The 60,963-nt window shown below is 39.5% G+C and overlaps 4 protein-coding genes across 10 annotated transcripts; 3 read left to right on the top strand and 1 right to left on the bottom strand.

The window, feature by feature from the left end:
* The first annotated feature begins 383 nt into the window (after positions 1–383).
* LOC133607613 (palmitoyltransferase ZDHHC20-B-like) lies at positions 384–14,102 on the top strand. Of its 3 annotated transcripts, none has more exons than XM_061962416.2 (13): positions 384–567; positions 1,611–1,637; positions 3,901–3,995; positions 9,376–9,496; positions 10,314–10,383; positions 10,527–10,559; positions 12,043–12,163; positions 12,304–12,439; positions 12,542–12,668; positions 12,746–12,832; positions 13,185–13,264; positions 13,334–13,380; positions 13,458–14,102. In XM_061962416.2, exons 1-12 carry the CDS (start codon positions 450–452, stop codon positions 13,375–13,377), a joined length of 1,059 nt encoding a protein of 352 aa, XP_061818400.1. In that variant the 5' UTR covers positions 384–449; the 3' UTR covers positions 13,378–13,380; positions 13,458–14,102. The 3 variants fall into 3 exon arrangements, with proteins under 3 accessions (XP_061818400.1, XP_061818398.1, XP_061818401.1); XM_061962414.2 differs by having other exon boundaries at positions 386–567; positions 13,455–14,099; XM_061962417.2 differs by lacking the exon at positions 3,901–3,995 and having other exon boundaries at positions 397–567; positions 13,455–14,099.
* Positions 14,103–14,274: 172 nt separating this feature from the next.
* LOC133607612 (organic solute transporter subunit alpha-like) lies at positions 14,275–25,248 on the top strand. 2 transcript variants are annotated; one of them, XM_061962413.2, is made up of 8 exons: positions 14,275–16,363; positions 16,618–16,769; positions 16,912–16,985; positions 17,588–17,746; positions 17,844–17,955; positions 18,034–18,180; positions 22,626–22,731; positions 22,819–25,248. In XM_061962413.2, the coding sequence occupies exons 1-8, from the start codon at positions 16,288–16,290 to the stop codon at positions 22,980–22,982; spliced, it is 990 nt and encodes a 329-aa protein (XP_061818397.1). In that variant the 5' UTR covers positions 14,275–16,287; the 3' UTR covers positions 22,983–25,248. The 2 variants fall into 2 exon arrangements, with proteins under 2 accessions (XP_061818397.1, XP_061818396.1); XM_061962412.2 differs by having other exon boundaries at positions 14,275–16,769.
* A 747-nt stretch (positions 25,249–25,995) lies between these two features.
* LOC140679028 (uncharacterized) lies at positions 25,996–30,865 on the top strand. Its single transcript, XM_072913800.1, has one exon. It carries the CDS (start codon positions 26,176–26,178, stop codon positions 29,002–29,004), a length of 2,829 nt encoding a protein of 942 aa, XP_072769901.1. The 5' UTR covers positions 25,996–26,175; the 3' UTR covers positions 29,005–30,865.
* Positions 30,866–31,718: 853 nt separating this feature from the next.
* Positions 31,719–55,833, bottom strand: LOC133607614 (pleckstrin homology-like domain family B member 2). 4 transcript variants are annotated; one of them, XM_061962420.1, is made up of 18 exons: positions 55,687–55,833; positions 52,571–52,680; positions 51,381–51,677; positions 50,728–51,296; positions 50,315–50,635; positions 47,667–47,801; positions 47,052–47,189; positions 45,964–46,107; positions 44,838–44,948; positions 44,672–44,755; positions 44,432–44,569; positions 44,045–44,144; positions 39,376–39,583; positions 39,203–39,293; positions 38,944–39,090; positions 36,635–36,854; positions 36,470–36,555; positions 31,719–34,272 (listed from the first exon to the last, which is right to left on the bottom strand). In XM_061962420.1, the coding sequence occupies exons 1-18, from the start codon at positions 55,824–55,826 to the stop codon at positions 34,132–34,134; spliced, it is 3,180 nt and encodes a 1,059-aa protein (XP_061818404.1). In that variant the 5' UTR covers positions 55,827–55,833; the 3' UTR covers positions 31,719–34,131. The 4 variants fall into 4 exon arrangements, with proteins under 4 accessions (XP_061818404.1, XP_061818402.1, XP_061818403.1 ...); XM_061962418.1 differs by having other exon boundaries at positions 50,728–51,677; XM_061962419.1 differs by having other exon boundaries at positions 39,376–39,580; positions 50,728–51,677.
* Between the last annotated feature and the right edge of the window lie 5,130 nt (positions 55,834–60,963).

The raw sequence follows: 60,963 nt of genomic DNA, 5'->3' as shown, positions 1-60,963 counted from the left end.
AGTGACCCCTGGCTGTGTATAACAGGTGGCCGCAATAGACAAGGTTCATAATGTTAGGCTACTTTTCTCGACACTATCGGCAAGAGGTTTGGCCGTACATCATTACATTTTAAACTTTAAATCTATCACATAAACAAACAGCTGTATTTACTTTGTATGTCAATTGGTTCTGTTCAACTGTAATGTGTACACAAATACATTATTTTTAAATGAATACACTAATTATTATTTAATCATCATTGTGTTTCCATTTAATTGTTTGTTATTGTTTAAACAGTTTATCTAAAATATTTGTTTAAATTCAACGTTTTTTTGCATTTGTTTTCTGTAGCCACATGAATGCTAAAAGTCTCTGCGCATGCTCGACATGTCTGGTACTTGCCGTCTCTACTCGTTCACCAACCCTGGTCGTGACGTCACTGGCCTCCACAGTCCTTGACAGATTAAAGATGGCGCCCTCGCATACACTGAGGTGCTGCAAGCGTACTATTAACTGGATACCTGTCCTCTTTATCAACCTGGTCGTGGGATGGTCGTACTACGCTTATGTTGTGGAGCTTTGTGTTTGTAAGTAAAGCTATTTTTCTTCTTTCAGTTTTACAAATATAAACATCTAACCCGCTGCCGCCGGGCGGAGATGTGGTTGTTTGACAATTTCCCTGTTGCCAACTTCACTCAGCTGTTTGTTTGATTGAAATGATTGCACCGTTACAAACTTGACGCGGAAATCTGTAATGTTTCGTTCGTTGTTGTGTTTCAATGTATTATTCTATTGTAGTTACTTTTAACAGAAGAGTAAGTAAGTAAGTGGGCAAATTGAGCTTTATTTTAGGGTGAGAAGAGGAAGTCTCATGGTGCCTTTTGTGTAGCTAAAATAGGGGCCATCCCTTTTTGTGTTATTCAATGTGAGATGATTTTAAGTGGAAAAGTAATTGAAATTCACATTTTTATTAATACTTTTTCCAAAAAGTAGCTATACGACGGCAAACAAGCAGAAATATACCAATCAATAAGTAAATAAAGTACACTAGAGTCTACTTCCAGACAGCTGACACACACACTTTCAAATGTTCTCTTACAAAACAAAATATTTCATATAATGTTTTTGAGTATGTGTTTTATGAGTACACACATTTAATTTACCACATTGAAAGGGCTTGTAATATGTAGTTTATTGTGTATTTTATTAATATACACTTGCCTTTTCCATAAACAACAGAGTCATTGAAATAGCTAAGATTACATTTGTTTGTTAAACAAACAGGCTCAACATTCATTCCGAAGCAAAGGCTTCCTGTTCAAATGTGTTCACTGTCCTTCACTCACAGATGGCACCTTATCTCAGCTGTCAGCGTGGAACGGATGATACCATTATCTGCATGTAGATGTATTTTAGCAGCTGTGGTCAGGCGAGGGGTGCCTCCCTCCTCCTTCAACAAAGCTCTGTCTCATTAGGAAAGGATGGTAGTGGTTGGGGGGGGGGGGGCTGGGTCACTACAAGCCGTGCCAGGCTGCTGCCACATGGCGCCAGGGCAGGGTGGAGTGCAAAGTGGGATGTGAATCTACGCTTTCTTGACATGTACTGACTAATATTTTGTCTCTCACTTTAGATACAATCCCCAAAAATGCAGAACGAAGTAAGTCTTTTGCTTTATTTATCATGTTGTCGTAACTAGGGATGGGCGTTTGACAACATTTTGTTCTCCAACAATATTATAATGTTAGTTTGGATTTAGAGACCACTCAGCTTCCTATGGTTGACGTCATGTCAAAATAGTTGAAAACGAATCAACAGCGCCTCTGCCTGTTGAACCAAAATGTTGCACTCAATGTAACTTTAATTGCTTCCAGACTAGAATATACCACCCAATCGTTTTATCTATTAACAACAAATCGATGCCCATTCTTAGTTCCATCCATCCATTTTCTACCGCTTATTCCCTTTGGGGTCGCGGGGGGGCGCTTGAGCCTATCTCAGCTACAATCGGGCGGAAGGCGGGGTACACCCTGGACAAGTCGCCAACTCATCGCAGGGCCAACACAGATAGACAGACAACATTCACACTCACATCCACACACTAGGGCCAATTTTTAGTTGTAACCTCTTATTACAGTACAGTAGTACCTCAACTTATGAGCTTTTAACTTGAAACACTTGCATCTCAAAGCGGTATAGCTCAGTTGGTAGAGTGGCCGTGCCAGCAACTTGAGGGTTCCAGGTTCGATCCCCGCTTCCGCCATCCTAGTCACTGCCCTTGTGTCCTTTGGCAAGACACTTTACCCGCCTGCTCCCGGTGCTACCCACACTGGTTTAAATGTAACTTAGATATTGGGTTTCACTATGTAAAAGCGCTTTGAGTCACTAGAGAAAAGAGCTATATAAATATAATTCACAATTCACAAATCAACATCACCAATTGAATTGAAATCAATTTAATTGATGCTTGCCGCCAAAAACAGCACAATGTAAAAAAAAAAAAAAAGGTTAAATAGGAAATATTGTATAAAACAATCTAGTACAAAAGACTGTCTCTGTAACGCTTGTTCTCTTTTTGTGTCATTGGGTTGCTTGAGTGTAGTTCACTTTTACGACACTGGAGGGGGCATTGAATGCATCATTACATCAGCAAGCTCTGAAAGTTACGTTGAACTTCGATGTAAATTGTTTAATTGGCAGTGTACGTCAACACAAAGTGAGTTACTTTATAGACACTTTAATATCACTTGTTGTGTGCTTAAAACTGTATTGCAACTCATTTTGTCAGTTTTATTGTGGTCTAATGGCTGTTTGGCATCAGGTTCACAAGCTAACTGCTAGCTGAATATCATACCCTGATTGGGGCCTGTTTGTAGCATTGGACATGTTTGTTAGCCCCAATTTACAATTTAGAATTATTGTTGTGATGCTATTTACATTCTATTAGTCATTACATTACTTAGGGCTGGGATGTTCAAATTCTGTAAATTTATGTCAACTGTATACACAGCTAAGTGATGTATATTTAACAGCCCTGTTGCAGGCTTGTGCCTATATTTTATTGCATTGTGGTCACTTAGGTTGATTTATAATGATTACATTTGTTTTGTATAGGAAACCATACACACACGCAAACGAACAACTCATGCATGTCTTCAATATACAATTGAACCTGCAAATCTGGACTTTGACAATCTATTATTTCTCCTGCACTCACCTGAACGAATAATTGCTGTCCTGACCCGACACCCTGAAGTTATTGCTATTCCATATTAAACCAGTCAAAGTCGTCACTAAAATCTAATAGAATGTAATATTAGTAACAAGTACAATAGTTTTATGAAGTAATGTAATAATAATATAAAGCATTTACTACCTTGGAGAGTGGGCTTCTACAGTTTCTCCTTCCAGCTGCTTTTCTGTCAAACACTCCTATCCTTATATCACCATCTCTATATTTCAATGGATGAATGTCTGCCGTTTGGATATTATTTCAACATTTTTGACTGCCGTTAAACTTTTTATGCTTCAGTATGGTGCAGACTAGCAATGCTATGCTGAAATTGCTTTACCAAGTTGGCTACACGCTCTTTCTTGTTTTTACCAATTTAATTATTTAATTCAATAACTATCATCCGCTTCTTCTTCTCAGCACTGGTAATTTACACTCCTTTTCTTCCTTCCTTCCCGAGGTTGGAAAACAAAGTTTTTAGCTATAAGCTAAGGCCAGGGTGTAAGACTGGATGGTTTGGGTGGGGTTCACTGTGGCATTTCCAACGGCAATAACGGTGGGGATGCTTGTAACTCAAATGTTGGCCAAGAGACAGCTCATGCCTCAAAACACTCTCAAGTTGAGGTACCACTGTATTAGCAAATATCACACCAGCTACCAGTGTTACATCACCTTTTCTTTATCTCAACAGTTGGCTACTTGGTCATCTTCCACGTTTTCTTCTTCGTGTTCATATGGTCTTACTGGAAAACTATCTGGACAAGACCAGCTGAACCATCAAAAGCGGTATGCCTGCATACAAGTTTGGTCTTCCAACATAAAATCCTATCTGAGTCTGCACAGTGACCTGCACACAAAAAAATGAGTGGACAAACGGTCTATGTTTTGAAACATAGCAGTGCCTTTTCCTGGAATATTTTAATGACCAGCAGGAGGCGACAATTATGATTGTGAAGAAGTTACATGGTTACCATTTTTTTTTTGCCAAGTCTCCTATAGTCACTGGGTGTGTGGCACACAAAGCAAATTAACACAGTGTTCTCTAATTAGTACCAGGTCAAATTACATTGGCATCAACAGTTGTGGCTGTAGGCAAAATCCTGATGTAAATTTTTTTTTCTCATCAAAACGGCAGTAGTAAAGACAAAAGTATCATGAGTGGTCAGAATCCAGCATCTTTAGCCACCTCTGCATGCGCTTTTACAAACCCCGTTTCCATATGAGTTGGGAAATTGTGTTAGATGTAAATATAAACGGAATACAATGATTTGCAAATCCTTTTCAACCCATATTCAATTGAATGCACGACAAAGACAAGATATTTGATGTTCAAACTCATAAACTTAATTTTTTTTTTTGCAAATAATAATTAACTTAGAATTTCATGGCTGCAACACGTGCCAAAGTATTTGGGAAAGGGCATGTTCACCACTGTGACATGGCCTTTCCTTTTAACAACACTCAGTAAACGTTTGGGAACTGAGAAGACATTTTTTAAGCTTCTCAGGTGGAATTCTTTCCCATTCTTGCTTGATGTACAGCTTGTTCAACAGTCCGGGGGTCTCCGTTGTGGTATTTTAGGCTTCATATTGCGCCACACGTTTTCAATGGGAGACAGGTCTGGACTTAGGGATGTCCCGATCCAGGTTTTTGCACTTCCGATCCGATACCAATATTGTTTTTGCACTTCCGATCCGATACCGATACTGACCGATACCGATACTGGCCTATCCGAGCGTGTATTAAAGTTTAAAGTTATTTAGCCTACTTAGTTGTCAGAATCATGTTGAAAAGGGTTTTAGTACTCTTCATAACAACTAGCCAGCTGAATTAGGGGAGTTTGAATAATACACAATGGTTGGTAACAAGAAACTGACCTGTTTATTCAAGGATAAACACTAAATAGACAAAATTATACATGACAAACAGAAATGGCATCATTGAAACTAGGGCTGGGCGATATGGCCTTTTTTTAATATTGCGATATTTTAAGGCCATATTGCGATACACGATATATATCTCGATATTTTGCCTCAGCCTTGAATGAACACTTGATGCATATAATCACAGCAGTATGATGATTATATGTGTTTTGATTGATTGATTGAGACTTTTATTAGTAGGTTGCACAGTGAAGTACATATTCCGTACAATTGACCACTAAATGGTAACACCCGAATAAGTTTTTCAACTTGTTTAAGTTGGGGTCCACTTAAATTGATTCATGATACAGATATATACCATCAGATGTATACTATCATCATAATACAGTCATCACACAAGATAATCACATTGAATTATTTATAATCCGGGGTGTGGAGGGGGGCGCCTGATGTGTCAAAAAGACAGCCAAAAGAGTTTGATATGAGAATAAATCTAAAGTTAAAATATAGGGTAGAAATGCACCCAATTGCAGGAAATTTAGTCTTGATTTTCAAAATGTTCTTTCAAGGCTTGCATGTCTACATTAACACATTCTCATTCATACTGCATTAATGTATGCTACTTTTAAACTTTCATGCAGAGAAGGAAATCACAACTAAAAAAATCACAAATTTTTTCAGACGGTGTTGATGTGGAAATTTTGCCTTGCATTTTGATGGTGTGGACTTGTGGCACCGAATGAAGATAAGCGTCTCGACAGACGTTGCAATATTTGAACAATGATGACGAAAACTGTTTTCTCTGTCGTGTCCGTGTGTCGAAAATTGTTATGCGCTTATTTTTTTATTTGATTTTGTGCGTGGCATAGATTTGCCGTGCGCAGAGGACGTTTGAGCAGGCGCGCACCTTAGCGGCTGCGCTAGCATCACAGCTAACGTTAGCCATTCTGCTACCTCTCTGCTGGGAGAGGACGTATACGTATGTGACGTATGACGTGACAGTATGTGACGTATGACGTGACAGTATGTGACGTGTGTAAGAAGTTGCGCTTGCTGTCTGTGAGAAGGAGACAGAAGAAGGAGTGAGAAGAGCCTGTAGTGTAATGCCAGCAGCTAAAAGCAACTGCGTGAGAATCCAGACTTGTGGATGTGTTGAAGGTGTGCTGGAAAATGCGGAAGGGAAATAGGGAGCAGCAGAAAAGTAGAATGTATTATTTGAATCTGTGCGTTGGAAAACACGGACCGAAGTTTTTTTAAAAACTGGATCTGGATCGGCATTCTCCCATGCCTTGCCGATACGCATTTTTTGGCAAATATCGGCGGCCGATCCGATCCAAATGTCGGATCGGGACATCCCTATCTGGACTACAGGCAGGCCAGTCTAGTACCCGCACTCTTTTGCTATGAAGCCACGTTGATGTAACACGTGGCTTGGCATTGTCTTCCTGAAATAAGCAGGGGCGTCCATGGTAACGTTGCTTTGATGGCAACATATGTTGCTCCAAAACCTGTATGTACCTTTCAGCATTAATGGCGCCTTCACAGATGTGTAAGTTACCCATGTCTTGGGCACTAATACACCCCCATACCATCACAGATGCTGGCTTTTCAACTTTGCGCCTATACAATCCGGATGGTTCTTTTCCTCTTTGGTCCAGAGGACACGACGTCCACAGTTTCCAAAAACAATTTGAAATGTGGACTCGTCAGACCACAGATCCCTTTTCCACTATGTATGAGTCCATCTTAGATGAGCTCAGGCCCAGCGAAGCCGACGGCGTTTCTGGGTGTTGTTGGTAAACTGTTTTCGCCTTGCATAGGAGAGTTTTAACTTGCACTTACAGATGTAGCGACCAACTGTAGTTACTGACAATGGGTTTCTGAAGTGTTCCTGAGCCCATGTGGTGATATCCTTTACACACTGATGTCGCTTGTTGATGCAGTACAGCCTGAGAGATCAAAGGTCACAGGCTTAGCTGCTTACGTGCAGTGATTTCTCCAGATTCTCTGAACCCTTTGATATTACGGACCGTAGATGGTGAAATCCCTAAATTCCTTGCAATAGCTGGTTGAGAAAGGTTTTTCTAAAACTGTTCAACAATTTGCTCACGCATTTGTTGACAAAGTGGTGACCCTCGCCCCATCCTTGTTTGTGAATGACTGAGCATTTCATGGATTCTACTTTTATACCCAATCATGGCACCCACCTGTTCCCAATTTGCCTGTTCACCTGTGGGATGTTCCAAATAAGTGTTTGATGAGCATTCCTCAACTTTATCAGTATTTATTGCCACCTTTCCCAACTTCTTTGTCACGTGTTGCTGGCATCAAATTCTAAAGTTAATGATTATTTGCAAAAAAAAAATGTTTTATCAGTTTGAACATCAAATATGTTGTCTTTGTAGCATATTCAACTGAATATGGGTTGAAAATGATTTGCAAATCATTGTATTTTGTTTATATTTACATCTAACACAATTTCCCAACTCATATGGAAACGGGGTTTGTAAATGTTGTTGCGCTTCTCATGCATGTTTCGTTTGCCGTACTGTTGTTATTAATGCTGACTGACCAGTTCGCTCCTTACCACTGTTACAAAATTCTGTGACACTGTTGCTGCTGTGTTGGTAAATCAGAATCAATATATCTATTTGCTGATAGTCAACCATGTAGTCAGAGAAAGCTTTGGATTCCTTTCCACTTGTTCATGCACTCCAAGTCATTATTATAGTGAAGAAAAAAAAGTTGTTAAAAATCCATAAAATAACACCCTCTCTCTAATTATCACCCGCTTCTAGTAGTAACACTTCACCCTCTTTACACTTTAGGTAAACAATGGGGAGGTCAAATTTAACAGATTCACGATTAATTACAAAATATATTACATTAATTATGTATAAACTCAGATTAATCACGCAATTTGTTTTGTTCTTATACCTTAACAGCGAATAGTTTCCTGAAAGGTGGCGCAGGTTGCTATACAGTCAGTGATCAGGTCAATGCATAATAAATAAATAACATGCATCCATGTAAAACATTAAATATAATGTTGTTTATGATATTCTGTCAATAAAATTTCATTTTCCCAAATATTGGGTGATTTTAAATTATGCAAAAAACTGATTCACCGATTAATTGTGTTTTTTCTACAATTTACAAGTGTGATTGATTTGACTGAAAATCTGACATGACAGCAATATTATAAATAAACACCCTTGGGAATGATTAGAGAATTTATGGTAGCTCTTTGAATGCTCATCACATATATATAATGCAGCCTCTTGTCCATTTTGGAATGTTCCCGTTATATGTTAATGAGGTCATATTATGATATATTTATATTTTTTTTAACATTTAAAACACTTCCTTGTGGTCTACATACTGTAAATGGTGATTCTTTGGTCAATAGCCGCTTTTCGACCATCTCTTCAAAATGTGCTGTTTTGTGGGTGCACTTTTTTGACGTGCCTTCACTTCAATTGTGTCTTCTCACCGTCATCCATGGTGTAATTTTAATGCTGCCATAGGGAGTCTACAGACAGATAGATATGTTACAACTATACGCTACTTTTGATTAGAAACGGCAACACCAGTCTACCCCACAACAAGAGGATGGAGAAAAAGAAGGAACTTATTGACTACAGCGTCGGACTACAATAGCAGACTCTCGCAAAGCTTTTCGGGTAAAACTTTACCATATATGGAGATATCTGCTGACAACACCAATTGGTAAAAAGTCTCAAGTTGGGCAAATTCCAAACAGCTCATTTGGAGGAAGTATGAAGGAGGGCAAGATTGTCTTATAAATATCTCCGCCGCACCTCCATGGTTTGATTTAAATTTTCCGGGACTTATACAGATCACAAATACACAACAACAGGTACCAATAGGTTGGAAAAGTTAGTTTTGCACAATAGGACCCCTTTAAAGTGACAACATGGGTGTGGCTACCTTGTGAATGACAAGTCACCACCACCAATACCAAACGTTTGCACAAATGGACTCACAATTATGGGCTTTGTCTGTTCTACTGTAATTTTAGCAGCTTTAGTAACATACTGCAAGGCATTTTAGGATTGCAAGCCATTAAGTTGAATCAAGTTCATTTAGAGCAACGTTTACAAGGGTTAATACACTAAAAAGCGAGATAACAAACTTCCTGTGAACTCATTTACACATACCGAATTCCTCTCTTAAGTCATTTTTTATGATACAGTCTATTAGATCCTGAGAGTAGAGCTTCAGTGTTTTGTATGTATGACTGTCTTTTCTTGCGCTGTCAGTTCACCCTGCCGAGAGCGGAGAAGGAACTGTTCGAAAGAGAAGAGCGAGCCGAGATGCAACAAGAAATTCTAAAGAAAGCGGCGAGAATTTTACCTGTCTACACTCGTACAGCAGGAGGAGGTGAGACTTTTTTTACTGCAGTAATAAAACTTGCTGTATTGTATTTGACTTTCTGTTAGAATTCAAAGAAGCCGCTTAAGATTAGACCACCAGGTCGAGGACATGTGCAAGGTCACAGGAAGTGCAAGCACCTTTTCATCATTAGTCATGATTGCACCAAGTTTGCTCAATATAAATAAGAGCACAAACTAAACAAAAAAAATAACATTCAAACATGATGAAGGTTGTTAAATTGTATATTTTATTTGATGCCGCATCATGTTGGCCAGGCAGGTGGCAATGAGAGTCCCTTAAGTGTATCATAACCCCATAGTTAAAATTAAATTAGTTATTGCTATATTGGGTTTGAAATAATATTCGATTGTTAAATATTTGTCTTGTGAATATTATGGGATGACTGTTTAAGTAATTATGAACAAATCAAAACAAACATTGGTCTATCATGTCTACACATAATGGTTACACATCTGGTCATGCTTTGCGGAAAATGCCACAAAATGTTATGTTTTGGCATGATATATTTGATATTAGATCATTGAGAAACATAGAAAGAAAAATTTACTTAAATAATTACCTTTATGTCCAAGTAATAACAGACCATTATTTTTCATACAAAACCTTTTCCGTTTCAATAATGCTCATACAGCTGGTGTTTTTTCTGCTAATGCATAGCAGGATTTTTTTCCACAGGATTACTAATTGGGCTCCGTGGCAAACACCATCATACAACATGTTTTATCGGGGCGGCTTTGAAATGAAGCATACAAACAGTAAACCTGATATGTATTGTGTTCTATTTCCTCTTGTCTTTACACAGCCATTCGATACTGTGATCACTGCCAGGTAGTTAAACCTGACCGCTGTCACCACTGCTCCACCTGTGAGACGTAAGTACTCATTATTCTATTGCCTCGTCCTGTTTTGAAATTATATAATTACATCTGTATTCCTATTAATTAGCAGTTTGCACTGTATATTTAAATAATTTGCTATGCTTTGCTATAACTTCATATATTCTTTATTCTTTAAGGTGTGTGCTCAAAATGGATCATCACTGTCCCTGGTAAAGTAGTTCTTTTTTTTCACATCTTTTTTTCAGATGGAGATACTATTTCTATAACCAGAAAAGTAATCCATAGCTTACCAGTCTCCACCGAGGTGGAATGATTGTGGTATGCTTATCAACACTAATGATTAATGGCAAATAGCAGTTTAAAAATAAAATTCACATTGTTCTAAAAGTGAAAGTGCATTTTTTTTCTTAACAGGCCTGTAGTCACCCTTGTTTCGTCACTATTAACTTGCACCATAATTTCATAACATTGCATTACTGCAACAATCATGACATTTTGCAATTTTCCAGTTGCTGTTTTTACATTGTTCAAAACATTGAGCTCTATGATTAGAGAAATTGGTGTCTTACATCTGTGTTTTTATTCCTATTCTTTTTTGTTAAATGGAAAACAGTATGGTGTTTTTTTTAACCAACTCACTAAAAACAAATAAACCAAGGAATAATTCAATATGCCTTGTTCTGAAATATTTGTAGTTTGTACAAAAAAAATCGGAATACAAATATATTTACCATTACACTGTATCTAGAGGGGTTTGCATACTCGCTAAGTTGGCCACACTGACCCTTCTTGCTATGTATTTTTATTTTCTGGCAGACCAGGTGTGTATGAGCTGTATTAAGAAATAGTGTTATGATTAGTGATGGGCACAGAAACCCTGTTCAATGGTGGCACCGATGCCAATGTAAGCAGTCGTAGCCAGACCGATTAAAGAACAGGCTATCGGTGCTTCATTTCGGTGCTAAATAATGTTGTTTTAAGCAACATTTACAAAAGCTTGGCAGTGATATTGTACAAGTAATGTCTTGTAAGTAATGTAACTTCTCAACAGAAGCACACAGAGTTCGACAGCCTTTTTAAATGTATTACTATTAAGTTAATTACCCTTAACACGTCAACAGCAGCCTTCATCTTAACACCGCTAGCACGGTAGCGCTAGGCTGGCTATGAGCCACAACAACATAGCGCTTCCTCATTATGCACCAATCACAGTTAAAGCGAGCATTCCCAAATCCCCGGAATTATGAGTCGCTTTTTGCACGTTCTCTACATTCTGTATTGCTGCAATAATTATGATAATTCACTTTTGGTTGTTATTACTTATTTTTGACAGTATTATGTCGATGTTATTCAATTTATCAATTGAAGTATCTCAATTACTTGAATGTCACAAAATTCCAAACAAATAAAATGTTATTTTATTTATTTTTTTTCTAACCAAAATTTTAGTTTTTCCCTTTTTTTAAGTACCGGCATCATTTTTCAAGTACCAATTTGGTACTAGTATTGGTTGAAATGTAAACAATACCCATCCCTTTTGTTGCATACTGCCACCAACAGGTAGTGCCATATTTATTTGCGCTGGTCCAAATTTATTTGTGGTTGTCCGCCACAATTACCGGTAAATTAATCTATATTCAGTCTTACTGTTGTCCCCTGATGTGTGTTTTGTGTGTGTCTTTTTTTCCCCAGGGTAAATAACTGTGTCGGCTTCTCCAACTACAAGTACTTTGTCTTGTTTTTGACATATGCCTCACTCTACTGTGCAGTAATTTGTGCAACAGTCGTCCAATACTTCATCAAATTCTGGACTGTAAGTATAGACACTTTTCAAAGTGATTTACTAATACTAATCTTGCCTGGATTCTTATGTTCAGTATGTGCCCCCTAAAACTAAATGTTTTGATATTATTTTGAGGATTAATATATAAAATGTCATCTTTCTCTCCCTAGAAACAGCTTCCTGACACACATTCAGCCAAATTCCACATATTGTTCCTGTTCTTTGTGGCGGTGCTGTTTTTCATCAGTATCTTATCGCTCCTCAGCTACCACCTCTGGCTTGTAGGCAAGAACAGGACCACCATAGGTAGATTTTGAATTATTCAATCAGTAACAGTGCTGCTTTTCTCCTCTCCAAGGTCACTGCTGATGTCACGGTTCTGCAATTAAACTGCTCTTCTTTTCCCAGAGGCTTTTAGGGCTCCAGTGTTTGCAAATGGTCCAGACAAAAATGGATTTTCACTCGGCTTCAAGCGGAATGTAGCTGAGGTGTTCGGGGATGAAGCAAAATACTTTATATTTCCTGTTTTTTCCAGGTAAAACTTGAGCTGTATAAATTAAATATACATGACTCCCATGAATGCAAGCTCAGGATATGTCTTTATTCCATCAGTCTGGGGGACGGACATTCATTCGTTACCAGATTGGTGCACATAGATCCTGAACAGGCAAACAGAGTCCTGCAGCAAAATGGCAAAAGGTAGTAATTTTTTTATTTATGCATGTTCTCCCCGTGACTGCGTGGTTTCCCTCCGGGTACTCCGGCTTCCTCCCACCTCCAAAGACATGCACCTGGGGATAGGTTGATTGGCAACACTAAATTGGCCCTAGTGAATGAATGCGAGTGTGAATGTTGTCTGTCTATCTGTGTTGGCCCTGCGATGAGGTGGCGACTTGTCCAGGATGTACCCCGCCTTCCGCCCATGTGCAGCTGAGATAGCACCCCCCGCGACCCAATAAGGGACAAGCGGTAGAAAATGGATGGATAGATATTATTATTCATAGTGGAGGTATTTTTTTGCTGTTCATCGCCAATGTCACTTACATTTCAGCCCTTCCATGGAGGAACCAAACCCTAATGTGCTGGCCAACACTACGCAACACATAGTGGATGAAAACATGAAGAACAATGGTACAGTTAATACATATTTGATTTGAATGTTATTCTGTAAAACACAATTCTTTATTTTTGCTCTTACAGGTGCCGCCCACATCGTGTCTGTGGCCATGGAAAGCGAGCAATAGAAGGTATTTCAAATGAGATCATTAGTGTGATATCTTTTTTCGTTTGTTTCTAATATAAAATCTTGTTGCTGATCCAGCAGGTCATATCAGGCACAACAGCAGACCTCACACGCTGCCTTGACCATCAGCACATCCCCAGGAGCCGTCACCTCTCCTAAGATAGGATTGAACTGTCTCATTGCTCCTTTTTTTAATTTAACGACCTTGCCACACTGCCAATACTGCTCTAAACGTGTGCAGTAGCAGTCCATAATTCCTACACAAGTTTTGTATTTTGTTGTGGTCCAAATAAATTAACAGCTCACTGTTAGTGCTTTATGCTACCAGTCAGTGTGTGTTTTTAACTGCACTGAGTAATTGCATACTACTTAGTATTATACTAGCAAAGCATTGACAATTACATCTTGTTTGCCTCAGTCAGACTTCTTCATTTCTTATTACTGGATCAGGAGTGAGGACCACTGCCAACAGTATGTGCAATATGTCTGACAGGATTCAGCATAGTAACGTCACTTTTTATCTGGTTTCAGTTTACATCAAATGATTTTTATGTTTACAGTGTCAAATTATGTATTTTTATACATATTTATATATATATATGTATATATCAATGACGTACACCATTCATTTTAGTGTGAAAATTACCTATTAAATAGTAATGTGTCATTCCAAGTAGATATTTTAACACCTAGCTCCTAAAAACTGCACTATTAACACTTGCAAATTATTTACGTCCTATGAAAATGTGAATAAAATATTCTCCTATTTTGTAAAAATACTGTAATAAAAAACTAAATTACTATTTTATGGTCTGCCTTTTGAATATATTATTTGGTATAGAAGTACTATACGTCCATCTAGCACTTTTTGACACTGAATATTTGATCACTCTTCCTTGCAAACGTGCTCCAAATCTGTCAGATTGTGAGGGCATGTCGATAGCAAAGCCCCTTTAGGGTCACCCCTCACATTTTCATGAGTTTGGGTCAGGGTTGTGAGCTGTTACAAAATATTATTTTTGTTTTCTGACCATGTCATTCTCCTCCTACTGGCCTTGGTCCAGATGCTTGTTGACTTGTTTTGCTGTCGATGATTATAGTAGTAGTAATAGAAGTAAGGCAAATGCGAAGAATTATGCAGTTCAAGGCCTTACAGTTCCCCTTCGATCCTTTAGATGGCGTTGCAGCACATTATAAAGCTGCTTACTGCCAAACGAATTAAACAGATATAGTGCAGATCCCTCCACCAAAGCAAAACAATGATTATGAGATGCACATTATTACTCCTAGCTGAGTATATTATAATACAGTATGAGATGTTTGTTAAAAACTGAAATAATTAAACAAATCCAATTGTCACAGTTTGATTGAAGTTATGTCCGATATGGTGCCACTCCTGTCCTCTAATTGGCAGTATTGTGAATTATATAGTTGTTACTAACTGAAAAAATGAATGAAGAATCACTCACTATCCGCTAAATACCAACTTTTCAAATTTCCTCACACACACTTTGCAGATGTCTGTAGTGATGTTTTAAACACTTGGAATTGTATTTGAGTTTGGTGAAGTACAGTCGTCCCTCGCCACATCCCGCTTCAAATATTGTGGTTTCACCACATTGCATGTACAGTATATATATATAAATATTTTTTAACATATTGTACAACATGTTTGCCCTAAATTAACTAAAAATATTAATACTATACTCAGATTACACTTTTTAGTATTGTAGCCACTGATTGGCTCAGCTTCAGACAGCATTACTATATTATATGAAGAGTGTAAAGATGACTAAAAGGTGTTATTTTATGTCTAGAGGGCTTTCGTAATGCCCATCCATCCATCCATTTTCTACCGCTTGTCCCGTTCGGGGTCGCAGGGGGTGCTGGAGCCTATCTCAGCTGCATTCGGGCGGAAGGCGGGGTACACCCTGGACAAGTCGCCACCTCATCACAGGGCCAACACAGATAGACAGACAACATTCACTCTCACATTCACACACTAGGGCCAATTTAGTGTTGCCATTCAACCTATCCCCAGGTGCATGTTTTTGGCGGTGGGAGGAAGCCGGAGTACCCGGAGGGAACCCACGCAGTCACGGGGAGAACATGCAAACTCCACACAGAAAAATCCAGAGCCCGGGATTGAACCCAGGACTACTCAGGACCTTCGTATTGTGAGGCACATGCATTAACCCCTGAACCACCGTGCTGCCCTAATGTTAAAGAAAAAAAAAAAAAAGTATTCGGAAGGTAGAAAACAATTTTTTTTGCGTTAGTTATGCAAATATTTTATTTATAGTAAATAATTCCTTCTTCACGTCAGTTCGCAGTCTTGTCCGGTACCAATCAACAGTGATAAACAATGGATTACTGTAAACTGTACGTAAATCGCCTATCGTTATACTGCCATGTTTGGGACCCCAAAACCAGAATAATCCACTTCCCAAGACAAAAAAAGATGTCTATTACTGTTGACAATGCTTTCTGATCATGCAAACATATCTTCTAAATAATATGTAGACTATATATTCCTAACAATCCTCTATCTGTTTTACACCTTTTTTATACTTACTAAGCCACACGCCCAGCCAAAGTTCAAGTTGGCCGTTACGTTCACTGCCTCTCTTGTGGTTCCATTTTAATGACCGTGACTGAATGACTGAGTGACAGTCACTTATGGAAGGGTTCTCATAAACTTGTAATTTCTTACTGTGTCATCACGCCAGGACTCCTTAAAAGTGTCATGAAGGTTAAAGTACACTTCACTTGAACTCCGCATTCTGCCATGTGAGGGAAAATACATTTTTTGTGACATTTTGATTCAAGGTTTAAACAGAGCTTATGAAGTTGTAATTACAGGACAGTTTAAGGCTATTTTGTTAACAATTGAAGAGGAATCTCAGGAGCCATGGAGGAAGCTGACAACCGTACCATTGATCCAGCTTGTTTACAGGAGCCCCCGTTGGCAATGGATGTTCTAAAGCGTAAGTGTTTCCTATCACAAAGCCACACTGAGCATCTGGGAGCCTCAAATGTGTATTATGAATGGTGCTGCTTTTTATGTATGTTGTCTTCACCTTCTCAGCCCAAAATAACTGTAGCAACAACAGACTTTTAAGCTGTAATACACTTCCTGTTATACGAATCAGGCTTACGATTTACAATTTCTTATTTCATGTGCCACTCATTGTAAACTTTACATTGACCCCACTCTGCTATTTTGGGTTGTTCGCTTCAGAGCTAGATGCATTTGGGATGTGCCTGTACGCCATGCTCACCTTCATGTCCTGCATCTCCCTGCTGCTCTACCTGGAGCAGTGTGTTTACATCTATAAGAAACTGCCCTACCCCAAAAAGACCACCATCATGTGGGTCAATGGAGCCGCTCCGGTAAGCATCCCTTAGCCTGGTCCTCCTAAATATTACTCATGCTTTTCTTGTCATTTCTTTATTAAAGAGCCCTCACCCAACTTAAACATTTTTAAATGTAATAATGAAAAGAGTAATTTCTGCTTTTGTGTCTCGATTTCAGGTCATTGCCACTATGGCTTGTTTCGGGATGTGGATCCCCAGGGCCGTCATGTTTACAGATATGACGTCAAACTGGTGCGTTTTTTATTTTAAGCCTTCATGTTATTGCAATATTTCAATTTGTCTTATTTTGATTTAGATTTCTTATCTAAATATTTTAAATAAGTATTTATATATACAGTATTTCATATTTTGAACATTGGCTATACTTGCATTGAGAACAGATATCAGTTATAATAATAATAATGTTAATATTATTATTATCATATTCGGATATTAATATTAATAATATTATATATTGAACATTAAAATTTTGGTAAAACAAAACAAAACAGCAAATTAACATTTTATTAATAAACATGTCTTTCAGTTTTTTTCTACTTTCTTATATCATTTCAGGCCCAAGATACCCATTCAACAAATACGATCACTTTAACTCACAATTTGAAAAGAGTATAATTAACTCTGGGCTTTACTTACATTCTGTGAGTGTATGCTTATGCATAAATCTAGAGGTTAGAACATAGTTTAAACCGCTTCATGAATCATTACACATGCAAATGTCAAGTATCATATCTCTAACTATGATTGATGCAAATCCTGAAAAACTTTAGGATTTTGCTTACTTTGAAAGTTTTAATATTTTAGTTTTTTAATTCGAGTTCATGTGTCTGTAGTTATTTTGCAGTAGTGGTGTACAAAGTGTTGGTCCTTCTGATAGAGGAGTTGGGTGGCAGCAGTGTGTTTCTGAAGCGCTTTTCTGGAAAAACTTTCAAGATAACAACAGGGCCGTGCTGCTGCTGCTGCCTGTGTTTACCTCGCGTGCCCATGACACGGTACTGAGCCGCCACTTGTGATGATGACCCATTCAATGTTGTACAGGTTTAATCATGCATGCTATTGTCTAATATAACACATTTTGTTATCTTTAAGGCGATTGCTATTCTTGCTGAAGTTGGGTGCACTTCAGTATGCCATCCTAAAGACTGTGCTCAGTGTCCTCTCCATAGTACTGTGGACAAACGGCTACTTTGACCTCTCAGATGTAAAGTTGTATCCCTTAATTACATATGTTCGCATTAAGGAAGACTATCAATTACCTAAAAAAACTTTTATTTTCCAGCTGGAGATCACTGGCACAGCAATTTGGATCAACCCGTTCATTGGCGTTCTCACCATTACCTCCTTGTGGCCTGTAGCCATCGTGTTCATGAACACCAACAGCTTTCTACGCATGATCAATATTGTGCCCAAATATGCCATGTACCAAGTGAGTACACACACGTCATTCACAATGAATGCCGTTACATGCCCCAATGTTACAGTAGGTACACCTTCACAATCTATCGAGGATATGTAAATAGATACTAGTCATGATTAAAGCAATAACCTCAGTTAAATCACAACACAAGCATTACTGTCACAGGTCAAAATTATGATGATAACCATCAAAGCAGAAAATGCTATGGAGGAAGGGTCTGGCTGCTCAGTACAATATGGGCTGTGTAAAGTGGCCATTCCACCAATGCCATTTGTAACAGTGAATGTGATAATACACATTGAAATACTCAAAATTTGTTCTGGCTTATCTCAGGCAACTTTATTTTAATTTGTACAAGGTTCCTATGATGAAGTTTACTCATTTTGAGGACTGAACCTTTTAAGGGTAGGGTTACGTAGCAAACACATGAACTATAGCCACAATGGGACTAAAGCCACACTAATAACATAACAATGTTTTAGGTTAAGAGGACTGTGATGAAATTTTAACACCCCCCGTCATAATTAAAATATCATTGAATCTGCAGAGAAATCGATGAATGAGTTTACTTTTGGCCTTTCTATGGCCTGCAGAGGATTTAAATTAAGGGTGTCCAAAGTGCTGCCGAGCTGCCATTTGTAGCCCACAGCTATTCTTTTATTTCTTTTTAACTTATTCTAAAAATACCAAAAATGAAACATTTTAAATATACATAAAAAGAAGAATAAACAGCAAATAGGTGTAATGAAACAAGGAAAAGTTGAAATGCTGACAGTTATGATACAGAGCTAACATGTATGTATGTGTATATGTATGTATGTGTATGTATAAAAAAAAAAAAAAAAAAAAAAAAAATATATATATATATATACTGTATATTATTACTTTTGGAAGTGAAACATTTAAAAATGGCACCCGCATCTTTTGTTTTTTCAGTGTGCGGTCCTCAGTGGAAAAGTTTGGACAGCTCTGATCTAAGTGATACAATATCCTTTCAAAAAATATTTGGCCTGAGTGAAAACCAGGGACCCAAATTAAGTGTGGATTTTAATACAAAACCAATTAAAGAAAATAAACTTAAAGTATATTTGGGATAAGGATTAACACAACTATGTAAACATTTATAACACAGGATTAAATGATTATATTTCACGTTAAAGTCCTATTTAGGACATGGGTACAGGGAGCAAATGCTATGGTCTAGTGTTCAAGGTAGTTTAAATAAATCTAAATTGTATTTATAAATACAAACCCCGTTTCCATATGAGTTGGGCAATTGTGTTAGATGTAAATATAAACGGAATACAATGATTTGCAAATCCTTTTCAACCCATATTCAATTGAATGCACTACAAAGACAAGATATTTGATGTTCAAACTCAAACTTTATTTTTTTTTGCAAATAATAATTAACTTAGAATTTCATAGCTGCAACACGTGCCAAAGTAGTTGGAAAAGGGCATGTTCACCACTGTGTTACATGGCCTTTCCTTTTAACAACACTCAGTAAACGTTTGGGAACTGAGGAGACACATTTTTAAGCTTCTCAGGTGGAATTCTTTTCAATTCTTGCTTGATGTACAGCTTAAGTTGTTCAACAGTCCAGGGGTCTCCGTTGTGGTATTTTAGGCTTCATAATGCGCCACACATTTTCAATGGGAGACAGTTCTGGACTACAGGCAGGCCAGTCTAGTACCCGCACTCTTTTACTATGAAGCCACGTTGATGTAACACGTGGCTTGGCATTGTCTTGCTGAAATAAGCAGGGGCGTCCATGGTAACGTTGCTTGGATGGCAACATATGTTGCTCCAAAACCTGTATGTACATTTCAGCATTAATGGCGCCTTCACAGATGTGTAAATTACCCATGTCTTGGGCACTAATACACCCCCATACCATCACAGATGCTGGCTTTTCAACTTTGCGCCTAGAACAATCCGGATGGTTCTTTTCGTCTTTGATCCGGAGGACACGACATCCACAGTTTCCAAAAACAATTTGAAAAATATGGACTCGTCAGACCACAGAACACTTTTCCACTTTGTATCAGTCCATCTTAGATGAGCTAAGGCCCAGCGAAGCCGACTGCGTTTCTGGGTGTTGTTGATAAACGGTTTTCGCCTTGCATAGGAGAGTTTTAACTTGCACTTACAGATGTAGCGACCAACTGTAGTTACTGACAGTGGGTTTATGAAGTGTTCCTGAGCCCATGTGGTGATATCCTTTACACACTGATGTCGCTTGTTGATGCAGTATAGCCTGAGGGATCGAAGGTCACGGGCTTAGCTGCTTACGTGCAGTGATTTCTCCAGATTCTCGGAACCCTTTGATGATATTATGGACCGTAGATGGTGAAATCCCTAAATTCCTTGCAATAGCTGGTTGAGAAAGGTTTTTCTTAAACTGTTCAACAATTTGCTCACGCATTTGTTGACAAAGTGGTGACCCTCGCCCCATCCTTGTTTGTGAATGACTGAGCATTTCATGGAATCTACTTTTTTACTCAATCATGGCACCCACCTGTTCCCAATTTGCCTGTTCACCTGTGGGATGTTCCAAATAAGTGTTTGATGAGCATTCCTCAACTTTATCAGTATTTATTGCCACATTTCCCAACTTCTTTGTCACGTGTTGCTGGCATCAAATTCTAAAGTTAATGATTATTTGAAAAAAAAAAAAAAAAAAGTTTATCAGTTTGAACATCAAATATGTTGTCTTTGTAACATATTCAACTGAATTTACATACCAATAATATGCAATTAAATCAAGGTGCAGGACACTTACTGTAGTTTACCCATTTTATTAATTTTATTTTCTGGGCATGCAAATGGCAACAATTTGGTGGAATCGCTCAAATATCCATTGCATACACAAAATACCAAATGGCACTTACTGTACATTCTGAATTACACAACAACACCTATGAAACGCAACAAGGGAATTGTATCGCTGTGGAAGCACCTTCCTCAAATACATGCCTGTCAGGCGTCTTCAAAGAGTGAATAACTTAATTTCATTTTATTTTTATTTAACTTTATTTGACAGCGTTAAACTTAGGCCATGTCCACACAAACACAGATACTTAATAAACGCATACCGTACTTATTTCTGCGTTTAAGCCTCTTGTCCACACGCAAACGCGTACTTTTGCCCTTAAAAACGCAGACTTTTGCAAACGCTGGCCAAAACTTACCGCTCAGCGTATGAGTGTACATGCCAAAAATGGAGACTTGAACTCCTCTAATGACGTCACGGTTGTGCAGTGTCATTTACAAAGCTCAACAACACTGCCTTGCTGCCTTTAAACACATTATTAGAGGATTTACTGTATGTTAGAACATAAATATGTTTCTATTTTCACTCAAAATTGACAAAAAAGACGCATCAAAATAGGCTTTGCGACACTCCTGTCAGCGACACTGACAGTCAGCTGTTTTGGATATGATTGCTGTAAGACCTCCAACTGATGGGGCATCTTTGACAAGCAAGATTTTTTGCTTTGTGTCTTAAGAAAAGTGCAACATTATCTCATGTTTTTAATCATAATTTAATGACAGATCATTTAGTTAACTTACGTGTGCCATTTGTGTAGAAGGAGACAGGCGCAACCGTGCACGCGCATGTAATGCGCCCGAATGACAAAAAAAAACATGTCTCCTTCCTTCTTGTTAATGTTAAAGACAATGTACATTTCATTGCACATGTATCTCTATATTGATCATTAAATGCGTTATAATTCCTCGAGAGTTTTGTAGCGGCATGCGCACTTATAGGCACTAAACATGCAAAAGGGTTTCCTTGGCTCGTTAGTGCGTGCTAATTTTAGAAATAATGTACATTTCACTCCACATGTAATATCTCACCATGTTGCTCATTAAAGATGTTATAATTTTGTGTTTCAGCAGCACAAGCGTGCATGCAAGCTTTAAACACAAAAAAAAAGATTCATAATGTTCCGAGGGCTCTGTATAGGTGCAGGCTGCTTTTAAAAAATAATGTACATGTCATTGTACATCTAGTATATCAAAATAAACATTATAATTACAGATGTGCAATTCCACCAAGTCAGCTGTGGCTGCTTTTCCAGGCTTCTGATTGGACAAAATGTGCATGACAGCAGCTGTCTACGTTTGTGTGTAGACACAGACCATTTTGAAACTACACTTGTGTGGCTGGAGAACGTTTTAACCCCAAATATGCGTTTTTTAAACTCTCCATGTTTGTGTGGACATGGCCTTAGTCTGCTCTTTTGTTACAGTCGGTGGAATGTTACTCCAAACATTTCTATAGTTTTGTGGTGGAAATGTGAGCCTGAAATAAGTATAAGAGAAAATCTGTTAAAATTACAACACTTCTGAAGTCAATCAGCATCCTAGCACAGTCTATATACCTTAGTGAAAATATAATGCACAGACTGCCTATGTCCCTAATAACATCTTTCTTTTATCCTTAGCTAATACTTGTATTAAGCCAGCTGCAGACATCCATCATCAACATCCTGGCTCTGGACGGAACCATTGCCTGCTCCCCTCCTTTCTCTTCGCAAGCTCGTGGATCTAGTAAGAGACATTTCTCCTAATCTATTTTTATTAGTCTTGCCTTTGGCATGTCATGAACCAAATTCATTTCTTGCTGTTATCCCGCAGTGCTAAGTCAGCAGATGATGATCATGGAGATGTTCATCATCACCCTGGTCACTCGCTTTTTCTACCGTCGTACTTATGACACGCTTGCCTGTGAAGCACATGACAGCAACCACCAGAAGGACAGAGTTTCCCTGCAAGCTGCTCACATGGAGCACAATGTCTGAACGAGTGTGTCTCAAAGAGGCTCTTTATCCGAGGTACCGGCTACTTAATCAGGTTATGTGATGCAACACTACCTCATTGTCACTTGGAAGGGAATCACTCCACTAATTATCATCTGAATAAACTTTGAAAGTTAATTTTTTCAAGCTCTTATCAGGCATTATGGAGAACTAACAAAAAACTACGGAAACATTTTCACAGGATGCACTAATTTTTTAAGTTTTAAAAGCGTCTGAGTGACATTAAGAGTCATCGTGCATTATGGAGTATATAGTTATCGGACACTTCATTAGGAACACCTGCACAAGATATTAAGACTATCAAAATATCAATAATGCTTGCTATTATATTGTATTATCGTAGTTGCATCATACTGCTCAATGATGTATGTACCGTATTTTTCAGACTATAAGTCGCTACTTTTTCCCATGCTTTGAACCCTGCAACTTATAAAGCGGTGCGGCTGATTTATGGATTTTTCTTCGTTAATGGCCATAATGTTTTGTATTCAACAAATACTTTTCATAGAACACGGACAGAGACACTGAACGTGTGTTATTGTTTGTGCTCAAGGAACTGTCTTTTGGACGAGTTTGCTCACTGCGGGGTGGTGCAAGTTAAAAATGTTCTTCCTATTTTGTTCCTTTTAACCGAAAGTATTCGTCTATAGCGTTTTTGCTCGAAAGGATTCTTCATTTAGGCGGTATAGCTCGGTTGGTAGAGTGGCCGTGCCAGCAACTTAAGGGTTCCAGGTTCGATCCCCGCTTCTGCCATCCTCGTCACTGCCGTTGTGTCCTTGGGCAAGACACTTTACTCACCTGCTCCCAGTGCCACCCACACTGGTTTAAATGTAACTTAGATATTGGGTTTCACAATGTAAAGCGCTTTGAGTCACTAGAGAAAGGCGCTATATAAATATAATTCACTTCATTTCACATTTATCATTCCAAGCAACGTTTGTAAGTTTTACAATATAACTAAAATAATTCATTCTTGCTAAACCCTCCTGTGTGTGATGTCTGTAGGAGTGTTATAATGTATATTTTTACGTGCTATTGTAATGTAATCAAGCTAGCTTTGTTAGCATTAGCGAATATGCTAACACGTTTGCAAATTTCTGTGTTAGTATTATTAACTTACAATGGCATTCTTTTTGTATTGTTTCCGTTTTGTAAATTCAACAAAACGTCACTGTGGAGTTATTGAGTCTGCTTAGCTGATTGGAGAGCTAGCTTCCGCAGCTAGCGGGTCCATGACAATGACTTATGTTTTTTTTTAAATCAGCCATTTTACAGCCGTGTTACAGGCACCGTTTGGAAACAATTAAGGTATGTAAACAAATATTTACAAAATCTTTCGTTACCGATATATATCTGTGGCTTATAGTGCAGTGCAGCAAATATATGTAAACATTTATTTCTTATAAAATATGGTGGGTGCAGCTTCAATGCCGGTGCGCTCCACAGCCCGAAATATTCGCTAGTAAGCGATAAAATGCGCTTTAAAACTAACTCCAATATTTGCATAAAATAATGTTTGCATCATTATCTGTAAAGGTATCATTATTGATGTTCTTGTATTGTATCTTATTCGATAAAATAAGTGAAAGTGTCCAGTGGGTTTAAAGAGCACTTATTTATTTTAGCCATTATTACTATAAATAGCATTTCTTAATGCCCTAAACATTCTGTTTTTCATTCTGTAATGTATGTTCCTTACATGCAAGTTTACTTTGTAGGGTATAAAAGTGAAAACCTATTTCATCATCATGTTTATGGAGAATCAAGTGTTAGGCCTTGTCATGTGTACTGTATGTCTGCACATCTGCATCGTACTCGCCTCAAACCTTATGATATCTGTGAACAAAAGGTTTATTTAAAGAGAGCTGACCCACTTATATAAACATTAGAGCAGGAAATTTTACTTCTGATGTGAATGAGGCTGCAGCTTTTCTTGCTGTTCATCCAAAGCCCACAAGAGAGCGTGTTTCACTTCAAAACCTCAATTATTGACCTGAAAATAAAGAAGTATGCCCTCTCTCTATCATCCCCTCATATGAATCATTTATATACTCGTTTATATGCAGGGCGTCAGCAGAGATGATGAAGAGGCACAAAATGAAATTTGGTTTAGAGAAGTTTGCCTGCAAACAAACTGGTTATAGTTATTTTAGTTACACGTAAAGATTATGCATATATTATTCAAATAGTATTGAGGTATATGAATATACTATGTGTACATGCACATATGTACATGTATATACTCTAGTTGCACACCATTCTGATATATTTACCAGTATGCAATGTTTGATAATGTTTAACATATGAAAACAACACAGTATTTTACATAAACACTGGAACTTTGGATTCAGTTCAATCTATTTCTCAGCGATCGGTTTGTTTCTACTTGAAACTCATTTTATTTTTAAGTCCCTCAGCATTTGTGAAACCTTTCTCAACGACTTGATTTAACACCGTTTAAGTGTTCAAAGGGCTGCCTCCGAACACTTTAAAATTAATTTACTGGTTGTAGAAATTGACAGCCGCCTAATATGTTATTTTAAAACGTAGTTTGATATACTTCCCAATAGTCTGCAATGTCTCACATAAGTGTATTAAATTGTATTGGTGAAGTGAGCTAAGCTATCTAATAAATACGAATGTATTTCATCAAGTTTATCACACATTTTCAAGGAAGTAAACACTGCTACATTAATGGATTTTTAAGATACTTATCGAGATTCAGCGAGTTAGATGGATTAATGATGACATTAAAAATAAATGACATAATTTGCTAATCTAAATTTAGCTCTATTAATAGTCAATTTGTCTTTGATGTTTATGTAAACAGTCATCAGGCATAGAGAGGAGGGAGAAAATGTTGATGACAGCCCCTGGCTCGGCATTGATGACGAAAGCAGCTTAGCCCTCAGTTGCCATGGTAACCAGGGAGAGGAGCCAGGCAAAAAAAAGGAGTCAAAGGGGAGGGGCTTTGGAGAGAGAAATAGAGGAGAAAGCATTGGAGATAGACAGAGGGAGGGGACGCAGGCAGACGAGAAAACGAGAAACGCGGCGAGAGCAACAGAGGTAAAGACGTTTTTCCGAGGGAGACAAAGATACGCTCTCATATAAATGCTCCATCCTGTAACGAGGGAATAATAACGGCAGCAAGAGAGGGGGGGACGACGCAAAGAAGATGGATGTACAGACGGACAACATGGACCCCCCGCCTTGTGAGTCAAGTGGGAAAATTCGCAAAGGATTCAAGCTTTTTGGAAAACGCAAGCCTGGTAGCATCTTTTCTATGAAAAACAACAAATCACCTGTTATCAGGAGCCAAACCCACGATGGATTACCAGAAGGTGCTTCACCTGATTCTGAGTCGGAAGCAGACAAGGAGAAGGCGCAGGGGGTGAGTCAAGGAGACGGCGAGCATACAGAGGAGGAGCTGACGGACGAGATGGCTGCTGCCCGCAACTCCATCTCTTCAACCGGCTCGGCCAAGTCCCTTAGTTTTTTTTCTCGACTGAAAGGGGCTCGTAGAGGAGGCGGAGACCGCAAGGTCCACACAATTTCCCAGCCAGTGCGTCCACAACGGCAAGGGCTGAAGAGTCTTTTTGACAGCGTGAAGTTCCGCTCGAAAGACAAGGAGGACAAAGTGGACGCTCCCCTAAGTCCACTGCTCATGTCGTCCCGATCTAACAGTGTGGAAATTATCAAAGAGGACCTCAGTCTCACCCCTAAATCTCACCCTCGTTCCCTTGAGAGCCCTGAGAAAGTGAGCAGTGAGGCCACTCAGAGCTCTCCGACAGCAGCAGGTGATATGAAGGATGGAAAGGTGGCACCTGAAAGTAGCCTGGGCTCCTTGTTGGAGGACATTTCCTCTCTCCTCACCTTTGAGTCCATCTCCGGAGGAGACATCATGGCCGGTGTGGAGGCGGAATGGGGAAAAGTCAAATGTGCCACAAGTTCAGAAGCACCTGAGGTGTCAGCATCGACCACTTCTCACCTCTCTAGACTAACTTCCGCCACGCCAACAACGTCCACTTCTTCGCCTGTAGCCACCCCTCCAATCATGAGCACTTTTACCAAACCCTCCACATTTACCACTCAGTCGCTCAAACCAAGCTCAGACTCTGCTCTAACCTTTGAGCAACCTTGTATTGGAATTACAATCAAATCTGCTAACATTAAACCTTCATTTACTCTAGTGACATCAACAACTCCTCCAAAAGTGTTCACCCCTTCAGTCACAATGACTGCTACTACTACCACTTTCAATAATCAGGGCTCTGTGAACAAGACAAGTCTTAACTCAACTGATGGCCAACTGGCTTCATTAGACACTGCAGCACAGCCACGTTCAACCCTCACCTCAGTAAGTAAGCCTATCCCTGAAGCTACCCCTCCTCTTTTCACATCTGTCAAACCTGCAACCCCACATACAGCCTCCCCTTCCACATTTAACCAACCTGCTAATGATTTTAACTTGCAAACTTCCAACTACACCAAACCTCAAAATGTACTTGCAAAGGTTGAATCCGCTTCAAATACCATACCTCCTTTCATTTCCACCATAACAATGGTTATGCCACCTGTGCCAAGCATTTCTATACCTGCACAGTCGGAGATCCTTAATAGGAACTCTATCCCTCCAGATTGTGCCCAACCTGAGACTAGCCCACCCAGGGCTAAACAGTCTCTTGCATCTTTAGACACCACTAGTCATGCAAAAGGGCAGAGTCCAGTCTCCCAATCCAAAACTCCTTCTTTACCTGTGACTGTATCAAATGACCCTCCTGCTCCTGCATGTATACCAGTGTCTGGATCTCCTTCAGTTGGTGTGCCATCCTCAATTTACGCCCGTGCCTCGGCCCATGTTCCAGTTGCAGTGTCAAAAAGCCCCCATACCCTTGATAATTTTACAATTGCACTGTCAAAAGGCCCTCCTGCACTGGCTCATATTCCTGTTCCAGTGTCAAAAAGCCCTCCTTCCCTGGATAATGTTCCAGTTCCACCGTCTAAAGGTCCTCCTGCTCCAGCTCATGTGCCAGTTACACTATCAAAAGGCCCTCCTACCCTGGTCCTTGCTCCGGATCCAGTGTCAAAAAGCCCTCCTGCCCCGGCTAATGTTCCTGTTCCAGTGTCCAAAAGCCCTCCTGCCCTACTGTCAGAAGGTCCTCCTGCTCTGGCTAATGTGCCAGTTACACTATCAAAAGGCCTTCCTACCCCGGCCCTTGCTCCAGTTACAGTGTCAAAAAGTTCTCCTACCCCGGCCCATGTTCCAGGTCTAGTGTTAAAATGCCCTCCTACCTTGACCAATGTTCCAGTTACATTCTCAGATAGCCCTTCTGCCCTGACCCATGATTCAAAAAGCCGTCCTGTTTCCGCTCAGATCCCAATTTCTCCAACCAAATCCTCCCCTTCCCCTGTCACTTCCCTTCCGACTTCCCCTGTGCCTTTGCCAAGTGAAGCTGTACCATCCAACAAGATGACGGCAAGCGAGGCGCCGACCAACGGGCAGTTGTCTAGTCCGGGTAGCACAGATGCACAAAGTGCCAAAGTGGAGGAGCAGCTTAATGGGTCACGCATGGACCCCTCCAAAGAAAAGAGGACACAAGTAAGGGCAGTAAGCAAAATCCCTGTAGTTGGTGGAGGCCGAACAGGAAAGCAAACAGTGCGAGACAGCCACCACGCTGAGGATGAATCAAGCAGGGACCCACCTACTCCTGTGTTCGAAGAGAACAGGCCTCTCTTGGGCTTCCACGATACAGAGAGCAGAGACAAAGGTGTCAGTGTTGAGGTTCATGTGCCAACCACTAAACACAGCCAGGAGCAGAGTCAGCTGCCTCACCAGTCCAAACAACCAGTCAGTTTACCGCGTGACTCCAGGATCCCCATCAAGCACGGCGCCTCACAAATCCCGCAAGCTAGAGAATCACCTCGCACCAAGATACCTGTCTCCAAGGTGCCGGTGCGCAGGGTTGGGAATAAACCGCCATCTGCTGGTGGTACAAGAAAATAAAAATCATCCTTGTGACATCTCCCTCACTCCCCTTTAACTTCACAACTGTGTCGGTTTTTCATCTACTTGTTTCACGAAGGAAAGACGCCAGCACTTGAGCACAAACATCTGCACAAGCCTGACTGGCACTCAGGAACATTGTGGAGCAGGAAAAGGAACAGGTTGGGTGCTTTTCCTACAGACTTTAATTCAGTCTTTTCTACAGTATTTTAACTTTTGTTACACATGCTTTTTGTAGAGGACGTCAAACCCTTCCTTCTTTCCAGGAGAACCCCTATGTTGGTATCCAGAGCAGCTCCAAAAATATACATTCCACAACCTATCTCTGATGTATGTAGCAGAAAATGTGCCATTTTGTTCGTTTTTGCGCTGGTCCCAATGTACATGCACCCTTATGTGTTTGCCTGCTCCAATGTAACATGGCTAGATCACAAAGGGAGAGACTTTGAAGAGGGCATGGAAGTGATTCAGTCAGCTGCCATTATGAATGGCTCAGTGGACATTTGAAAGGATGCAGAGATGAGGCCTCTGGCTCGTGCATGGACACATCCTGATCCCGCTTATAATCAAATGATCTGTGTGCATAGTCTTAACTATGTAGTTTCCTATTTAACCAATAAAATATGTGTGCTTAGAAAGTGGACAACTCGTTTTAATGCAAATGTAAAGCAGGATTTATTATGAAGTCGGATTATCCTTTCAGCTAATTTAATATGGAAGAATGACATAATGCTGTCATTGAGAACGAAGGAATATTTTCACTGTTCAAATCTCAGCATGGTTTCACTGTGACCTCCTCACGCTGCAAGCTCACTGACCTGAATAGAAGGCACGTTCATGTCAACTGCAACCTGGCCAATCGGCTACGAGGGAGCACAATTATCATACGTAGCTTAACACGGAAGGGGTGTGCAAATTAGTGTCATTGCCATTTCAGGCGTGTACTGCATCTCAGTCATAGTAATGCAAACAGGATTACATTGATGATGGATTTTAGTCAAATAAAATGCATCATCATTTTATTTTTATTTTTGGCGCTACCTATGATTTGTGCTCCAAATGTTTTGGAAGAAAAACTAGCGTTTATTACAGATACCATCATAGGTGTATAATCATTAGTCCAATGGTCAATGACTTATGAGCAGCAATTTCGTCTAAGATATTTTGCTTTATGGCAGCCATGTTTTTTATCCAAACTTTCTCAAATTTTACCGACATGTGCTTGACAGTTCCCTTAAGGCAGGGATATTCAATGAAATTGTTTGGGGACCACATGTCCAGAAAGCTATGGACCATGGGGCCGGATTTCTCTCATCACTCTTAGTCTTATTGTGTATATTCCTGAGAACCAGCGTCCTCTTCAGTAGACGTTTAATTATGGTCTATTTATTTTGTTTCAGTTACAGGAACGCTCTGTTGTTTTTAAGGACCTACTAGCATTTTTAAGCATCTGCTGCAAAAATGTTAGTCTCTCAAGTTTTTTTTAACTGAGCTCACAGGCCACCAGTTGAGTCGCCCAATTAATGAAAAAGAGAGGACCCAAAATGGAACCTTGAGGAACACTAATACAACCAAAGAAGCTGAACAAATGACTACTAACTGCATTTGAAGAACAAGCTATAGCAACACCTTAGTTGCATAAATCACATTACTAAAATAAAGTGTACCTGCCAAAAGTAGAGGACTTATAGGGGTGCCTTGAGGAACGCCTCAGTTATTTAAATCCCAAGTTTGCTAGCAAGGTTAAAATGTCAATGCAAGTATCTGCCAATGTGTTTACATTGTTCCATATTCTTCTTTACAACAGGAGCACTCTAATGTTTTTTAGGAAAATGCTGCAAAAATGTTTGTCTCCCTAGTTTTGAAACTAGGGAGACCGGTATAGTGCCACAAGTTGAATACCCCTGCCTTGAGGTGTGTACCAGATTGGGTTGCAATTCGACTCAACACCCAAACGTGGTTGCAGTAGAGCATGTTTTGACAAATGTTTACCCTTTTGTGAGCACCAGTTTAGTAGAATGTGTTTTACACACTGTAGATGTCTTGTCACGTAAAATACATGTTTTTTCGTGAAGAAGTTAGGCGCTTTTTTTTCATTTTTTCTTTTCATGAAGCTATGGTGCACCATACAGATCAGTAATGTGCAACACAAGTTTGTTTGTATTGCAATATTAAACATGAGCTTAAAGAGCATGTAGAAATAATGGCTGTTTTGGAAGCAATCATAATTACATTATTCACTTGGGCCATGATCCTTTCCGCGGTTTAGAATAGGAAACCCATTTGAGAAGGTCCACTGAATAGAGCCTTTTGTCCATATCACATGATAATACCTCATCAACACTTATAAGTTATTACTACAAAGAACTTTATGACAATAGAACACACTGAAGAGTTGGCATTGCATAAGCTTTCTTAGTCAATAAAGTGCTTGTGTGTGTTCCCAGCGTGATGCAGCAATTTCAACAACCGTAATGCACTGGGACAGCCACTCTGGTACATCTCGTGGATGTGTTTGTGTCTGCATCTGCCTCTGGAGAGCGATGTGCCTCTTTAGAGCCTAATTTAGCATGCTTCATTCTGTGTTTCTATGCCAACCCCACGAGGTCAACCAATAGAAGTGTGAGCAACAGTGGGAGGAGTTTCTAAACATGAGTGCTTTACTCAAGCACTAAAAAGACACAAAGTGTGAATCGAACACGTTTTAATGTCATTTGGCGGATACATTTGATCTAATTGTGTGTTTGTATCTGGGGTAAATGACTGGATACTGAACATTATTGTTTTGCCTGGAGCAATTACGGTACACACAAGTCACGTCTGGGTAGCAAATTTACATGAATGCATGCATTCCTTAGGCACATTGCATTTATACCTGAGCTGCTTAACGCCATCATGTTATTCACATGTTATGGGGTTCACTGACAAAAATTAAATGTTATTTATTATTCCCAATTTTCATGGAAAAGTGATTAGTTAATCTTAAATCCAAAAAATATTATTAACGTCAATTTATGCCTACAGAAATAATACAAGATACCAAAATAACCTTTGTATTAAAAAGTATTTATTTTCTTTTTTTTTTAAACCCAAAATATATATATTAAAAAAAAAAACGTGTCAACCATGTATTGTGCAATACAAAAATATATAATTGTGATATACAACGCATATACAGGAGCATACTGATGTTCAAATTTAAACTGACAAACATTTCTATACTGCTCTGCGAGAGATGACTGAGAGCATTACGTCATTTTGGTGCAATAAATCTCGCACTGAGGTCCTCTGCTGGTGAAAAGATAATACTGCAATGTTGACGTGACCTTATCACATCGTGTTAGCAGCCTCTATTACAGCTAGAGGGCGCAATTTGTTATACTGATAAGACTGGCAGCAGCAATCATAAATGCTATGGAAACAACCAAAATTAAGTACATTTACTTTTAGATCATTTATTTTAAATTGGAATTAATTTTTAGTATAATATAATATCTAACAAATAATTGAATTGTGAAATATTACACTAAATAATTATAGTGAAACTATTTACTGATTATTAATATAATGACCAGGTTATTTAATTCATAATAAGTATTTTTCATGGCCTTTTTAATTATTCAATGACTTGGCATTTTTATGAAACTGTCATTTATCTGATCGGTTGAAAAGCATGGTAAGTCTAAGTGATGTATTGGCCATGAAATTGATAAACATTTATGAGATAATATATCATATAATAGAGTTGTATAATAGTTTTATTATGAATATTTATCATATTTTACAAATTAATTAATAGTGAAACTGTTTAACTTCCAATTTTCTTAAATCATTTCACATTTAATTGTCTATGTAATCATCTAATTTTGGCACAAAAAAAAATCCCTCCCTAAAATGCTGGCGTTTAAAAGAGGTAAACAATAACACACTGTTGCGTGTAAAAAATCAATGTAAAACATGTGGCAATATGTGCATTTATGTAAACACAAAGTAAGACAATGTTGTTGATTAGAGATCACCAGGACACTCTGATCAAATAAAACAGACTTAGGTGCTTAGGAAACATGACTAATGATTTTAGTGATTAAATGTAAAGATATGGAGAACAAGGAGTGATTTACACCACTGTCACTTATGGAATGAAAGTGCGTGTTTTTGAAAATTACAATGCCCCTTTTCCACTGCACAGAACCGCCTCTGCATGGCTCTAGTAGCCTGTGACATGGCGGTTGGCAAAAGCTTGTCCTACGAGCATATGCCTACACATCTGGATGCTCATTGGTCAAGCAGATTTTATTTAAATTCATATGACTAAATAAACATGCTAACTGGATGTTGCGGTATTCTCCACAGTCTCCACTTTGCTGTAGTGCCCTGTTTTCTCGCTGCCTTTTGACTCCTTACTGAGAAATAATCATAGGCAACACTTATTTGTCTTCATAGCTGTTCCGATTTTTGTTTGTTTTTTGCCGTTTTCAGCTGTACTATTTTGTAGTAGACCTGAACCATGACTGTGCATCCATCCATCCATCCATTTTCTACCGCTTAATCCCTTCGGGGTCGCGGGGGGCGCTGGAGCCTATCTCAGCTACAATCGGGCGGAAGGCGGGGTACACCCTGGACAAGTCGCCACCTCATCACAGGGCCAACACAGATAGACAGACAACATTCACACTCACATTCACACACTAGGGCCAATTTAGTGTTGCCAATCAACCTATCCCCAGGTGCATGTTTTTGGAGGTGGGAGGAAGCCGGAGTGCCCGGAGGGAACCCACGCAGTCACGGGGAGAACATGCAAACTCCACACAGAAAGATCCCGAGCCCGGGATTGAACCCAGGACTGCTCAGGACCTTCGTATTGTGAGGCAGACGCACTAACCCCTCTGCCACCGTGCTGCCCATGACTGTGCAGTAGATTTTTTTTTTTTTTCTTGTTTGACATTACAAATGGATGTAGATCTAGTACGTCAGCAATTATAGCTTAATGATAAGACTGGTACATTATGATCTTTATACTTGATTACATGATAGAGTGGTTGAGTGTCCGAATGTTCACATACTTGTTCCAAAAAATGTTGTGGAGTCGTGCAAATCTTACACACACAAAACACCTTTTAGGCTGCGTTACAGCATGAAGTGCATGTGTCCCTCTGCGCCCGTCACAATGACATCCATCCAGATACGCATGGCCTCAGGGGACGGGGCTACCATGTAGTACACGCGATCGTGAGTCTTCACACTGAAGGTCAGCGAGGGGTTAGGACTCTAGTGTATGTGTGTGTGTGTGTGTGTGTGTGTGTGTGTGTGTGTGTGTGTGTGTGTGTGTGTGTGTGTGTGTGTGTGTGTGGAAGTAGTTTTGAGGAAAAAGGAAAATATGGGAGAAAGTTAGGAAAGATGTCAACAATATTCAAAAAGAAGGCAAATAAAAAAGATAGAGGGTCAAATGGGACAAAATTAAATAAATAAATTATGTAATAATTAAATTTGTCATTAACTATGATTGGAATTAAATAAATAAATGTGTTATTTTCTATGTTAAAGTACATTTAATGATTTAATTATTTCGTGATTTAGTTATGTCATGATTTAATTTATTTTTTCACAATTTAATTTATTAGTTCATGATACGGGCGGGTCCTAACACCTGATTGGTTACCCCTCCACTCGACCAGGGAAGCGGAGGACTACTGGTCGATATTTTGGTCTGAAAGTGCGGCAATAACTCAATAAACTTCAATAAATTCCTTTACTTTTAACTGCTACTTGCTCTGGGTTCAGCAGGTCTTGCTTCCACAAAGTCGGCAAGGTCTATAATATCTAACGGCAACTCCCGAAAAAATTTGAGGGGATCCTCCTTATTCACCATGTTTTAAAATACTTCAAAAGTTCCAGGCTTTCAGACCAAAGCAATCATTGGACTAGAGTTCTGTAAGCTCCGCCCACTGACTTTGATGGCTGTGTTTGACATATAGTTAAAGTTAAAGTACCAATGATTGTCACACACACACTAGGTGTGGCGAAATGATTCTCTGCATTTGACCCATCACCCTTGATCATCCCCTGGGAGGTGAGGGGAGCACTGAGCAGCAGCGGTGGCCGCGCCCGGGAATAATTTTTGGTGATTTAACCCCCAATTCCAACCCTTGATGCTGAGTGCCAAGCAGAAATAATTCAGAAAGGTTCATGAAATAAATAAATAAATCGTGAAGTCAACAATTAATTAAATCAATATTTTCCGCACTATAAGGTGCACCTAAAAACCACAAATTTTCTCAAAAGCTGACAGTGCGCCTTATAACCCGGTGCGCTTTATATATGGATTAATATTAAGATTCATTTTCATAAAGTTTCGGTCTCGCAACTACGGTAAACAGCCGCCATCTTTTTTCCCCGTAGAAGAGGAAGTGCTTCTTCTTCTACGCAAGCAACCGCCAAGGTAAGCACCCGCCCCCATAGAACAGGAAGCGCTTCTTCTTCTACTGTAAGCAACCACCCGCCCGCGTAGAAGAAGAAGAAGCGCGCGGATATTACCGTACGTTTCATTTCCTTTGTGTGTTTACATCTGTAAAGACCACAAAATGGCTCCTACTAAGCGACAGGGATCCGGTTCATGAAAAGACGCAATCTCTCCATCCGCACAGGGACTACTATTTCACAGCAACTGCCTAAAGACTTTCAAGAAAAGCTGGCTACTTTCCGTGCATATTGTAAAAACAAGATAGCTGAAAAAAAGATCCGGCCAGAGAACATTATCAACATGGACGAGGTTCCACTGACTTTTGATATTCCTGTGAACCGCACTGTGGATACAACGGGAGCACGTACGGTGAATATTCGCACCACAGGGAATGAGAAGTCATCCTTCACTGTGGTTCTAGCTTGCCATGCTAATGGCCAGAAACTTCCACCCATGGTGATATTCAAAAGGAAGACCTTGCCAAAAGAGACCTTTCCAGCCGGCGTCATCATAAAAGCTAACTCGAAGGGATGGATGAAGAAAAGATGAGCGAGTGGTTAAGGTAAGTTTACGCGAAGAGGCCGGGTGGCTTTTTTCACGCAGCTCCGTCCATGTTGATATACGACTCTGTGCGCGCCCACATCACGCTGGTTTTTAATATATTATTAAAGTTTGACTGACCTATCTGACTGTTTTTTTGACATTCCTTTAGCGCAGTTAGATGCGGCTTATAACACGGGGCGTCTTATAGGTGGACAAAGTTTTGAAATATGCCGTTCTTTGAAGGCGCGGCTTATAACCCAGGGCGCCTTATGGTGCGGAAAATACGGTAAATATTGGACTAATTTATTGACTGATTAAATGTACTATTATAACAAATACATTATTTACACATTGTTGTATTTGATTCCAATTATAATCAATTGATGACACATTTAAGTAATTCTTTAAATATGTATTTATTATTTGATTTGGTCCCATTTGACCCTCTATAAAAATGCTTACTTTGTGTGCATTCTTTAAATGGTCATAGTAAACCTCCTCTATGGCCTGGAAGTAAATGACTCCTTTCATCTTGGTTTCATGTTTATCTGTGGTAAACAGAGGAGAACAAAATCCATTATATTTTCAAACTTCACTCTCTTTTTAAATGCAATATGAGTTGCTTGCCTGCATAGTAAGTGAGAGTCCTGCGATTGTGGTCAAACACGAACCAGCGTTTCTTCCAGGTTTTGATTTTCCCCCCCATCTTGACAAGGAAGCCTCGGCACGTTTTGTCCGTGACGGCCAAATGGAAGCAAGCATCCGGATTGTGTCCCGCCACCTCGATATGGTCGTGAAGGTCGAAGTCGTCTTTCCTTACAGGCAGGTAACGTGTCAGGAGTCTGGACTGTGGGCCAAACATGTTAGATTACACTTCATGAGCTATATGCAAAATCTAATGAGATCCAATACAAGAGCTCGATAACACTTTATAATAAGTACACAATATTAGGCATTAATAAAGCACGTGTATATTCTGAAGTCATCGTTTATAAAGCATATTTCCGACATGCATACTCATTAGAGTGAAGTTTATTGACACAGTTATAAATGTTTTATTCATTATTAATAAACGTATTAAAGATTAGAAAAAATTGAATTAATCATTTATAACCCATGTTTTTGACATTAATTCTCATTAGTTATTATCATTGTTTATACTGTATGTGTAAGTGCATGTATAAATGTACTTGTAAAGAGAATAATTACTTACATACACTTTCTAAATGATCTAGCAAACCATTGACAATACCTAAACAACTGGTGTATAAATGATGCAATACTAAATGTTGGTTCTGTCATTTATAATGTATAGAAATACAACATTAAGCATTTTGTAGAGATTAGTAATAGCTAGAAAAAGCAATTTTGGTAGAAGTTACTCATGAATGCTGAAATATTAAGCTGAACATAGCACTTCAGCATTTTTTTTCCCACCCAAAAATATGACTGAGGTGTATACTTAAGCAGTTGCATCAAGTACGTAAATAAATGATTCTGAGGTGTATACATACGCAAAAAAAAAAAGGCTAGCATGACATTAGCACACGTCAAGTACCAAAATACATCACTCTGAGGTGTATACCTGCAAAAATAAACTAAAAAAAGCTAACATGCTAACATTAGCATTCTAACAGTAAGCATGCGTCAAATACCAAAATAATCGATTCTAAGGTGTATACCTTTAAAATTCACTAAAAAAAAAAAAGCTAGCATGTCATTAGCACACGTCACGTACCAAAATATATGACTAAGGTGTATACCTGCAAAAATAGATTTAAAAAAAGCTAACATGCTAATATTAGCATTCTAACAGTAAGCATGCATCAAATACCAAAATAAATTATTCGGAGGTGTATACCTGTAAAATTGGCTAAAAAAGCTAGCACGACAGCACACGTCAAGTACCAAAATATATGACTGAGGTGAAAAATTATTACGTTTTGAAATTTGCAAAATTGTCCATTCATTTTGAATGGGGATAAAGTGTCGCAGAAAAGGTGAAATTCCCAGAAATGTGAGAATTTTAAAGGAAGGGAAAATAACAAGCATGTTCATAGTTATATTTTTGATTCTATTAAATATATTCTTATAAACACAGTTCTATTTTTTAGCATTCACACAAGGAGAAAAATATGACCGCGTTTATGACATACTAAGATGTGTTCATGTCGGAAGTATGCTTTAAAAATTATAAAGTCAGTATTTTGCGATGCTTTAATAAACGTTACCCAACAGCTCTATAATAAATCATGCAATTTTACGTCGACAATGCTAAGCTTTGATTGACGTTACTTTAACTATATTTATTTTTATTGTGGTTGTAGTTAGCAGTGTAGTGCTTCATACTGGGAGCTGTTTGAATCATTTTGCTTCACGTAAGGAGCTGAAGAAGATTAAAAAAAATGTTTTTAAATCAAAGTGGGTTGCATCTTTTACGACAGTAAAAAGTGACCATTTTTGATCCAGGTCTTGTATTGGATGTCACTAGATCCATGCAGGTAAACCAAATGTATGATTATACAGTACAGGCCAAAAGTTTGGACACACCTTCTCATTCAAGGCATTTTCTTTATTTTCATGACTATTTACATTGTAGATTGTCACTAAAGGCATCAAAACTATGAATGAACACATGTGGAGTTATGTACTTAACAAAAAACTGTGAAATAATTGAAAACATGTTTTATATTCTAGTTTCTGCAAAATAGCCACCCTTTGCTCGGATTACTGCTTTGCACACTCTTGGCATTCTCTGGATGAGCTTCAAGAGGTAGTCACCTGAAATGTTTTTCACTTCACAGGTGTCATAGTTTTAATGCCTTCAGTGACAATCTACAATGTAAATCGTCATGAAAATAAAGAAAACGCTTTGAAATGGGAAGGTGTGTCCAAACTTTTGGCCTGTACTGTATATGCATGATGGAAAACTGTACCTGAGATCTTTGTTTCTCCCTGAGCTTCACTTCCCTCTCCACAAGTTTCTGTCTCCTGGCGGTCTCCTCCTGCAGACGTTTCTCCAGTTCCTCCCTCCTTCGTCGCTCCTCCTCCAGGGCGTGCCTGCGTATCTCCATCTCACGCTCCTACAACGTCAGCTTGGTCAGACTCAACATCACACCTCAAACTCTACCCCAAATGCACAATTTTGGATGAGGCGTATTTGCTGATTGTGCACATTTGACTGTGAAGTGTTACCCTGTGCTCAAGCAGTCGTAGCTTTTCCACCTGAGCCTCTCGGAGTAAACGCTCCATCTCCTCAAGCTTGACCATGTTGGACATACTGGCACTGACGACACGAGGATTTGGTTTGGATGAGCCACACACACACGCTCACACATGGTCGCACATTGGGTATATTAGCTTCCAACCTGGAGATGTTATCAGGTGAGCATGCAGAGAAGCTGGTCTCCAGGCTGTCGGAGCTGTCCACGCTGACCGTGTCGGAGGCCTGGCTGTTATCCGGGTAGGACAAGGAGTCGAGGAAAACGTTGGGCTCTGACAGCAATCGGTTGCAGAACTCACTTTTTCTCTGTCTGTCGTGCACGCCGTCATTAGTGTGCGTGTGGCTGTTGCCTGCTGACAGATGATGGCAGAAACAGTCAACATTTTTAGTAGGGATGTCCGATAATTGCGTTAAAATGTAATATCGGAAATTATCGGTATCGGGTTTTTTTTATCGGTATCGTTTTGTTTTGTTTTTTTTGTTTTTTTTAATTAAATCAACATAAAAAACACAAGATACACTTACAATTAGTGCACCAACCCAAAAAACCTTCCTCCCCCATTTACACTCATTCACACAAAAGGGTTGTTTCTTTCTGTTATTAATATTCTGGTTCCTACATTATATATCAATATATATCAATACAGTCTGCAAGGGATACAGTCCGTAAGCACACATGATTGTGCGTGCTGCTGGTCCACTAATACTACTAATCTTAAACAGTTAATTTTACTAATTTTCATTAATTACTAGTTTCTATGTAACTGTTTTTATATTGTTTTACTTTCTTTTTTATTCAAGAAAATGTTTTTAATTTATTTATCTTATTTTATTAATTTTTTTTAAAAGTACCTTATCTTTACCATACCTGGTTGTCCAAATTAGGCATAATAATGTGTTAATTCCACGACTGCATATCGGTATCGGTTGATATCGGTAATTAAAGAGTTGGACAATATTGGATATCGGCAAAAAGCCATTATCGGACATCCCTAATTGTTAGTTCAACTCCTGAAGAAAATATGGACGCACCAGACATGGAGGATGTTCATTCAGTTGTTTAGTTTGGGGGATAAACAATTCCAATAACGGACATGACACAAAACTATAGTCCAGTGATGTCAAAGTCTAGGCCCACGGAGCTGGATCTGGCCCGCGAATTAATTATCTATGGCTGCTGGGATGATATTTGATTAGTATTAGAAACCGGCCCGCAGGCCACAGCCGCCTGCTGCTGTTTTGCACGCACCAATACTCCATCAGTGTTGGCGCGAGGAATTTCAAAATGGACCCCATCAAGTCATAAAAATGGGGTCTCACAGTACATTTTTGGGGTCCGACTTTTTGTAAGCGTTTTGAAAACACATGATAAATGTATGCACTATTCTGTTATATCTCACATTCTATATTGTGTTTTGGAAAAAGGTTGTCATAAACGTTACTTAATTCATGAAAAAACAATAATACAAAGAAAAACACATTTTTATGCATATGTAAATGTATTCATTTATAAACATTCATTCACTTTCTTCTTTCCTTCATAGATCTAAACTTTACTGCTGCTGGGTTTTTTTTTCTATATTTTTATTGTAATATTTTCAGAATGTGTTTGTTCTATTTTTAAGACAAAGAAAACAATCTGAAGTTGTCTTTATTTTTTGTTTTAATGCCATAATTTCGATAGTCCGGCCCGCGTGTGCACAGATTTTCTTCAATGCGACCCCTGAGCTAAAATGAGTTTGACACCACTGATGTAGTCATTACAAACGACAACTTTCTGGCTTTCAGAAACATTCAAAGAATTCAAGAAAAAAAAATAGGGTAGTCTGTAACAGTTTCATTTTTGGATCAAGCAGAGTGAAAAAAGTATGGAATCACTCAATTCTGAGATGAAAATATGGAATCATGAAAAACAAACTGATAACACTAAAACATACTACTAGTACTTTGCTGGCCTCTGGCTTTTATAACAGCTTGCAGTCTCTGAGGCATGAAGTGACAAACTGTACTCTTCATCGATCTTGCTCCAACTTTCTCTGATTGCTGTTGTCGGATCAGCTTGGCAGGTTGGAGTCTTGTCATGGACCATTGTCTTCAATTTCCAACACAGATTTTAATTGGATTGAGATCTGGACTTTTTGCAGGCCAGAACATTGACCTTGTGTATCTTTCTTCAGAGAAAGTTTTTGCAGTTTTTTTCTTCATGGCAAGATGCATTATCATCTTGAAAAATGATGTCATCACCCCAAACATCCTTTCGTCTAATGGAATAAGAAAAGTGTCTAAAATGTCAACATAAAGTTGTGCATTTATTGAATGCGTAATGAAAGCCATCCCCAATGTCATTACCTGACATGTAGCCCCATGCATGTTTTTCTTCAGGCTGTCGTCTTAATAAATCTAACTGGAATGGCACCAAACAAAAGTTCCAGCATCATCACCTTGCCTAATGCACATTCACGATTAATCACTGAATAGACTTTCATCCAGTATCCATAGTCCACGATTGCTTTCCGTTAGCCCACTGTAACCTTGATTTTCCTGTTAATATGTTAATGACGGCTTTTGTTTAGCTTTTGTGTATTTAAATCCCATTTACTTTCAGCACTTTTTTACAGTTCGGTCACAGATGTTGACTCCAGTTTCCGCACATTTGTTCCTTATTTGTTTTGCTGTGCATTTTCTGTTTTCAATTCATTTTGCTTGAAGTTTTCTGTCTTGACGCTTTGATGTTTTTTTTGGTCTACCAGTATGCATGCCTTTTACAACCATTCAATGTTTTTTGTACTTAGTCCAGCTTTTAGACACAGCCGACTGTGAACAATCAACATCTTTTGCAACATTGCGTGACAATTTACCTTTTTAAGGAAGTTTGATAATCATCTTCTTTGTTTCAATTGACATGTCTCGTGTTGGAGCCATGATTCATGTCCATTTCATATTTCATATTCCTCAGAATTAAGTGATTCTTAAATGTTTTCACTCGGCTTGATCTAAAAATTTAACTGTTACTGAATACCACAATTTACATTCTTGATGTCTTTAAGTGTTTGTTAAAACTAGAAAGTTTCCATTTGAAATGACTACAGTTTTGTGTCATGTCTGTTTCCTTTTTTTATACAAAATTAACCAACTGAAGGAACTTGCTCTAAGTCTGGTGATTCCATCTTTTTCTGTAAGGGTTGTATATGATAAAAGTGCAGTTTTGCAACACACACAACTCAATCCAAGATCAAAATATATTCCTTGTTCAGGATGAATGAGGTATTATTATTATTAAACCAAACACTAATTGGTACTAACACTGTACTTTACATTTGACTTTTCCCCCTGTTTGATTGTAGGTCAGGTTATGGCCACTAGGGGTTATATGTCCATGACATCTGATGATGGCTATTATGGGTCATATCTCACAATGTACAGTGTCTTACAAAATTGAGTACATATGGAGGTTAATTTGTGTCACTATTATGAAAGCGCTTTTTTTTTTACACTGTATTTATGTGACTGATTTTTTGTCTTTTTTGTCTTTTGAAGCAATGGATTTTTCTGCACTGAATTTTTAAACACTGAATTTTAAAACACTAAATTTTTATACAGTGAATTTTAAAACACTGAATTTTTAATACAATTAATTTTAAAACACTGAATTTTTATCTGCTGAGTGCTGAATTTTTAAAACAGTGAATTTTCAAACAGAGTTTTTCTTACACTGAGTTTCTTTACACTGAATTTTTAAATACTGAATTAAAAAAAAAAATGCATTTTTAAAACACTGAATTTTTATACATAGCATTTTAAAACATTGAATTTATAAACACACGCCTTTTGCTCTCAAACTTTTGTTCATTGAAATTGTCAACATAATTTGATGTATAAAAATTATCTTCACAAAATGCAAAAAATTCAGTGTAAAAAAAAAAAAAAAGAAGCTTTCGTGATAAAGACACAAAATAACTGCCATAATTCCCTCCTCACAAATTAAATGGTAATTGGGTTATACTTGTATAGCGCTTTTCTACCTTCAAGGTACTCAAAGCGCTTTGACACTACTTCCACATTCACCCATTCACACGCACATTCACACACTGATGGCGGGAGCTCCCATGCAAGGCACAAACCACGACCAATCAGGAGCAAGGGTGAAGTGTCTTGCTCAAGGACACAACAGACGTGACTAGGTTGGTAGAAGGTGGGGATCGAACCAGGAACCCTCAGGTTGCTGGCACGGCCACTCTCCCAACAGCGCCACGCCGTTTAAGAACCATTTTTGTATCTTCTCAACGGACAATACTGTACTATATTGTAAAAATAAAACTTGGATCCAACTTAGAGTAGTCAGTGTACAGCTTGTATAGGAGTATAGATCAAACTAGCTGGCACACAACTGTCCGGCAACTTTCCTCCTTTCTGATTGGTCACAAACATCTACTGGCTAATGGTCCACGTATGTGCAAAATGCGTCTTAACGAGCGTAAAACGTAACAACGCCTAAGTAAAATGAGTGTGTGCACGTACACGGAGTGTGGTTTTTACACGCAAGGATTTTGACACTGTTTGTCGCCGTAGATAAAACAAAGTGGTTGCTGATATGTGAGATACTGTTTTAAACAAGCCCTGAGTGAACATACAAAGTTGCAGTGTATTTTAATTAGCAAAAGGCAGCCATGGCACAATGAGAAAATTATAATAATGATGATTATATAACAAGCATGTTTTTCGGATGGTTTGCTTGTAAAATGGCGCAGATTATTCCATCAATGCAGTGTCTCCTGTTTTGTGTGTTGTTTATCTGATGCCACAGCATGACTCACTTTTTGGCAGGCAGCGAGTGTTCAGGTCTCGAGGGGCGAAGCTGAGACTTTGCGGCATGACGCTGCCACAGCTGGAGCTTTGAGACAGAGGCAGATGGGCCTGTGTGGGGAGGGGTATGGGGGGGAGCAAAGTGCACGCTGGTCACTGCAAGTCGTCGCAGCGTTCACACAAATGCAAACATCTGTCCTGCATTGGATTCCCAAGTATTTCTATTAAGCACATCCAGAAATGTGGAAAATCCCCCTTTGTTGTCAGAAAACTTAATGGTAGTAATTATTTTGAATAATGTATTGTAGCAGGGCATCGACATTTTAAGATCTAAAGCCTCCATATGACTCCTATTCCTCCAACATTGCAATGATTAAAAAGCAATGAACCCTCATGACCTTTGGCGTAAGGGTGCGTCCCAAAGATCTTCCATGAAGAGCGACGCTCTGCTCTCTCCTTTTAGGAGTTCCGTTGTCACTCGGATGTCCAGAGTTTTCCTTGCCGCTCCTCCTCCTTTCCCTCATGGCGTGTATTTGCTACAGCCAGCACACAAACAACAGGGCTTTTTTTCGTCACATCAAAAAAAAAAAAAAGTAGAAGACCACAATGTACCCCGTCGGACATCATCCTCCACCCACCTCTTTGATGGCCGTGTTATTGCTTTTCTGCTTCTCAGACAATTCTGCATATTTTCCTTCCAAAGACGCCAGCTTGTCTCTTTCCTGCAGGCCGCCATGATGACATCTTCAGTGATCGCAATAAAAGCATCGACATCGTCTGCCAACTTTTTGCTGAACGTCCTACCTTCTGCAGCATGACGAGCAGATTGTTTTTTTCCCTCTGGAAGTGCTCTCTCTCCTGCTGGGACTGCAGTGCAATCTGCGAAGACTGTTTCTTCAGCGTGGCAAGTCTCTCCTGCAAAAAAAAGAACGTTGTTCTTAACTTCTGGACTGTAAATAAGAAATTGCATTCTGGGATACCAAAAGTTAATTTTGTGACATGTATGCCCCTACTGTACTGCGTCTACTGATTCATAATGATATTATAAATACTTAGACTTAGACTTAGACTTCATTTTTATTGTCATTCAAATTTGAACTTTACAGCACAGATAAGAACGAAATTTCGTTTCATAAGCTCATGGTAGTGCAGGATAAAAAAGCAATAAGGTGCATATATAAATAAATAAATATATGTAAATAATATATAAATATATATATAAAATAAATAAATATAAATAAATAAATAGATTACTGTACTGATAAATATATTGCACTTGTTTCTAGGGACAAGTGCTCAGTGGAAGAGTGGCCGTGCGCGACCCGAGGGTCCCTGGTTCAATCCCCACCTAGTACCAACCTCGTCACGTCCGTTGTGTCCTGAGCAAGACACTTCACCCTTGCTCCTGATGGGTGCTGGTTAGCGCCTTGCATGCCAGCTCCCTCCATCAGTGTGTGAATGTGTGTGTGAATGGGTAAATGTGGAAGTAGTGTCAAAGCGCTTTGAGTACCTTGAAGGTAGAAAAGCGCTATACAAGTACAACCCATTTATCATTTATCATTTATTTTTCACATGCGTCCACGTTTGTGGATGTATGTTATATTGTCTTTTTTATTTATACACAAAACATTATTTAAAAAAGGGTCCACAGGTTCAAACAAAATCATTCTATTTTGAGTATTTTCAGAATACATATTGTATAATAACCCCCCGCGACCCTGAAAGGGACAAGCAGTAGAAAATGGATGGCATACTGTATAATAATATTCTATGCTTACCAGCGATGTCAATTGTGATGATGTTTAGCTCATATGATAAATTGCCATGCCGTTCAACATAAATGATGCATGTATAAATAAATATGTAAATAAATAGTCAACATCCAGGTATATTGTCAAATACAATAATTGTACATATATACATGATGTACCTTGCGTGTGATAGCGAGACGTTGACAGTCAGCAATCTCTCTGAGTAACTGACTCTGATTTTCCTTTTCTTCATCTTGGTCAATTACTTTCTCTAACTCCTGGAACTCCAAATCCTCCAAAGTTTTTGTTTGCTCTTCTGTCACCTGCGACAAACATGTATGCAACTGAATCATCTAAATTCTGCAGAAAATTCCGGGGCCACATGAACGCGTCATAAAACACCACGTGATATCCCCGGCTGTTCTTATTGGTCAGTGGAAAGTGGACACAGGAGTGTAAACAGGAAAAATGTCTTGAACGGAGATAACCGCAACATTGCACAAACTTGCCTTTTTCCGATAACTTTACTTAATAGACGAGTGCACTTTAAAGTACGTTTAGTAGACCCTTCTTCACACGGTGTAAAGAAGACGTTCTAACCACATATAAGGTAACCGAAATAAGTTGCCCGTTTCACTGGGGTTCACAAGGTGGGCCATAAGTATACGCATAATTACTTTTTACTTATTGTACACTTACTATATTTGTCAAAATAACATATCACGACACAAAATATCGATTTGTGCATTGACGAGAAGTTGTACGGATCTATTAAAATTTCGATGGCATCGTATAGGGTCGACACCAGCGCGACGAGATCGATTTTTTCGGTTCTTTTCCACAAGTTGTGTTGTCCAAATTGTTACATTATTATATGATATACATTGTTATATAGTGTACAAACACAGAGGCAAAGGAGGGCCTTAAAGGCAAAAAAAAAATCATGATTGAAAAATAAACAATGGTGCTTTTGTTTACTTATTTTGCACTATTGATTTACCAAAACGGAATAACTATACTTTTGTTGATATCATTGTATTGTCTTATATTGTTGCATTTATATATTGTTCATAGATAAAAGACAAAATCACAAACTCATATTATTATAATTACTTGGTAATGGGATCAATACAAATAATTTGCAGTATTTGACCCATCCAGTATACTGTATTAATGATATTTGAGAAAGTGACATATAGATTATATGTATAAGCACCATAACTGATAAATCTTGAAAAAGAAAAAAAACTGGTACTTTGTTTTTTACCTGTGCCTTCTCAGTGTGGCTAACTTTCTCAGAACTATGAATCTTTTCCCTGAGTTGGTCCAGAAGCTCCTTTTCTTTTTGCAGCTGGGTCATCTCTGACTCCTGCTCTCCTTCCAGCAATGCACACTCCACCTCCATCTGAAGGAGCCAATGAATAAATGAATATGTTGGGGGGGGAAACATGCATCTCCCTGGACATAGTTAAGACACCTCATTAAATACCCCTGCACCAACACAAGAGTTGTATAAAAAACAGTCTGCCTTACAAAGATAGGAAATAATTACCAGTATTTCTATTCTGCTGTATTTTGCAGTACTGTAAGAAAACTACATCCTTAAAAGTACAATAAATTACAGGCACATATTTAAAGTAGGCGTCTTTTTGGGAGCATTCAGGTTTGCGCTTGCGGCCCGGCTGTGAGACCATGCCGATATTTAATTTTGCATATATTATGTCTACACCTAATACAGCCACAACAGCGTTTTGATGTCAGCTTCCTCTCAAATCTGCTGTGTTGCTGTACTTAAGTAATTCTTTTTTCAACACTTGGTCAGAAGAAACACAGCTAGTGGCGTGTTTGGTGTGTATAAGTTACGCTGTGGCATCTACTGTACCTCTCTCACTGACTCCTCCATCTGGTTATCCAGGTCTTTAATCTTCTGCTCCAGCTCTTCAATGTTGTTCACCACCTGGATTCTCTCCTCCTCAATATGCGTTACTTCCTGCTTCAGCTGTGCGCTCTCCAACACCTGCATGCCGTGTAAGGGAGGTACGTAGTTTGAGTACTTTCACACAGACCCACAGCAGACATCTCATGGGTCTTTATGATCTGAACCCTAAAAAAAATCCCCCATCATAACAAATTTACTACAAGGGGGCAGGAGGGGAACGACGAGGCTCCTTGTATTAAGTGTGATGTTAAACACATAGACAGGCAGTAGTACTTTTGAGAATAAGAGCAGCAGCTGTTTTAACATCCTCGCAGTTGAATGAATGACAGCGGCAGGATTCTTTTTGACTTGGTGCAGTGGGAAGCTCTAACAGTGCATTTTGTGGCCAAACTTATCCAAAATCTTCTATCATTCACTTATATGTTGTTAATCTACCTCTAAGATGCAAACATGAGATATAATGTATGGTCTATAAAGCCATGTGACAAGCAGCTCCAATTTTTGAAGGTGTAATCTATAGTCTTGTTTTTTTATGAAGTTCTAGACATCTGGAAAAACGTCTTTGCCATGTGTATACAACAGAATTCGTCTATTCACTCACACACACTCACACTGATACACACAAATGCACATAAAATAATTCTCAGTGGGATAGAGTCATTTCCTGCTTTCCCAACCCCCTCCCCTCCCCTCCTCTTTCTTGTGGAGTTGAATGGTTGAGTGCTGAAGCACAACTAGGTCTTCTTCATTAAAACCAGACACACCATCAGGTTATAACAGTTTTCGAGTGGAAAAAGGCTTAACTTTTACAGATGCAGTAACTCGAGTGCTGAGACTCTGGAGGAGAAGGCAACCTGGCAGTTGAAATCACACCATTTTTTACATTTATTTTGTGCTCTGAACAAAGACCACAACCACCATCTATGAAAATAATAGAATAATTGCAGTATCAATGCTCTAATGGATTCATACGAAATGCGTTGTCGCTATCAAAACACCCATTAAACAGCCTCTAGTAAAAGACTGTATAAAATACAGCAGTGTTGCAACAAAGAGGGTCATGTGCAAGTGATCCTCGCTGCACGTGTTTCCAATTTACATCAACAGAAATCTAGTTAGAACCAAACATTTACTGTGATGTCTATTAAAACGCCTCAAGACTCATTGGTTGTGCACTAAAAGATGATCTGTGCAGGATTATGTAGGGAAAAAAGAAACATGTCTGCAGTGATTGTACAAAATGTAAACAAATAAAGATAAACAAGCTCTCGGCAGCCTGATATAGTGCATTCCACTTGAGGGGTGCGTCTCGATGGTTTTCAGAACTACTTGTGGTGAAGAAGCAAATGAAGAAGAGCAAGTCAGAAGAAATTTGAGTAGGTAGTATAGTTAAAACTGTTCCAGGAAAGTATTGTGAATGAGCAACGGTTTTAGAAGCAATTTTCCAGATGAGGCTTTTCTATTTCAACTGTTAGTTTAACAAAATTAGCTTTGTTTAAATACCAAAAGTTACAAGGAAATAGAGTTAGTAATCGAAGAAAAGTTAGTAGGCAAAGCAAAACAAAATTTTCAAAGCACAGCAACAGAGTTTGCAAGCAACACGACATACAACAGCATAATAATAATACTGTAATGTAAGTTACAGACTACAAGCCTCTACTTTTTTCCCACGCTTTGAACTCTACGCTTTATAAAATGCTGCAGCTAATTTATGAACTTTTCTGGGTTTACAAACTTCACATGCCGCCAATAAATTTAGCCTCGTCACGTTAGACCAATTAAATTGTTGAGCGGGTGAAACAATAAAATTAAAAATGAAACACATTAAGTCAAACGCAATCATTCAGTCAACCATTTAGCGCATAATAGATTCACCCTCGTTATAGAGAAAAAAACAAAGAAATGCACACGACGCAGCCCCAAAGCTGAATACGATCGACCTGGCCATCGAAAAAGGTAACTGCTGTCGCACAAAACAGTGCTATACAGTATAGGCTACTGTATGCCGTGTTACACTGTCTTTTGTTAAATGTGTGAATGATCACATGCACCTGTGTATGTATGTTTTAATGTGTACACATGCAGCTTATATACTTGTGTGGCCAAAACAAAATGAGTCCAAAAATTAGGTGGGTGCGGATTATAATTAGCTGTGCTCTATAGTCAATAAATCATAGTAATCATCCATCCATCCATTTTCTACCGCTTGTCCCTTTCGGGGTCGCAAACAAAACAAATTTAGCAAGGCAGTGTGGTACACTTGGAGGATGGCAATATTGTGTTCCCTTGATTATCGCGGGGGTTATGTTCCAGGTGTGAAAACCATGTTGCACTTATCAGAAGGAGGCATGCTAGCAAAACACAACACTAAAGGAGAATGAGGAACTCCTGTATGTTGGTTTCACTAAGCAGACTCATTTTAATCTAGGGGACAGTGAGGGTATCAAAAACTGGACCACTGCAGCAAAGTGGAGAGTGTGGACAGCAGCATGATAAACCCAGTGTTGACTGATCGGGTACTGGAGATGGTAGTCATTAATGGCCGGTAGATGACATGCAGTGCAAAAGACAACAAAAAGACATCAAATCACCTTAGATCTCTGGTGGCTGGAGGGTGATGGTGCGCTGCTGTTCATACTTCGAGATGGTGAGTGGAACTCTCTGTAGCTGTTCTGCTGACGAATGCTGACTTGCTGCTCATCACTGAGAAGCAAGTCTCGGCCCTTGGTGCCAAAGCAGTTGTCTGGAACCGCGCTGCTAGGGGAGTCTGAGAATACAGACTCATCGTCTGACACCTGCAGCTTCTCCAACTCCTTATTGATCTTTTGCAGGTCCGAAACTGCTGAACCTGCAGGCTCCACCTTTGTAAACTCAGTGCACAGGTTCATGATGGTCTCCAGACGCTGGCTCTCCTGCAGACAAGGAGTTTTTGACATTATTGTCTTGTGGGCGTTCCAAGATGATGCAAAGATACATTTTTCTGAACTCTAAAAAAGGAACTCACCAGTTTCTGCACTTTTTGTTCCCTGAGTCTCTCATCCCTCTGGTGTTGGTGATAGTCTCTCAACTCCTCTTTGCCATTCAGGGAGCTGATGCTGCCCACCCTTTGTCCTGGACTCAGCCCTCCCTTTCCAAATGATAACCTCCGCTCTCCAAAGCTCACATCTAAGTTTGGACCATCTATCTCAACACCTAAAGAACTCAGTGAGGCCATGCTGGCTCTCCTGGGAGTATGAGGCATGCTGGCTGGTACAGTCACATCTGGAGGTTGCTCAAGGGAGGAGAGACTGTGTCGGGCCATTGTTGAGCGCCCTCCTCTGTGTAGATGAGGCGGCAGAGATAAAATCGGAGGATCAACAGGATTGTGGAGGCGTGGTAGGGAACGACTGTGCATGCCCAGATTGTTGAGGGAACCCGTTGAGTATTTCCTCTGCCTGGACTCACTCATGGCTTTACTTTGCGAGTACAGTCTGCGGCCCATTCGAGGGCTTGAGGGCACACTAGCTGTGCCACTCTTGACCCTTGGAGATCGAGGTAGCGGTTCTCCATAAGAGGAAAGGTGAGAACTTCCGTCTGTGGGGAGGAGCAGGCTGTCCTGTGACTGGTGGCGAGAATGGGAGTGACGTAGAAAGCCATTAGAGTTTAACTGACGCTCACCCTGGCGAGGGGATGGGGGCATGCTGCTGCTGGTCATATAGGAGAAGGTTCTTGAAGAAGATGGCTGGTGCTCCGTGTTGCTGAGGAAGGATAGTGGCCGTTTGGACTGGGGTCCATCGGGGGAAGGCATGTTGAAATACTTGCGGCTGCACTCCGCCGCCCTGAGACTGGCTTCCAGGGCGCTCTTCCTACGCTGTAGTGTCTCCATCAGCTCCTGAAGCTCCGCCTTGGAGCGTGAACCCCTGAGCAAGGTCCCACCTACTGGGCCACTGCAGCTGGGCTCCATCTTCACACAGTCTGTGGATGGGTGCAAGTTAACAGAGCATTTAATCCTAACACTTTTTTGGGGTCATGTCACAAGTGAAGCTGCTTTAATAAGCTGAACTATCAGACATGTGCTGAGTAAGAGGGGGGAAACCAGTGAAGAATGTGCACTCATACACTTTTAAGCCCAATACAAACATTGGACCTATCAGTTGCCAAGTGTCTTCTAAAAATGGAAGAAGCCAGAATGCATCATGCACTGAGAACACCAACCAGCTCATGTCTAAATGCACTATAAGGGCATGCAGACTGAATCTGTAGTGTCATAGAGCCAGAGAGAAAACATAATTGTGTCATTATATTCAGCCACTTTTCCACCAAGCAGTAGAGTCCATTTGTGCATTTTAAGGGAAGTGTACAGAAATAACCTTTGCAATAGCTTCGTGAGTACCAGTCACAGTAGTCGTAGTAGTAAAGGGTGGAGATTGATGGTTTTATGTTCAAGGTGGAGAGATTTATACAACACAGCACCAAACAACTTATCCCCAAGCCAGTCTGAGCTTTTCTTCCTGTCACTCACACAAACCAGTAACCTGAAGATATGCAGCCATGACAAAAGGACCTGCTCGGGGGGAAAAGTGTCCTAAAGTTTGGGCAAATGAAACAAAGTCATCAAACTTTTGAGCAGCTAAGAAAATACAGGTTATGGCAAAGAGGTGTCGTCTTATATTCAGGATAGTAACGATCACGGTAATTGGTTCTTTATGTACATGACCCAGTCACAACAATCCAGCATAACCTTTGTGCCATGGAAAAAAATGCCAGACCATATTTTTACCATCCTATATTGTTACATGGACAGTGGGGCATAATTATACTGCTTGATGGAAACGTGAATGAAATCTGCAAGTTGGGTCAAATCTTACCTGAGCCGTAACCCAGCGTTCTAACTGCTGCTCGTTGAGGAAGCATCCTGCTCCTCGAGTTGAACCTCAGTTCTTTATTTCCGTCGGAGTCGAGACTCAATTGTTCTTTGCTGCCAGAGAACAAAACCAAATCCAAATGTAGACCCACATGGGGGAAAAACGTTGAGAACATGTAATTAGCTGCAAACACTACAGAGGAACATATCAAGAAAGTGCAACCAATTCTCACTGTTACTATTCCATGCATCATCAAATGTCAATTTTCTTGAATAATATATACACTTAGTAGGGGTGTAACGGTACGTGTATTTGTATTGAACCGTTTCGGTACGGGGGGTTCGGTTCGGTTCGGAGGTGTACCGAACGAGTTTCCATACGAACATATTAAGCTAAGCTAAAGTCTTAACAAGCTGCTCTGCTTCCTTCTGCCTGTCTCTGTCAGTACTCTACACCAGTGGTCCCCAACCACCGGGCCGCGGCCCGGTACCGGTCCGTGGATCGATTGGTACCGGGCCGCACAAGAAATAAAAAATTAAAAAAATGTAAAAAAAATGTTTTTTATTTTATTTATTTTATTAAATCCACATAAAAAACACAAGATACACTTACAATTAGTGCACCAGCCCAAAAAACCTCCCTCCCCCATTTACACTCATTCACACTCATTCGCACAAAAGGGTTGTTTCTTTCTGTTATTAATATTTCTGGTTTCTACATTATATATCAATATACTGTAGATCAATACAGTCTGCAGGTATACAGTCCGTAAGCACACATGATTGTATTTTTTTATGACAAAAAAACAAAACAAAAAAACATACCCCCCCTCCGGTCCGTGGGACAAATTTTCAAGCGTTGACCGGTCCGCAGTTACAAAAAGGTTGGAGACCACTGCTCTACACAGCACCCAGCATTGTCCCACCCACACAACCATCTGATTGGTTACATTCAGAGCGGTAACAGCCAATCAGCAGTGCGTATTCAGAGCGGTAACATCCTATCAGCAGTGCATATTCAGAGCGGTAACAGACAATCAGCAGTGCGTATTCAGAGCGCATGTAGTCAGTGCTTAGCGTTTAGCAGGTAAGCATCAGGCAGCTTACTCTCCCCAAATTATAATAAACACCTCCTAGTAAACTACTAGTAACATCACTATGAGCCCGTTGACCTTCTAGAAATATAAACTGCAGCTCAGCTCGCTTGCAGTCCTGGCTTGAGGTGAAGGCTATTTCGCTTTTAGCGTAACGTTTGCTCATTTTGCGGTGTGTGTGTGTGTGTGTGTGTGTGTGTGTGTGTGTGTGTGTGCGTGTGTGTGTGTGTGTGTGTGTGTGTGTGTGTGTGTGTGTGTGTGTGTGTGTGTGTGTGTGTGTGTGTGTGTGTGTGTGTTACGGACAGCAAAGTCCTGTCTGTCTGTTATTTCACTTTACCTTTTTCTGTGTTGATTGAGCTGTGTTGAAGCAGCAAAAAAGGACATTATGTTAAATGAAGAGTTTCTGTCTCTGATAGTTGGTATAATAATGCAACTGCATCATAAACGGCGGACGGCGTGGCGCAGTGGAAGAATGGCCGTGCGCGACCCGAGGGTCCCTGGTTCAATCCCCACCTAGTACCAACCTCGTTGTGTCCTGAGCAAGACACTTCACCCTTGCTCCTGATGGGTGCTGGTTAGCGCCTTGCATGGCAGCTCCCTCCATCAGTGTGTGAATGTGTGTGTGAATGGGTAAATGTGGAAGTAGTGTCAAAGCGCTTTGAGTACCTTGAAGGTAGAAAAGCGCTATACAAGTACAACCCATTTATCATTTATTTATAAAGCCTACATGAACTCCATGGTGTTCAGGGATGAATATTCTCTCCTATTGCTGTTGTACTATTTTTTCAGCTATAGTTACATTAATCATTAGTAATGGAGCAGCCTAGTTTTGAATGGCAGGGTCCCTGCTATCACATGTTGATAAAAATATAACATTATATAATAAAAATCAACTACAGGCTTCCCAAATGCTGTAATAAATTAAGCATGATGAGTTGACTTGAAACTGTTTAATGTTGCACTTTTTATATGTAGAAGAAAAGTTTTGTCATTTTATTTAATCTGAGCAACAACTTGAGGCAGTTTAATGTTGATTAACGTGGGCAGAATTATTATAGTGTTCCCAATGTTAAAAGGATAAAGCCATTGTTTACAAATTTGGTAAATAAATAACCAAAAAATGTATATTTTGTTGTTTTCTTACTGTACCGAAAATGAACCAAACCGTGACCTCTAAACCGAGGTATGTACCGAACAGAAATTTTTGTGTACCGTTATACCCCTAACACTTAGTGATTCTAAAGTCAGACTATACTTTTTCCGACACGCACAGGCGTAGAAAACGGAGAGATGGTTGATGTGAGACTTTGTGGTCCTGCTGTCTGGAGACCAGTGGGCCTACAGGAAGTAGGGTATCCTTTTACACACTCACACAATCAATCAGCATGAGTTCATTCTTAAGACCCACTCCTCCTAAAAAAGAGGTGGGCCTCATGTCAGGAGCGAGAGATTTTACTGCATCACCCAGACTACAAGCCAGCAGGGTAATGCAAAGAGTTAACATATTAGCATGCTGAATGAACACACTTAAATGTGTGCTACGACATGGAGATTTGATGCATCAGGTTCAAGTAAAAGAACATTTGTTGGAAAGCGATTATAACTATGACTTTTATTATCAAATGTTGGCCATTAAAAATGTAAAAGAGCACTTCTGTCGTTAAATAGGGCAAAACTCCATACACGTGAAGGGATGTAGATAACTACCAAGACGACATAACTTACTTCTTTGTTATTATGTAAAGAAGAAAACACTGTTTTTGGTGATAATAATTAGCATGCAAACACAGACCAGTGTTACTTCTAAGCAGTCAATAAAGATATATAATTTGAACAATTTAACATGAAAACTGCTAAACTCATGCTTTTGGTGACTTTGCACAGTTTTGACAAAGTACAAAAAATGTTATTTGGATATATCTGAAAGTTCATATGCACCACAACCTGGACATGCATCTCTGCAAACATCTATGCATCATCCCCTTACTTGCGTGACCCGACTTTCCACAATAAAAGCTCCCCTCACCTTAGTTGTGCGTCGCATTGACATAGTTGCTGTCCCTCCCAGCTGGCTCGGACGTGAAATCCTCTTGTCCCCGCACGGAGGAGGCAACGGAGTGAAAACCCCAAAGTCCTCCTGTGACAAAGGATCAGACAGGAGACCATTCCCACCTCCCCTGAGATGGGAGGGAGGAATTACAGACTGGTGAATGTTACTTTGCAGTATTACGCACCACTGCTGCCCCTTTTGGTGGTAACGGGTATTATCTATAAATGGGGGGGAAACCAGAATGTAATCAGTAAGTAAACTAATCAGTCAGTAAACTAATCAGCTCCTTTAAGAAGTGTTACAAATCATCTGTTTCATGAAAAATTTAGAATGCCAAAGTTCAATGTGATAACGTTTCTAAAAGCATTTAAAATTTGATGATGCAGCTTTGTGTTTTAGCTCTAATTGGATCAATTAAGTTGCTGTCAACGACATCATCAATTATGTCATAATAATGAGTAAGAAGTCAGTGTGAAAGCATTGATTTAAGCTTTATTTAGGTTTATTTTTATGTACAACTGATTTAGTAAGTCAAGGTAATCTGTGTTCCCCTCCCAGAAATGCAGTCACAGCAAAAAAATGTAAAACATGTACATAAAACAAGACAATTCAAAGTATGCATTTAGGTAGTAAATATGTTGAGTCTTGGATTGTTGTTTTTCTGCGGTATGTGGAGGCGTGGGTGGCCGCGTTGGCTGCCTTATAAAGGAGGGAACTTCACCCCTCCTCGTGATGTCTGACCATACAGATGGAGAGTAAAACCACTTAAAATAAACTTATTAAACTGTGCTGGTGGTGTAAAGCAATTAGTTTGTCTTGAACACTTCGTGGCAAATATTGTTAGGACTCATGATTTAAACACATGTAAAAAAAAAAAAACAAAGATACAGGAGAGGCAGCTGAAGGAAAAGCTTACATAAGAAAAATCCCCCAATTCTCCCGGAATCGAAACTTCAGTGACATCATGGGCAGGGGGCTGTGTGGAGCCTGGACAAGATGATTACTTCCAGACTCAGACCTTGGAGCTTTGACATAAAGTCACATACACACACATCCACGTCTTTGTGGGCTGCAGTGGACACCTTTTTTGGGGGAACTTTTTAGTAGACATTTTGGTTATGATAGGAACCTAGTATGTACAATGTTAATTAGCTGTATGGTTTAAATATACAGTGCATAAATATGAATTCATTATTATTACTTTATATGATAAATGTATTTGGTTAGCATTGTACAATTAGGTAAAACAAAAAGTTGAAATTTCACACATCAATGCACTCAACAAAACACCCACCATAACTTCAGGGGGTTTAGCTGAATCACCACAAAATTTGGTACATACCTTTAGGGTACTGACAAACAAGCACATGTCAGCAAAATTTGCACAAGATTGGTTGAAAAACATGGTGGACATTAAGCAAAAAACAAAAAAAATTGAAGGGGCATAGCTGGGACTTATCAAGTCATTGATCATTTGTCTAATGATAATACAACTTTGAGGATAGCTGAGATACATGTACATTTGCACCACTAATAACATTTATTTAGGGAACCTCATGCCACGAACCCTAAGTTACCACCACAGAAAACTGGAATTGTATGCCTTTTTTTCCTGAAAATTATCCTAATGTGGACTTTCTGTAAAATTGCATATCACATACGTTTTGTAGCTATTAGTGGGGAACAGCCTTTCTGCCCTTATTCAGTTGCTTTCAGACTAGAATTCCCGACCAAGTGAGAAGAACACGCACACAAAGACATACTAACATATTTTCCCCCTACATTTGAGGGCTATAAACAGCAAGGTCTCATTTGTCACTTTTCTGCCTACATTATACACAGATGTGTTTGCCACAAAGCACTGGAATGTTACACCTCCAGACAGGGGGGAGGGGGATTGATTGGCTACCAAGCGGCGAGTGATTATGCGTTCGTTAAGTCTAACCATATGCCGTGTGATTCCAATTCTGAGCAGGCGCCAAGGAAAAAGTGAATGTGGAGGAGAATGAAGGAAAACATGGGATGTATTTCCGAGAAGCCTGGTGAAAATGATTGGATTGACAGTTTATTTAGGGTCTAATATGTTATTTTCTTCTGCTGCAAAGTTGTCAGGCTTAGTATTGACAAACTTCACCAGCTCTTCACTGCTGGACTGCTGACAAGCATTTTTTCTTTCCTCAGTTTTTCCTTCTTCTTTTCCTTCTGGTGTTGAATCCTCAGCATTGACATTTTCTGTTACATTTCTGCCAGGCAGTCCTTCCCACGGTCGGGGTTGTAGGTGTAATCCACTGCAGTCAACAGCATGTTGCCTGATGATGTATGTAGCTGTGTGGTTTGGGTCTTTGTGCAGGCCAGCCTCAATAAGACCTGCACCATTGTGTCTGTGTGTCGTCGACTGTACTGCTGCAGGCAGAGGGAAATGAGACACTCATTAATGAGACAGTTCACGACAACTAGAAACTGTTCCGATCAGGTCGGGGTGTAACATGTTTAGCCTCGTACCTCAGTGATAACAGTATTTATTAATAATACCCACAGGGGTCCTATTGTGCTAAACCAACTTTTCTTACCTACTTTTGTGTATTTGGTATCCTTATAAGTCCCGAAAATGTGACATCAAACCACAAAGGCATGGCGGGGGACCAATCTTGCCTTCTTCCATTTGGATTTTGAGTATGTATTTTTCCATTGTTACGTCAGAGGATATCTCTACATATGGTAGCGGTTTACCCAAAAAGATTTGCGCGAGTCTGCCATTTTAATTCAGTTGTAGTCAATAAGTTCCTTCTTGTTTTTCTATCCACTTGTTGTGGGTCAGACTGGCTCATACATGCACACGCATGCTAAAATTCTGCACTGCTGCCGTTTCTTATTAAAAAAAAAAGCATATAGCTCTAACTTATCTGTGTCAGTAGACTCGATGTGGAAGCGCTAAAAACTACTACGCAGTCAAAGGGGGTTTGGACTGGAGGAGGGCTTTGACACTTAAATAAGACCGCCAACAAAACGGCACATTCTGAAGAGACAGTCAGAAGGGGACTTGACGATGGTCTGTATAACAAAATCTATGCACAATTTTGACCACAGCACCAACATTACTGTATTTGTTATGTAGAAGAAAATAAAGTGTTTTAAATTTAGGGGAAAAAAACATAATGTGACCCTTTTAAAGTACCAGTCAAGTGGAAAAACAAGTTGACTTTATATGCTTATTTGTGTTCCATTAAGCCATATACAATTGTATTTACAATCTAAATAAAGTATGTGAAAACATAGTTTAAACATCACAAAAACACACAAATTCAGTCAACCATTTTGAATATTGCGCTCTGAATACCTTTGGCTATTTTTGGAGATTGACATCACAGTAGTAACGCTTCTGCACTCTGACAATGTTATCAGATCAGTCATACTGGAAATATGCAAAAATTGGAAAGAAATGTACTGTTTACCATTCACAATCCTTATGTAAGTCAAGAACATATATGCTTGGCTTTTTTATGCTGCTCTGAACAGGGCTGGTTATGAAGTCTTTTAATGGGCTGTGTTTTTGACCTTATGTTATTAGAACACCTAAGATGTGTACAATTTTTGTAATATTTTTCCTTTAAATGCGGTGGATATGAGATAGAATTACAGTACCTCTATGCCTGAGACACTGTGGAATAGCCAAAATGATGGTGAACAAGACAAAAGCTGCAGATGCTGCAGCACTCCATCGTGACCTCTGCATACTCCGCTCAGTCAAACCTGCAGAGCAAGGATTTATTTTTGGTATTTTTTTTTTCTTTCTGAGCAGTGTGACACTCACCCATTGATGCCACGGTGATGTTGACATTGGTCTGAACAATGAGTCGGCTCTGCTGGCCTGTGAAGATGCACGCGTACGTCCCAGAGTGCTCTTCACTGTCTGGCTTGTGAAGCAAAAGGGATCCATTACCCAGCAGGAGGCGCTCCTCGTCCAGTTCGGCTAAACCCTCCCATAGGTTGAAGGTGTGTCCGCTGTGTCTGCTGTCGTATCGTACAATTACTGTGGGCTCACTGGAGGAAGTGAAGGTCCAGATGAGGGTGAAATTGGGAAGACCGTGTGGGAGAATGCAGGGGATGCACAGTGTGTGCCCCTCTTCCTTTGTCATCACTGAAAGACATGACCTTTTTGTTGCTGTCCACATATCATCCCCTTTATTATAAGCGTGGCATTACCTTGATTTTTCCGAGAGGCGGTCCACACCTGGGTCTTGTCCGCTGACACAAATGAACACAAGTAGGTATACTCAGAGACGTTCCCCTGAATCTTCACTGAACTTTGTATGTTGAAAAGTCCCTTGTGGTCTGTGGTTTTTGTGGTGACATTCTCAAAAGATTCCTGTGTAGAGGGGGGGACTGTGGCCCATGTCACAAGGGGCGCGGGGTAGATGTTGTTGGAGGAGCATGTGACCAGCTCATCACTTAACTCCATGATGACAGTGTGGATCAGAGCTTTAGGGTAAGACAAAAAGACATCCTGATGAGCACCATGCTATTTCTTCCACTTTCTGTTCCCTGTAGTAAGACAAATCTACCAGCAGATAGTGCTATTTGAGTGCATTTATTGCAAATGTAAGCTAAACTGTAAAAGTGTAAGTACCATATACGCTTTTATTTAACAAATAATCTGGTAAAATTAGAAGAGGGTGTATTCTTTGAGTCGTTGTTCAACAAAGGTTTTTTTTTTACATTGGAATGTATGAGAAATACCTTTTGCTTGACTTTGTTCTTGTCTACAGCGATGCAATTCTTTAAATCATTTAAATAAGTGTTTTGCACATGCAGTGACATATATATGCTTTAAGGTATGTGGATAAAACAATACTGACCCTTCACTTCCAGGTTGACAAAGATTTCCTGGTTCCCCTTGCGTGTGCTGGTGTAGCACTTGTACCTCCCTTTGTCCTGAACTTTGACCCTCCTGAGCAGGAGAGATGCGTTCCCTTGAGGGATATGGGAGTTAAATAGACAAGTCCTCCCGCTGAAGTGTTTGTTCTGGAGCCCAAACTGATCCTTGTTGTAATAGTAGCTGTGTACGGGTATTTGCTGCTTGTACCAGTGGATCACCACCGTGCCGGGGGGGTTGAAGCTGCAGGGTAGGATGCAGTCGTCATGGATGATGCAGGAGATGTTGGTCTCTGCAAGTCCAGCATGAGCATAGTTTGGATACAGAGAGACATCACAAACTTTTTAGATTAGTGGTCGCGCTGTACTTTGCATTATTAG

This window comes from Nerophis lumbriciformis, linkage group LG09, assembly GCF_033978685.3.
Source record: "Nerophis lumbriciformis linkage group LG09, RoL_Nlum_v2.1, whole genome shotgun sequence".
Taxonomy (NCBI): domain Eukaryota; kingdom Metazoa; phylum Chordata; class Actinopteri; order Syngnathiformes; family Syngnathidae; genus Nerophis; species Nerophis lumbriciformis.
This window is presented reverse-complemented; position numbering and strand designations above follow the sequence as displayed.

Excerpts from the sequence above, each read along its gene's own strand:
- LOC133607612 (XM_061962412.2), top strand. The coding sequence starts at position 16,425 with ATGGTGCTGCTTTTTATGTATGTTGTCTTCACCTTCTCAGCCCAAAAT. Across the intron at positions 16,986-17,587 it reads ACAGATATGACGTCAAACTG|TTATTTTGCAGTAGTGGTGT; the intron begins GTGCGTTTTTTA and ends ATGTGTCTGTAG. Across the intron at positions 18,181-22,625 it reads CCAAATATGCCATGTACCAA|CTAATACTTGTATTAAGCCA; the intron begins GTGAGTACACAC and ends TTTTATCCTTAG.
- LOC140679028 (XM_072913800.1), top strand. The coding sequence starts at position 26,176 with ATGGATGTACAGACGGACAACATGGACCCCCCGCCTTGTGAGTCAAGT.
- LOC133607614 (XM_061962418.1), bottom strand. The coding sequence starts at position 55,826 with ATGGTCTCCTGTCTGATCCTTTGTCACAGGAGGACTTTGGGGTTTTCA. Across the intron at positions 39,584-44,044 it reads CACTCGCTGCCTGCCAAAAA|CAGGCAACAGCCACACGCAC; the intron begins GTGAGTCATGCT and ends ATCATCTGTCAG. Across the intron at positions 36,855-38,943 it reads GGGAGAAACAAAGATCTCAG|TCCAGACTCCTGACACGTTA; the intron begins GTACAGTTTTCC and ends TTTGGCCCACAG.
- LOC133607613 (XM_061962416.2), top strand. The coding sequence starts at position 450 with ATGGCGCCCTCGCATACACTGAGGTGCTGCAAGCGTACTATTAACTGG. Across the intron at positions 3,996-9,375 it reads CAGCTGAACCATCAAAAGCG|TTCACCCTGCCGAGAGCGGA; the intron begins GTATGCCTGCAT and ends TTGCGCTGTCAG. Across the intron at positions 12,440-12,541 it reads CAAGAACAGGACCACCATAG|AGGCTTTTAGGGCTCCAGTG; the intron begins GTAGATTTTGAA and ends TTCTTTTCCCAG.